Raw genomic sequence first — 72,089 nt, forward strand, 5'->3', positions numbered from 1 at the left:
TCAAATAAAAAACGTCTTTAAAATAGAGTGTTGAAAAACATGTCCTATATTTGAACGATTTTTTGCTTTGTAGTCAAGATGCAAAAAGACAACAAATTTAATGACAATTACATTAAATTTAAAGAATTTTGCTGAATTATTAAAGTCAAGTTGACCTTAGCCCAAACATTTTTTCTTACATATTATGATACCCATTTTTAAGTGAAATCACTTAATTATAAGAACAATACGACTTCATGGAAAATTTTATTGACTTTTGGACAACGAAAAAAAAAATATATTAGAGAAATGCGTCTTCTATGCTAAGTATGTTTAAATTTGCATTCGTATTTTAAAGACATGAAATCTTTGACCTTACGACAATATTTTTTTCAATCAAGGCTTATCAAACGGTGCTTTGCCAAATGAGATTTCTTCAAAATAAAGTATTTTTTCTAAAAGAAACAAGCAAATAAGTGTGAATGAAATCTCGAAAAAAATAATATTACGACAGAAAGAATGTAGGTGCCTCTTTTGAAAAATTTTGTCAAAATACATTAGTTTGTAGAATTCCAAATTGTGGAGTCAACAACCTTTAATGTAAAGCACATAAGTGCACAATGTTTTCTTCTAAAATGCGTAAGAAAAGAAAACAAGGATCCGCTCAAAAACGTACGTTCTGTGTTCAAAATAAAAAAAAAAATAAATAAATTGTGGGGCTTATATGTAGCGAACTATAAAAATCATCGAAATCAGGTCATAATTGCAGATTTGGCAGGTAGAACAAAATGTCATAATCCCGAGGTGACCAAATTTCAACGCCTGCAAGTTAGCACATGGACCCTTTAGGGACCGACAAACTTGTAAACTTAGGGGAAAACGCCTTAGCTTTCACACAAAAACAAAAAAAAAATAAGTTTATATTTTTATCCGTTCAAATGTTGCAGAAAAGCGATTTGGAACCACTGTGTGAGTTTGTGAGTGTTGTAAGACGTTCTTTTATGGTGCCAACAAACCCAGGTTCTACCCCCGGTCGAAACGAAAAAGTTTTTTAAAAATTAGATAATTATTTACAATAGAAAAGTGTAATAAAACTATTGGTAAAAATAAACAGTGAAATTGTTGAAAAATAGTTTTTTTCTTTAACTTTCTTATTCAAATTAACTTCCAGGGCTCACTCATCAGAGCTAAAGGTTATCGAATTTTGATATTTTAACCTAAGAGGTATCTCGTATATTCCACATTTATTTTAACCTATTGCTCTCAAAAATGATCTCCAGAGGGATCTAGGGTGATTTGAACACACGGACGGATCAACATTTTTAGATCGATTTAAAATTTCACAACGACCTAAAGACGTCCGCTTCGAAGAATATCTGCAAGGTCAAAGTCGCAATTTTTGAACTTCGAAAATCATTCTTTAGCAGTGTCCAAGCCTAAAACACTTTCTCTACACTGAATATGTCCCAAGAGGCTTATACTGATTTCAGGCCCCGATAAAAATATGTCAAAAATGCTCTTTCTCTGATATAAAATTTTTCCCTTTTCCAAACGGCGAAACACGTTTCAACAAAGTCGGTGTATCCTTATAATTAAGTGATTCGACTTAAAACTGTTTATAGTTATATGAAAGAAAAATTTGTTTGAATAAGGTCAATTTGGCTTTGATATTCTGAAAAATTCGTCAAAATTAATGAAGTTGTCTTTAAATTCATTGACTTTTTGAGTCTATTTTTCAACACATTATTTTAAAGGCGTTTTTTACTTGAAATATAGCATAACTTCTACTTGAATTCGAGTTTCCATTGGGAATTTAAGTTGTCGTTAACTCGTTTTGAAAGGGCTTTGAAAAAACGAATGAATTAAAATTTGTCTCCGAAAATCATGTACGCAAAATTCAAATTTAAAAGAGAATTATGTCTTAAATGTCTGCTTACTTCAATGATCCGCTTCTTTGGCTCGGACTCAATACCAACGAAGTCCTTGGAACCGGACCTTCTTTTGTTTCAGTGTAATTTGGCTGTTTTATCCAACAAAACTGCTTTTCCTTTTTCAACAGTATTGCTTAACAAAAATTTTTTTGTGGTGTAATTACACTGAAAAAATATTTACGTGATATTAAAGATTACGCAACCTAATTTTAGAATGCGCAATTTACAAAATATTAAGGGTAAATTTCTTTGAAATAATATAATTTTAATTAAAATAAAGTTTATAATCTTTGCTTCAAAATTGTTTTTATTAAATTTAGGACACAAATTTATGAAATTCGAGTGCCTCCGTTAAAGTCGTATGTCTTTGTACGAAAGCGAATTTTCCTTAAAGGAAGGAAACACATTTTTGATTTAAAGAAATCGTCTATAAATTAAGTGAAATGTTACTACTTAAGATTTAAGATAAAAGCATTTCAAACATAGGCTAAGACTTATTTTAAGGACTTGGCATCTTTGGTTTAAAGTTTGTTTTTGGAATTAAGAAAATATTTTTTACTTTGAATTATCCATAGTAATTTGGATTTTTAAACTGGATTTTTTTTTTGTATGTAAATAGCGTTATTAATATACCGCGAAAAGAGAATGAAAATTTGGTAAATGAGATTTGTATCCTAATTTTAATTTTTTTGGTGCTAAATTTAAAGCCAGATAGGTCGCTAGATAATGTCTTTATTTTAAAGAAAGCGCATCTTTGGGCCGGAATCAATTCCAAAATCCTTAAGGGAAGGTTAAAATCATTGGATTCAATTAAACTTTTTTTTTGAGTGTACTTACTTTTTCTTTGGAGTATATAGAGTGAAGTATTTGCTTTATCTTACCTATGTTTAAGGATATTTGCTATTAATCCCTTGAAATTTTTAAGGAAGCCCGAAGTAAAAGGACTAGAAAAACATAATCGAGATTTGAAAACAAACTGCGATTTAGGTGAATTTTTAGTAATACCATAAATTCAAACAAATCCTATTTAAAATCTGTCCCCGGCGCATGTGCCACAAAAACAAATTGAGATTTAGTGTCGTATTAGCCGCTTATGCAAAAAAACGAAACAATTACAAATAAATGAAATAATTATACTACTAATTAGTTAAGAGATCCATAAATACCATCTAATCTTTGGCGGGACTCGTATACTTCTTAAATAAAATGTGAAAGATCTTAAAACGGATCTGGCAAAAGTTATTACTAGTTTAAGTAAATCGGATATTTTGTTCAATGGCCTAATCTGTCCCTAATTTTGTCCCAGAGGCTAGGATTCCTTTGACAAAACTAAAAATATCATCATAGAAAACGTATGCAAATTTATTTTCCTCGAACGTCGTATGTTGCTTAACAATAGAATGCTCTAATTTAGTACAAATCTTTCGAAGGAGTGATTTTGTTGTTCCAACAGATCTCTGCTTGTTTTATTCCCACCAAAAACACACAATGAAGATTCGTTTTCCTGGCCGTCCTTTATGTTTGCCGCCTCTTAATTCTCTGGTCTTTGTTTTAAGTCCAGGATAATCTGATGTGCGTGATGAGCACGAAGGACATGGGCACAAATAAACTCACCAAAGGACAATTTATCGATTAATCCTTGCCCTAATTGTTTTAGATTTTCCTCTCTCACATACAAACATAAAAGAGGGTTAAAAAATTAAATGGTTCTGCCAGAATCTTTATAGAGACCATGAAATATTCTTGGATTTTAGGAATTGTATTGCCTTTCGTTTATTTTTTTGTGGCTTCCTGCAAATGTCCAGTCTTTATGTATCAGAGTTTTTCTTTTGTCCATTTGTCTATCAGTGCAATTTTCGGGCAATTACTGCTGATCCGTTTTTACCGCAACAATTGTTCTTTATCTTCTTATGTCCTCTATACTATTTGGTCGGTTTTTATGATGTTTTTCCATAGTTCGATTTTTTGTGTATTTGTTTCGATCTATATTAAAATGTAGGACTATGGTGGAGAAGGAGGAAATATTAAATTTATTGTTAACAAATAAAACTGCATTGCTTTCGCTTTTGAGTATGGCGTTTAGAAAATATCTGAAAAGCAAATATTGAACATTGAATTGATCTGCATTTAGCCATGTTTTTTGTGAGACCACTTTTGGATACGTTGATTATTTCTAGAACAAAACAAGTAAGGAAAGTCTAAAGTCGGGCGGGGCCGACTATATTATACCCTGCACCACTTTGTAGATCTAAATTTTCGATACAATATCACATCCGTCAAATGTGTTGGGGGCTATATAAAGGGTGATTTGTTAAGAGCTTGATAACTTTTTTTTTTTTAAAAAACGCATAAAATTTGCAAAATCTCATCGGTTCTTTATTTGAAACGTTAGATTGGTCCATGACATTTACTTTTTGAAGATAATTTCATTTAAATGTTGACCGCGGCTGCGTCTTAGGTGGTCCATTCGGAAAGTCCAATTTTGGGCAACTTTTTCGAGCATTTCGGCCGGAATAGCCCGAATTTCTTCGGAAATGTTGTCTTCCAAAGCTGGAATAGTTGCTGGCTTATTTCTGTAGACTTTAGACTTGACGTAGCCCCACAAAAAATAGTCTAAAGGCGTCAAATCGCATGATCTTGGTGGCCAACTTACCGGTCCATTTCTTGAGATGAATTGTTCTCCGAAGTTTTCCCTCAAAATGGCCATAGAATCGCGAGCTGTGTGGCATGTAGCGCCATCTTGTTGAAACCACATGTCAACCAAGTTCAGTTCTTCCATTTTTGGCAACAAAAAGTTTGTTAGCATCGAACGATAGCGATTGCCATTCACCGTAACGTTGCGTCCAACAGCATCTTTGAAAAAATACGGTCCAATGATTCCACCAGCGTACAAACCACACCAAACAGTGCATTTTTCGGGATGCATGGGCAGTTCTTGAACGGCTTCTGGTTGCTCTTCACTCCAAATGCGGCAATTTTGCTTATTTACGTAGCCATTCAACCAGAAATGAGCCTCATCGCTGAACAAAATTTGTCGATAAAAAAGCGGATTTTCTGCCAACTTTTCTAGGGCCCATTCACTGAAAATTCGACGTTGTGGCTCGTTAGTAAGTCTATTCATGATGAAATGTCAAAGCATACTGAGCATCTTTCTCTTTGACACCATGTCTGAAATCCCACGTGATCTGTCAAATACTAATGCATGAAAATCCTAACCTCAAAAGAATCACCCTTTATAAAGGTTTGGCCCAAATACATACATTTAAATATCACTCGATTTGGACAGAATTTGATAGACTTTTACAAAATCTATAGATTTTAGTGCATTAGCCAAAATTTAAGTTGGCTAATGCACTAGGGTGGACCACAATTTTAGTAAAAAAACAAACTTATTATACCCTGTACCGCAGTAGTGGTGAAGGGTATAAATATGGGAAACATTTAAATCTGAAGCAATTTTAAGGAAACTTCGCAAATGTTTATTTATGATTTATCGCTCAATATATATGTATTAGAAGTTTAGGAAAATTAAAGTAATTTTTACAACTTTTCGACTAAGCAGTGGCGATTTTACAAGGAAAATGTTGATATTTTGACCATTTTTGTCGAAATCAGAAAAACATATATATGGGAGCTATATCTAAATCTGAACCGATTTCAACCAAATTTGTCACGCATAGCTACAATGCTAATTTTACTCCCTGTGCAAAATTTCAATTAAATTGGAGTAAAATATTGGCCTCTGTGATCATATGAGTGTAAATCGGGCGAAAGCTATATATGGGAGCTATATCTAAATCTGAACCGATTTCAACCAAATTTGGCACATATAGCAACAATGCTAATTCTACTCCCTGTGCAAAATTTCAACTAAATCGGAGTAAAAAGTTGGTCTCTGTGGGCAAATGAGTGTAAATCGGGCGAAAGCTATATATGGGAGCTATATCTAAATCTGAACCGATTTGGCTGATATTTTGCAAGTTCTTCGAGACTCATAAAATATTCGCATGTACAGAATTTGAGGAAGATCGGTTGATATACACGCCAATTATGACCAGATCGGTGAAAAATATATATGGCGGCTATATCTAAATCTGAACCGATTTTTTCCAAAATTAATAGGGATCGTCTTTGAGCCGAAACAGGACCCTATACCAAATTTTAGTACAATCGGACTAAAACTGCGAGCTGTACTTTGCACACAAAAATACATCAACAGACAGACAGACGGACAGACAGATAGACAGACAGACAGACGGACATCGCTAAATCGACTCAGAATTTAATTCTAAGACGATCGGTATACTAAACGTCTCAGACATTTCCTTCTTGGCGTTACATACAAATGCACAAACTTATTATACCCTGTACCACAGTAGTGGTGAAGGGTATAAATATACATCAATGGTTTTCTTAAAGTAAAACTCTTTCGTATAAAAAATATGCTACACCAAATTTTTCCCACAAAGCAGTTTACTTTTATTTTTATACCCTCCACCATAGGATGGTGGGTATATTAACTTTATCATTCCCTTTGTAACACATCGAAATATTGGTCTAAGACCCCATCTGTTCGGCTGTTCGTCCGTCTGTGGAAATCACGCTAACTTCCGAACGAAACAAATAAACGATATATAGATTTCTACACTGATGGCTCCAAATTGGATGGACAAGTGTGTTTCGGTGTATATTCTAAAGATCTGGAACTTCGAATAGCGAAAAGACTACCTAATGACGGTAGTGTTTTTCAGGCTGAAATAGTAGGTTAGGTTAGGTTAGGTGGCAGCCCGATGTATCAGGCTCACTTAGACTATTCAGTCCATTGTGATACCACAGTGGTGAACTTCTCTCTTATCACTGAGTGCTGCCCGATTTCATGTTAAGCTCAATGACAAGGGACCTCCTTTTTATAGCCGAGTCCGAACGGCTTTCCACATTGCAGTAAAACCACTTAGAGAAGCTTTGAAACCCTCAGAAATGTCACCAGCATTACTGAGGTGGGTAATCCACCGCTGAAAAACTTTTTGGTGTTCGGTCGAAGCAGGAATCGAACCCACGACCTTATGTATGCAAGGCGGGCGTGCTAACCATTGCACCACGGTGGCTGAAATAGTAGCAATAAGAGAAGTGGCGAATTGGCTGAGAAGTAATGTTCCAAAAAATGTTGGCATTAATATATATTCAGACAGTCAACCTGCAATAAAATCATTGGATTCGAAAATGGCCATCGACTGCCGCAAATCTCTGAATGAGATGGCTAGCAGCACAATATTCACCGAATATGGGTGCCTGGCCATAGGAACATACCGGGAAACTGCGAAGCGGATGAGGTAGCAAGGCTAGGAACAACCTTACATATTCCAGGGGAACTAGAATCTGCAAGCTCTTACTGCGGGAAAAGGCTGTTATGATGGCAACTGTTCGATGGGAGAATTGCAAGGGTTGCAAGGATTGCACACTAGATATGTCAGTGTTCTCAAGACGTCAGATATCACTCCTGATATCTGCTATAACGGGTCGTTGCCTGATAGGCGATTTTGCCAAAAACGCTAACTTTAGCACTCTGCTAATGTTTTTGGAACAATCTGGTTGGTTCAACAGAAGGAAATAGTCGAAAAGCTTCAGCGGCTCAAAACTATAAGTTCCCATATGTATGTTAATAGGTACGTTTAGTTAATATGGTATCAAAATGGACTGAATAGTCTAAGTGAGCCTGAAATTTGGTACTAATCACCAAAAAATTGGACCATATAGGTTCATATTTCCAACCCTCTTATTTCATTTTTGCCTCTCTTTTAACACGCAAAAATTCATATCGGTCAATAACTGAATTATATATGTGTAAGCTTAACCTGCCTTTTTTGCCTAATATATACCCCGTATGGACTAACTTCCAATTTAGAAAACGATGTTAAGGAGTTTTATGATACCTTGCCATCGGCAAGTATTACCATAACCCAAGTAATTCGATTGTAGGTAACAGTCTTTAGTAGAAGTTTCTACGCAATCCATGGTGGTCGCACCATCATCCTTACGCGTAAAAAGAAACAAATGTTTGCGGATATCGCAAACGGTGTTTCTTCATTACATTTCAGAAACTATGATCATAAAGATTTTGACAAAAAATGACGATTCACAATTTTTAGTACAATTTTCAACCAATTAAAAAAAATTAAAACCAATTTTGTTGAAATCTTAGCACCAGAGGTGTTTTAGGTTTAAGTGGTGCTATAGCGGCCATATAGACCGATCTCCCGTTTTTTCTCTTGAGGGCATAGAAACCTCAATGAGTCCCGTATTACAATAGCTTCGCACCGTAAAAATGTCGTTTTGTTTTGCAAATTTAATTCATATGCAACAAATCATATTTACCATGACGGTATTATTATAGGATTACAAAAGTCAGTAATTTGTCAGTAATAAAAAAATCAATGTTAATAGAATTTCTGTGCATTTACATGGTGGTGGGTATTTGAGCTTCTGCCGGGGCGAACTTATGGCCTGTTCCTGTATATCGAACGAAAACTCATTCGAAAGAAAGGCAGTCACTCGAATTCGTATGAATTTGGGTTTTTCTATTTTTGAAAGTTCGTTTCGTTTGTAGGAGAATACATTGATTATCCAAAATGAGTATTTTCAATTTTTTGGCCTGAGAATTCAGTCAAATGTTAACAATGTTTTTACTTTTTTCTTGACACTTATTGTATATGTTCGTTTATTACAACAAAATATGAAGTGACTTGCCTTTCGAAATAGAAGAACAAAAATCAATTTTTTTTTCGTTTGGAATACGAAAGAAACCTTTCGTTCGATATACAGGAACAGACCATTAACTCCGGTCTTATTTGTTTTTTCATTTTTAGTTAATTTAACGAACGTACACAAAAAATTATTAAATTGAAGTGGGAGATTTTTAAGTAATACCTATTAATTTCCATGAAATAAAATAAATTTAAATTGGCTTTAGTGTCCTGGTGAGCTCTTTGTTTTTTTTATACCCTTCACCACTACTGTGATACAGGGTATAATAAGTTTGTGCATTTATATGTGACGCCAAGAAGGAGTAATCATAGACCAACTTTTTAGTATACGGATCGGCTTAGAATTAAATTCTGAGTCGATTTAGCGATGTCCGTCTGTCTGTCTGTCTGTCTGTCTGTCTGTTGATGTACTTTTGTGTGCAAAGTTCATCTCGCAGTTTTAGTTCGACTGTCCTAAAATTTGGTATAGGGTCCTGTTTCGGCTCAAAGACGATCCCTATTGATTTTGGAAAAAATCGGTTCAGATTTAGATATAGCTGCCATATATATTTTTCACCGATCTGGTCATAATTGGCGTTTATATCAACCGATCTTCCTCAAATTCCGTACATCCGAATATTTTATGAGTCTCGAAAAACTTGCAAAATAAAGGGTGATACGGTCAAAATTTGGTCAATATAAACTTGACGTATTTCTTTCAATTTTGCATTTAAAAAACCTGAACACCCCTCATTTTGAAGGTGTGTGTGTGTAGAATGTTGCTCCTATTTTGATTTTGGAATTCACTCTTCAGTTGTCAAAATGTCGTCCAAGCAATAAGAGCAGCGTATCAAAATTTTGCTCGCGCATCGCGAAAATCCGCGCTACTCGCACGCAAAGCTGGCAAAATCGCTAAAAGTTGCCAAATCAACCGTTACAATTGTTTGGGGAACGTTTGTCGACAGCCAGGAAGTCTGGATCGGGGGCAAATCGAAAACCGGAAGCCGCTGAGACGACAAAGAGAGTTGCCGGTAGTTTCAAGCGAAACCCTAACCTCTCTCTCCGAGATGCCGCAAATAAGCTGTGTGTATCGTCTACAACCGTGCATCGAGCCAAAAAACGAGCCGGACTATCGACTTACAAGAAGGTAGTGACTCCAAATTGCGATGATAAACAAAATACGACGGCCAAAGCGCGATCCCGGAGGCTGTACACGACGATGCTGACGAAGTTTGACTGCGTGGTAATGGACGAAGAAATCTACGTCAAAGCCGACTACAAGCAGCTTCCGGGACAGGAGTTTTATACGGCAAAAGGAAGGGGAAAGGTAGCAGATATTTTCAAGCACATAAAACTGTCAAAGTTCAAAGAAATATCTGGTTTGGCAAGCCATCTGTACCTGTGGCTTGAAAAGCAGTATTTTCAAAGCTTCCGCGACTGTCAACCAAGAAATTTACGTGAAAGAGTGTTTGAATAAACGTCTGCTGCCTTTCCTGAAGAAACACGGTTTTTCCGTACTGTTTTGGCCGGATTTGGCATCTTGCCATTACGGTAAAAAGGCCATGGAGTGGTACGCCGCCAACAACGTGCAGGTGGTTCCCAAGGACAAGAACCCTCCCAACACGCCAGAGCTCCTCCCAATTGAGAAATACTGGGCTATTGTCAAGCGGAACCTAAAGAAGACAAAAAAAAACTGCTAAGGACGAGCAGCAGTTCAAGGCAAACTGGCTTTCTGCGGCGAAGAAGGTGGACAAGGTGGCTGTACAAAATCTGATGGCAGGTGTCAAGCGTGAGACCCGGCAATTCGGATTTGGAAAAGCGAAAGCCTAACTGAATATTTTTTCTGAATTTTATACTAATTGAACTTGAAAAAGAAATTTAATTTGATTTTTTAAATAAACGATTTACACGCGTTTTCCCTTGACCAAATTTTGACCGTATCACCCTTTATCAGCCAAATCGGTTCAGATTTAGATATAGCTCCCATATATAGCTTTCGCCCGATTTACACTCATATGACCACAGAGGCCAATTTTTAACTCCGATTTAGTTGAAATTTTGCACAGGGAGTAGAATTAGCAAATTCTGTCCAGATCGAGTGATATTTAAATGTATGTATTTGGGACAAACCTTTATATATAGCCCCCAACACGTTTGACGAATGTGATATGGTATCGAAAATTTAGATCTACTAAGGGTATAATATAGTCGGCCCCGCCCGACTTTTGACATTCCTTACTTGTTTTTTTTTTTTTTTGTTTTGGTGTATATTTCATGGCTTTTTATTCTAAAATAAATATCCTCTTACAAAAACAAAGTGCCTGCAATAGAAATCTTAATGATAAAAAATTTATTAAAAAAATTGCATTTTTTGTTTCCCACATTGTGATATAATCGATTTTCACTGAAATTTTGTGTGTGGCTATGTCGATATGGTTGTACGGGTATGAGGATAGATTGCAATCTTGTCATTATTTTCTTAATATTTTATACGGTTAGCTCTTGTCTGTGAAATTCTCCTGGTGATCTCTTTATAAGGAAAATTCGAAATAATTGTGGTGGTGGTTTGAGAGAGAGAGAGACAAATATTTTGAGATAAGCATCCATAACTGTAGTCTGTTGTAACACTACAACGACGACGTAACATATCTGCACTCGTTCACCCACACACACACACCATGTACTAGAGCTACTTGTAAAGAATCAAATTGTCCAGCACTAAAATCGATATCTTCCAAGGAACATTGTTTGTCACCTCAGTCATAATTCACTTTCACTGATTCCCGTTTACATGGAAGTAATTCGAGTACGTGTGTGTGTGTGTGTTTGTTATGAACAGATTTATGATATTACCAAGTATTTTATGATTATTCCATTCTTGGTTGACTCCTACCACTAAGGGGCTATTGGTGTTCGTGTGAATTGTTTTGAGATGAACTGGTGAATGCCTTCATCGTGAATTCCTATCGCCTGCATAAACCATTGTGGCCCAGTCATATTTCACAGCTTATCCAGAGGTGATGTCCCATGTTTACACGTGTATTGGTTTTATTAAATAACCTTATCGATCATGGAGATCACCTTGCCTCGCACTCGTCGTCGCCTTTTCCCGGTGTTGTTTGACATTTACGATTATGTCTCAATTTCTTGCATCGACTCTAGGAATTTGGAAGAGGTTAAATGAGCCCCTCAACTGTTGCTGCTGATGCTAACCCCTAGATATTGACTAATTTAATATTACAGTAGCGTTTATGGGTATCCCTTTGCAGGGTGTTAAATGTTTGTAGGAAGTACTGGTTGTTTAACAGTTAGGTTAGGTGAGATTACCGAGAACAGAAATCCTATTTAAATGTTTCCTAGGAAATTGTAACCAATCTCGTGGTTTTCCCATAGATGGTTAGTCGAAAAATACCAACATTTCTAGATGGGATATTTGTTAAGGATTCGGACATCAACTGTTTAATATCAATGACAAATTAACAGTAAAGAAGTATTGCAGCACTGGTCCATGCATAGTAAGTGAATTTATTAATTTCATTTAAATAAGGTACATTCCGAATGTTAAAGTCATTTTTATACCCACCACCATAGAATGGTGACGGGGTATAATAAGTTTGTCATTCCGTTTGTAACGCATCGAAATATCGATTTCCGACTATATAAAGTATATATATTCTTGATCAGGGAGAAATTCTAAGACGATATAAGCATGTCCGTCTGTCCGTCTGTCTGTCTGTCTGGCTGTCTGTTGTAATCACGCTACAGCATTCAATAATGGAGCTATCGTCCTGAAATTTGGCACAGAATCGTCTTTTTTCTGCGCGCAGGTCAAGTTTGAAGATGGGCTATATCGGGCCATGTTTTGGTATAGCCCCCATATAAACCGACCTCCCGATTTGGGGTCTTTCGCTTATAGAAACCGTAGTTTTCATCCAATTTGCGCGAAATTGAAAATCTAGAGATATTTTGGGACCTTGAAGAGGTGTACCAAAAATGGTGAGTGTCGGTCCATGTTTTGGTATAGCCCCCATATAAACCGACCTCCCGATTTGGGGTCTTTCGCTTATAGAAACCGTAGTTTTTATCCAATTTGCGCGAAATTGAAAATCTAGAGGTATTTTGGGACCTTGAAGAGGTGTGCCAAAAATGGTGAGTGTCGGTCCATGGTTTGGTATAGCCCCCATATAAACCGACCTCCCGATTTGGGGTCTTTCGCTTATAGAAACCGTAGTTTTCATCCAATTTGCGCGAAATTGAAAATCTAGAGATATTTTGGGACCTTGAAGAGGTGTGCCAAAAATGGTGAGTGTCGGTCCATGTTTTGGTATAGCCCCCATATAAACCGACCTCCCGATTTTACTTCTTGGGCTTATAGAAACCGTAGTTTTTATCCAATTTGCCTGAAATTGGAAATCTAGAGGTATTTTTGGGCCATAAAGAGGTGTGCCGAAAACGGTTAGTATCGGTCGGTATTTTAGTATAGCCCCCATAAGAACGATTTCCCGATTTAACTCCTTAGGTTTCTAGAAACCGTAGTTTTTATCCGATTTGCCTGAAATTGTAAATATTCTCGTATTTAAGGCTCACAAAAACGTGTATCGGATTAAGTTTTTATCGGTACATTTGGTAATGCCTCCATATAGACCAATTTGACTTCTTGTGAGTATAGAAGGCGCACTGATCATGAAAATTGTTTGAAACTCAATGTAAAATTTCCAGATTTTATTTTTCGGGTGAAAATCTACAGATTTAAAATTTCAAATCAAGACGTTATTTTATAATTTTCTTGCACACTTACAAGAGATGTTAATGATTCCTCTAAAACTCAAACAAAAATGGTTCTTATAAATCCAGAATCTGATATAGTCCTCATAGGTGAAATCTTTAAATGTATCTTCGGGAAGTGTCCTCAAGCCCTCCTGAAATTTCAAAGGAAATCCTAATATTTGGTTCATGGTGGTGGGTATTTAAGATTCGGCCCGGCCGAACTTACTGCTGTATATACTTGTTTTAAGTTATATTTTTGTAGATTTGATGTATTCGACAATTTTCATTCCGATTTCGATAGGATTTAACAAAAACTTTAATTTTAAGGATGGGCTACATCGATCCAGATTGATACAGCCCCATTTAAACACATCGACCCGATTTGGTTTGAAACTTTCAAACTTTTATCACAAAAAAAAAATATTGTAATAAAACTTTTATTTCTGCAATCACAACAATAATTTTTGATCCAAAAACACAGTCTATTTCGATTATATCAAGCACTGTTTTTTGCTGACTTTTCAAGTTTCATAGCAAAACTTTAATATAGTATTATGTAATGACGAACATATTTTCGGAATATTCCGAACATTTTTGGAATTATGTAAACATATATGTCAAAAAAAACTTTTTGGTGTTCGGCCGAAGCAGGGATTGTATGCAACCATTGCTCGACAGTGGCCAAGTTTATTTATATTTATGTCTCTCAAATGAGTAAATTTTACTAAAATTGTACCTGTCATGAACTTCGTATAGCGCTAAAGACATTTTAACAATTTTTAAATCCAATTTTTTTCATTCAACATATGAAATTTTCTTAAACAAGAGAAAAAAATTATTTATGTATTTTTAATAAATTTTCTTCAATTTGACAAAAATTATTAACTTATTTGTAACATGTTGCAATTAGAATACTATTTTATTTAAAATTTTCTAAAATAAACCTACATTTTCTTCCACGGTGGTTTCACTTTTTTTTTGGGTGTAGTTACATTTTAATGAAATCTTATTTTTTAAGTACATATGTCTCAAATATTTTATGAACTAAACGTGGGTATAAAGTTCAATGACCGTACACATAAGTTCAATTAAAACTGAAATAGAAGAAAAGTTTTGTACGATTCCCAAAAATAGTAAACGATTCGATAGTTATGCCCTGTTCCTGTACATCGAACGAAAACCAGTTCGAATGAAAGGCAGTCACTCGAATTCGAATGAATTTGGGTTTTTCTATTTTTGAAAGTTCGATTCGTTTGTATGAGAATACATTGATTATTAAAAATGAGTACTTTTAAATGTTTGGCCTGAGAATTCATTCAAATGTTAACAATGCTTTAATTTTTTCTTGACACTTATTGTATATGTTCGTTTATTACGCGACAACCTTTCGAAATAAAAGAACAAAAATCAATTTTCTTTCCTTTGGAATACGAAAGAAAGCTTTCGTTCGATATACAGGAACAGGCCATTATTATGGTCATGATTTGGTTTCTTTACTTTTATATTTATATTTATTTAACTCATTTTACAACCAAGCCGAAATGGCCATATACTGTTACAGGGATACTCAAAATAAAGAATTACATTAGATTTACTTAAAAAAAAAAAAATTATAAAAATAATTAGGACTACAATCAAGGACTGCAAAAACTTGACATTATTACACCTTATTACTAAGTATATATCTTACTACTATATGTAGACTACGTTACAAAAACCATTTGATATATAAATATAAAAATTTAGGAATTGATTACTACTCTCAAATGCCTACTAACGCAGGTTATTAACCAATAAGTTTAATTATTTGCAACTAAAAATTTAATATTTAAATAATATATATTTTTATGTTAACAATTTTTAATCCTCGAACTTATATATTTGAGTTATTTTATATTTGATTTTTAATTTTTGTTTTTTATTTAATAAAAACTAACTAGGACTGCATAAACTTGACATATAATTGCACCTTAATACTAAGTATATATCTTAGGTTAAACATCGTTGGGAACTACAATATGTAGACTACGTTACAAAAACAATTTGACATATGTATATAAAAAGCAAAAAAAAAAATTAACTGATAATTAGGAATTGATTACTACTCGCAAATGCCTACTTACAAAGGTTGTACTATAAATATTGTTATATTATTTTCTAGACTTGTTTTTTATTTTATTTATTTATTTATTTTTTTTTTTTTATTTTGTTTTTTATTTTTTTAATTCTTTATTCCCTTCACCACTACTGTGGTACAGGTTATAATAAGTTTGTGCATTTGTATGTAACGCCAAGAAGGAGTAATCATAGATCAACCTTTTAGTATACGGATCGGCTTAGAATTAAATTCTGAGTCGATTTAGCGATGTCCGTCTGTCTGTCTGTCTGTCCGTCTGTCTGTCTGTCTGTCCGTCTGTCTGTCTGTTGATGTATTTTTGTGTGCAAAGTACAGCTCGCAGTTTTAGTCCGATAGTCCTAAAATTTGGTATAGGGTCCTGTTCCGACTCAAAGACGATCCCTATTCGGTTCAGATTTAGATATAGCTGCCATATATATTTTTCACCGATCTGGTCATAATTGGCGTGAATATCAACCGATCTTCCTCAAATTCCGTATGTCCGAATATTTTATGAGTCTCAAAAAACTTGCAACATATCAGCCAAATCGGTTCAGATTTATATATAGCTCCCATATATAGCATTCGCCCGATTTACACTTAATTGCCCACAGATGCCAATTTATTGCTCCGATTTAGTTGAAATTTTCCATAGGGAGTAGAATTAGCATTTTAACTATGCGTGCCAAATTTGGTTGAAATCGGTTCAGATTTAGATATATCTCCCATATATAGCTTTCACCCGATTTACACTCATATGACCACAGAGGCCAATTTTTAACTCCGATTTAGTTGAAATTTCGCACAGGGAGTAGAATTAGCATTGCAGCTATGCATACCAAATTTGGTTGAAATCGGTTCAGATTTAGATATAGCTCCCATATATATGTTTTTCTGATTTCAACAAAAATGGTCAAAATACCAACATTTTCCTTGTTAAATCGCCACTGCTTAGTCGAAAAGTTGTAAAAATGACTCTAATTTTCCTAAACTTCTAATACATATATATCGAGGGATAAATCATAAATAAACTTATGCGAAGTTTCCTTAAAAATGCTTCAGATTTAAATGTTTCCCATATTTTTTTACTAACATTGTGTTCCACCCTAGTGCATTAGCCGACATAAATTTTGAGTCTATAGATTTGGGACAAACCTTTATATATAGCCCCCAACACGTTTGACGAATGTGATATGGTATCGAAAATTTAGATCTACTAAGTGGTGCAGGGTATAATATAGTCGGCCCCGCCCGACTTTAGACTTTCCTTACTTGTTTTTATTATATTGTTTGTTTTTATACCCTCCACCATAGGATGGGGGTATATTAACTTTGTCATTCCGTTTGTAACACATCGAAATATTGCTCTAAGACCCCATAAAGTATATATATTCTGGGTCGTGGTGAAATTCTGAGTCGATCTAAGCATGTCCGTCCGTCCGTCCGTCTGTCCGTCTGTCCGTCCGTCCGTCTGTCCGTCTGTCCGGCTGTCCGTCCGTCTGTGGAAATCACGCTAACTTCCGAACGAAACAAGCTATCGACTTGAAACTTGGCACAAGTAGTTGTTATTGATGTAGGTCGGATGATATTGAAAATGGGTCATATCGGACCACGTTTACGTATAGCCCCCATATAAACCGATCCCCAAATTTGGCTTGGGGAGCCTCCCGGAGCAGCAAAATTCATCCGATCCGGTTGAAATTTGGTACGTGGTCTTAGTATACGGTCTCTAACAACCATGCAAAAATTGGTCCATATCGGTCCATAATTATATATAGCCCCCTATAAACCGATCCCCAGATTTGACCTCCGGAGCCTCTTGGAGGGGCAAAATTCATCCGATCCGATTGAAATTTGGTACCTGATGTTAGTATATGGTCTCTAACAACCATGCAAAAATTGGTCCATATCGGTCCATAATTATATATAGCCCCCATATAAACCGATCCCCAGATTTGACCTCCGGAGACTTTTGGAGGGGCAAAATTCATCCGATCCGGTTGAAATTTAGTACGTGGTCTTAGTATACGGTTTTTAACAACCATGCAAAAATTGGTTCATATCGGTCCATAATTATATATAGCCCCCATATAAACCGATCCCCAGATTTGACCTCCGGAGCCTCTTGGAGGGGCAAAATTCATCCGATCCGGTTGAAATTTGGTACCTGATGTTAGTTTACGGCCTCTTATAACCATGCAAAAATTGGTCCATATCGGTCCATAATTATATATAGCCCCCATATAAACCGATCCCCAGATTTGACCTCCGGAGCCTCTTGGAAGAGCAAAATTCATCCGATCCAGTTGAAATTTGGTACATGGTGTTAGTATATGGTCTCTAACAACCATGCAAAAATTGGTCCATATCGGTCCATAATTATATATAGTTCCCATATAAACCGTCCCCAGATTTGACGTCCGGAACCTCTTGGAGGAGCAAAAGTCATCCGATACGGTTGAAATTTGGTACATTTTGTCAATATATGGCCTCTAACAGCCATGTAAAAATTGGTCCATATCGGTCTTTAGTTATATATAGCCGATGACTTATTACACAAAAATTGGTCCATATCGCCAAAAATAATCTACCAAAACTTTATTTCCATAGAAAATTTTGTCAAATTTTATTACTATAGAAAGTTTTGTCAAAATTTCATTTCTATAGAAAGTTTTGTCAAAAGTTTATTTCTATACAAATGTTTGTCAAAATTTTATTTCCATAGAAAATTTTGTCAAATTTTATTACTATAGAAAGTTTTGTTAAAATTTCATTTCTATAGAAAGTTTTGTCAAAAGTTTATTTCTATAGAAATGTTTGTCAAAATTTTATTTCTATAGAAAATTTTGTAAAAAATTTATTTCTGTAGAAAATTTTGTCAACATTTTATTTCTATACAAAATTTTGTCAAAATTTCATTTCTATACAAAATTTTGTCAACATTTTATTTCTATAGAAATTTTTGTCAAAATTGTATTGCTATAGAAAATTTAGTCAACATTTTACTTCCATAGAAAATTTTGTCAACATTTTATTTCTATAGAAAATTTTGTCAAGTTTTTATTTTTATAGAAAATTTTGTCAAATTTTTATTTCTATAGAAAATTTTGTCAAAATTTTATTTCTATAGAAAATTTTGTCAAACTAGATTATATACGTATTTAATCGGCCTTTTTTTGTTTAATATATACCCCGTATGGGCTAACTTACAATTTAGAAGACAGTGTTAAAAAGTTTTACGATACCTTGCCATCGGCAAGTGTTATCGCAACCCAAGTAATTCGATTGTGGATGACAGCCTTTAGTAGAAGTTCCTACGCAATCCATGGTGGAGGGTACATAAGATTCGGCCTGGCCGAACTTACGGCCGTATATACTTGTTTATTTTTATTATTATTATTTTTTTTTTTTGTTCTTGTTTTTTGTTTTGTTTTTGTTTTTTTGTTTGGGCAATATCATGTAAACATGTGCAATTAATGCACTTTTAGTTCATGTTTTCTTTTATGTGAGGACGTAATTTCGTGAACAGCAGTTAAAAAGTACAAAAGGGCATTACATGTACCGGGTTTTAACAACGCTTTGTGGAAATCTCAAAAAGTTGAGTACAAGTTAGTTCAATTTTCGCACGAATTAGTTCATTCCTCCTATAAAACAGTTTACTTTGTTTTATGGGTATTGTGCTCATCGGCACACAAATATCGCTATATTCACAGGTAACGCTTACAGCTACTCTGAACTATTGATAGACCAGTGTATAATGCACACACAAGCGCATGTAATGAACACAAAAAACTTTATTTAGGGCAAAAATAAAATGTTTATAATAAACAAATTTATTTGGTGTTAAAATTTTAAGTGTTTCGAAAAGATACGTAAAATTGTAACAAGAGAACAACGTTTGCTACACTCGTTTTTCAAATGTTTTTTTTTGCGTTATGAAGACCCAATATAAGCACAAGAAAAAATTATATTTTCCCTTTTATTAATGCAATAAAATTATGAAAATTCTCAAAAAATATTCACATGCGAATTATCCCCATCATATATAAGCCAAATAATATGTCTTAACTATGGAATTTCTCTTCGGAAAGAAACTCCATGCATACTTATATTTGTGTTCGTGTTCGTACTTTAAATCTGATTTTTCACACCTATTTTCAACATTCTCACATAAATCCAATTTTATGTGGGAAATGCCAAACCCTCGAAACTCCTACTTTGGCGGGCCAAGTGAAAGAGAAAAGCAAACAGAGCAAATGAATATTTCATAATTTTTATATGCCACCCAAAGATTGTGGCCAACTGTTGGCCAGAGGGCCCCATCGGTAATCAACTTTGACCTCTTTAATGAAATCATAATAAACCATAAAGAATGAAAGAAAAAAGAAAATAATTTACAACTGCAAACACCCTCCTACCTCTCGCTGGCTCTTCACAAAGACCATCAACCCATGTCGAATGCGAGGCGGTTGCGTTTTTTTTTAATTAAGTGGAAACTTCTTTCAACAATGCTGACTTGAGTGACTCCTCGTTCTCGGCAACAATGCAACAATTAACGTGTAATTATCACAGCACCAACAACAACAACAGCAACAGCAATAACAACAGTCTTAACAGCAAGAATAGTGGAAATCTGAACTAAAGGAGTGGGAATTCGAGTACGACGACCAATGCCTTTAAATCTGACAACATGTTGCACAATCCCATTGCGGTTTTAATCACAGCCAAGAAGGATGAATTGAATGGGATGCCTGATAATGCGTCCAGGACAATGCAATGCAAAAGTGAAAACAACCAAAAGGAACGCCAACAAGAGCAAGCCTCTCTATAAACCACTAAATCATTATAATGCCTTACGGAATCATCAACAGACGCAGTGTTGTTAAAACGCCCTCACTTTTAAATGTCCCGACAAAGTCAATCCCTGAACTGAATTGAATTGTGAAGGGTGAGAATGGGGATATAATAAAGATAGTATGAGCACGAATAGTGTACTGAGACAGGCGCAACAATCCGTTGTAATATGCAATTCAGCCTATATCGAAATCACTGCGAAACCAAAAGCCAAATTCCTATACTGTAGGCGGATATCCAAGGGCGTGTCATTTTGGGTAATGCTTATTCCTGAAACAGGGAAGGAATCATACCATATGTGATGGTCTTCCTTATTATGTCGACAATGCTAATGATCATATTCGAAGAGCAAACTAATATGTTTGGTGGTGTTTTGTGGTGACCATGTAACATTTTCAAGGCAACAATAATGTGATCAAAGAAAGAATTAAAAGAACTTGGCAACAATCCAATATTTTATGGTATCTTTTTCTGTCAGTTTAAAGAACATGATAACCACCTAAAGTCTTTCGAAAAAAGGAACACTTTCTAATTCCAACACGAAATTATTAGAGCCAATAAATTTTTTAATTGAAATTGTTTTAATCACAATCACAGAATAGATTAGAAATAAAAAAGATACATGATTAAACAAATTAATTGATTACTTCGACATATTCTTTAATTTTTTAATTGGTACAATTAAAAAATTTATTTACTTTGGTAGCAAACTTTAATTCATTTTTTAATTGAGGCAATCAATTTTTTGTTGTATTTTTATTCAGGAATATTTAGCACTATATAAGCCAACCATATTGTTCAATAGTTGCCTTTCGAAAAATGGTCAAATGGTCTGTAACTGTATCCGAAATAAAAGTGAAGTGGAATATAACTTACTAATTTATCGTGGCGTATATTTCCAAGAGCCTTCAAATTTGGCGAACCCAAACCTACGAGTATTTAAAAAAAAAATAGTTAAACAATTTTTGAGATAAATGTGTTATGGGAAAGAAGACAAAGGTATCCTCACGTTCAGAGTTAAACATTTTTTATTTAGCGGTGGATAACCTCTCTTCAGTACTGGTGACTTTTCTAACCCTCTTCAAGTGATATTATAAAATTTGGGTTTGAGAAATTTTAATATGGGATAGCCAGCACTCATTGATGCACATTTTTTAACCTCCAAAACCTAAACCATCTGGAACGGGGGGATTAACCCAAAATCTTTTTATACCCTTCACCACTACTGTGGTACAGGGTATAATAAGTTTGTGCATTTGTACACCCAGAAAAAAGTGACCCCTTCTTTAAGTTAAAATGAACTAATTGTGAAGAAAGTTGAACTTCGTATAGCGCCAAAGACATTTTTATTTTTTTTAAACAATGTGATTTTCGTTGAAATTAGGTAGAATTCATTCCATATATTAGTTAACAGTTTCCTATATTTATGTACCACTATACTACAGAATGAAAAAATGTAACTGAATTGAATTCATATATGGAATGATTTTATTGAACTTTTTTCATTCATTGGGACATATTTGTGGTAAACCTTTTTACTTCAAACTTAGAACTGCTTACCTACGGTTTTAAATACATTTTTATTTATTTATATAGGCAATTTTTTCTTCAATAAAATACACGCTTTATTAATATATTAAATATATTTATTAAGAATCAACAGCATACACTGAAAAAACAGTGAACCCACCAGGAAGAAAACTTTCGGTTAATTTTAGAAAATTTTGAATATTTGTAGAAAATTTTAACTAAACAGTTTTACAAACGTTGCCATCGCGCCAAGGTCATAAAAATAAGTAAATATTTTTCGACAAATTCAAGAAAATTTATTAGACAATACTAAGTTTTTTCACTTGTTAAAGAAAATTTTGTAGTTTGAAGGAAAAACTTGGAGTTCAAAATTGCAAGAATGTCTTTAGTGACATACGAAGTTCATGATGGACGCATTTTTGGTAAAATTTACAAATTTAAAGAAATTCTGAACTATTTTGTGGAAGACACGAATTTAGTTAATCTTTATGCTTCATTTGGGTATATTTTTTCCTCGGTTTTAGTTAATTTAACTAACGTACACAAAAAATTATTAGAGTAAAGGAAACTTCCTCCAAACATAATAATTCCATGAACTAAAATAAAGTTAAATTGGCTTTAGTGAAATAGAGAGTTCACTTTTTTTGAGTGTATGGCCTTGAAATATTAGTTTATTATTCCACTATTTCCAATTTCCATGTAATGTCATCAAGTGTAAAACGCATTTTTCCTTCTTCTTGTACATTTCACTTTTAATAAGTTGCTGCGTAACGAGTTTGTCTTCCTTTTACAATTTCAATACCTACAAATAAAAAAAATCATAAACCAATTTTTTCACAAAAGGTTAGCGTCACTGAAGGTTACCTGTTAATTGAAGATTCCAAAATGAAGACGAATGAAGGGGTAGTTATTCTGTTTTCTTTCTTTATACACCATCACGAACATAATTTTTTCTCACTACTTTAAAATAACAAATATTTTATATATTTTATTTGTTATTTATTGTATTAATTTACTATACTATTTTTTAACAATTCCTCCGTATACCATAACAACGCGATTCCAACTAAAAAAACAACCCACGCGCAAACATACCGATTACATCGATGACAGTTATCGATTACAGATAGATAAAGGAAATATAGGAAAATTTCCTATATTCTAACAAGTGTGTCTTCTTAAGTTTTAAAAGGATTGAATACTTCTTAGTACGATTGAACTAAAATATTTTTCTATGCCAAGTGTTATTCGTATGTATGATAAGCTTTTTATAATAAAGGAAGTCAGAATTATCATTTTATAAGAAGTTTTACTAAATTTGAGGAAACTTGGTTTTAGTTCATATTTTGTTTATTTTTACGAATGCTTTGTTATCGGTGAATAAAATTTTCTTTTTCAGTAGTAAATTCTTATACCCAGCGAAGAAAACAGTATTAGTAAAAATCCATGCCTTAATCTAGTTAATGAACTATTCCTAACTGCTTTAAGTTTAGGATTTTTTTACTGAAGCAAGTAAATTTTATTATTTTAAACAAAAATTTAACTTAATGGAAATAAATTGGCTAAACTAAATTGATGAACATTTTTTCCTTTAGCTCCGAAGGCACTTTTTTCTTCGTGGATGTAACGCCAAGAAGGAAAAGACTGGGACCCATCGTTTAGTATACCGATCGTCTTAGAATTAAATTCTGAGTCGATTTAGCGATGTCCGTCTGTCTGTCTGTCTGTCCGTCCGTCTGTCTGTATATGTAATTTTGTGTGCAAAGTACAGCTCGCAGTTTAAGTCCAATCGTCCTCAAATTTGGCACAGAGTTTAACATTGGCTCAAAACTAATCGCTATTGATCGGTTCAGATTTAGATATAGCTGCCATATATATATATTTATCACCGATCTGGTCATAATTGACGTATTTATCAACGTATTTTATCAAAATTTCGGGCAGCCAAATATTTTGGAGCTTTCGTGAGATATCCAAAATATCTGCCAAATCGGTTCAGATTTAGATATAGCTCCCATATATATCTTTCGTCCGATTTCGACTAATATGGCCTCAAAAGCCAGAGGTTTGCCCTGATTTGATTCAAATTTTGCACAAGGTGTACGTTTAATGGTATCGTTAAGCGTGCCAAATTTGGTTCAAATCGGTTCGGATTTAGATATAGCTCCCATATATATCTTTCGTCCGATTTGCCCTTATATGGCTTCAAAAGCCAGAGTTTTGCCCTGATTTGCTGCAAAATTGGCACAAGGAGTACGTTTAATAGTATCGTTAAGTGTGCCAAATTTGGTTGAAATTGGTCCAGATTTAGATATAGCTCTCATATATGTATATCTTTCGCCCGATTTACACCCATATGACCACGGAGGCCAAAATTATTCTCCCATTCACGTTTTTTGCTGAGATAGCAGGATTATTATTCTAACTATGCATGTCAAAGTTGGTCAAAATCGGTTCATATTAAGATATAGCTCCTGTTGATGCACGGGGGAAGTGGTGGATGATGCAAAGAGCAGAAAGTAACAGATGACGGTTGGCTTTTCACCTCCAAAAGAATTCGAGGAGAATATTTTCCCAATGAACATATGAACCGAGAAATAAGAAGGAAAAACAAGGGAGTTAGATTTGGTTTTGCAATTCAAGATTTATTTTCGGATTGATTCTAACCAGTAAGAACCTAACAAATTGAATGAGACAGATTAGCGGAAATTGCTGTTTGACGTGATATGGTTTAGTGGAGAATTAAAAAATTTTTCGTTAATAAATGTCAAACATATCGTACTTTTTTTAGTGCGAGTATCTGTATATTTTCATTAATATTTTAGGATCTTATTCTGAGGGGAAGATTGTAGGGTTGTCCTGTACGCCAGAGTAGGGGAAATATGGTAGAATGTTTCGTATTTTAGACCCATTTTCAATGGGAGTTTCCTCCAATTGACTCGATAGTTTCCACAGAGAATACAGTTAATATGCTATTTAAGTCTGCCATCTTGATCTAATATGGCCAAGATACCCACATTTTACACAAAATTCTGTGATGATTTCCCCATATCGTAGTCATATTCTACACACTCTAATGCCAAACTTTCCACAGAATGGTCGAATTTTAAATAAAGCTCCGACTTGTGGAAATATCGCCTGAATTGGCCAAATAATATATCACAACCCACAATTGACCACATATCCTGGCGAGCTTTTACCAATATCCTTGTAAAATCGCCACGGCTGAGTAGCAAGAATTATAAATATTACTCAAATTGTCCTATATCTCGAATACATATGTATCGCCCGATAAATCATAAATGCTCTGTTGTACAATTGCATAAAAATTGCTTTAGCTTTATATATACCATATTTTTATACCCACCACCATAGAATGGTGACGGGGGTATAATAAGTTTGTCATTCCGTTTGTAACACATCGAAATATCGATTTCCGACTATATAAAGTATATATATTCTTGATCAGGGAGAAATTCTAAAACGATATAACGATGTCCGTCTGTCTGTCTGTTGTAATCACGCTACAGTCCTCAAGCAATCGTGATGAAATTTTGCACAAACTCGTCTTTTGTCTGCAGACAGGTTAAGTTCGAAGATGGGCTATATCGGTCCATGTTTTGGTATGGTCCCCATATAAAACAACCTCCCGATTTGGGGTCTTGGGCTTATAGAAACCGTAGTTTTTATCCAATTTGTCTGAAATTGGAAATCTAGAGGTATTTTAGGACCATAAAGAGGTGTGCCGCAAATGGTGAGTATCGGTCCATATTTTGGTATAGCCCCCATATAGACCGATTTCCCGATTTTACTTCTTGGGCTTCTAGAATCCGAAGTTTTTATCCTATTTGCCTGAAATTGGAAATCTAGAGGTATTTTCGGATCATAAAGAGGTGTGCCGAAAACGGTGAGTATCGGTCCTATTTTAGTATAGCCCCCAAATAGAACGATATCCCGATTTAACTCCTTGGGTTTCTAGAAACCGTAGTTTTTATCTGATTTGCCTGAAATTGTATATATATATATATATATATATATATATATATATATATATATATATATATATATATATATATATATATATATATATATATATATATATATATATATATATATATATATATATATATATATATATATATATATATATATATATATATATATATATATATATATATATATATATATATATATATATATATATATATATATATGGGGCACATTTTCACCTCGGTGGATTCGTCAATAAACAGAATTGCCGCATTTGGGCGAATGAGAATCCAAGAGTGATTGTCGAAAAACCAATGCACCCACAAAGAGTGACTGTTTGGTGCGGTTTATGGGCTGGCGGCATCATCGGGCCGTATTTTTTCCAAAATGAGGCCGGTCAGGCAGTTACTGTGAATGGTGTTCGCTATCGTGAGATGATAACGAACTTTTTATGGTCCGAATTGGAAGATATGGATGTGGACGATATGTGGTTTCAGCAGGACGGTGACACTTGCCACACAGCTAACGAAACAATGGCTCTTTTGCGCAACAAATTCAATGGCCGTGTTATCTCACGTAATGGCGATGTCAATTGGCCGCCAAGATCATGTGATTTGACACCGTTGGACTTTTTTCTTTGGGGTTATTTGAAAGAAAAGGTGTACGTCGATAAGCCAGCAACAATTCAAGAGCTAAAGGATGAGATAATTCGGCACATTAACGGCATAGAACCTCCATTATGCCTCAGCGTCATCGAAAATTTGGACCATCGGATGAAGGTGTGCCACCACCTCGGCGCCCATTTGGCCGATATTTTGTTCCATACATAATTGAGTAATACCAATACATCGTAATAAAATAAAATTACAATAATTTCCTAAATAGTTTGTGTTTTATTCAAAATCAACATTGGCCCTTGAAATTTTAACCACCCTTTAGTTAAAGGTCAGTACTATGTTCGCTTTTCGCGGTTAATTTACTAAAACAGTTCAATATAAATTAGATAAATTAATTCAATTGATGTGCAGTTTCTTGTTCCTCTAGATTTCGTTAAGACTTTACAGGAATATGTCCATTTATAATTTTGATTATTTTAGGAAAAGTAATAGCGAAAATAAAGTTGTTTTCTGCAACTAAATCTTTTTTTTTTTTGAAAATTTGATTTAATTTTTGTAAACTTAAAAAACTAAAACTAAATTAGTTTCCATAATTTTATAATTTCTTATTTTTCATGTAATTTTTATGATTTTTTCAATTTTGTAATTTTATGAATTTTGCAATTTTTAGGAGTTTATATACATTCTGTACTATAAAGAATTTTATGAATTTGAATCATTCTGTATCTACAAATAATCCACTACAATAAGGTCTTTCTGTTAAATGTAGCGGCCTCTTTTTGCTAATTTTTTACTCAATTTTATTGTCCAGCGAGTCGATCTGTCTAATAACGCATAGATTGAGATCTTTTTTTTTGGTCTCAGCAGTTAACCAGACCACATCGTCCCCGTTCTACATTGAATAAAACCAATACATATGTAAGTTGATTATTAAAAGGAGCATTTTTAATATTTTATTTGGTTGCATGAAAAGGTATGAACCCATAATCCCGTAGCTCAAATATTCCCCCACGTTCCAGTAAATTTGTTGATCTGTATTTTATTACAGATTTTCGATAAAATCTGTTTACAATCAAGTGTCATCTCAGACACGGAAATTTCCATTAATTTTGGAAATACCTTTTCCAGAAATTGTGGCATTAACGGAAAATTAGGCTGTTTATAAAACTGTCTTAGGTTTTATATTAACAAATGGTTTAAATTCCCCAAAGCCCTTAAAAAAAGTGATTGTCAACTCGAAAACCGAATATAATACCCACCTTAAGATACAAAAAATCAAAAAATTCAAATACGATTTTATTAATTTTGAAGAAATTTTCTGAATTAAGAAGCCAAGTGGACAAAATTTTCTTTCATTTAACTATAAGGACAAAACCACATCAGTTTATCGACTTTTGAACAGGAAAAACACGAAATCAGAGAATAAATAAAAAATTTTTTTTCAGTGTACCCAGTTTTCATTTAGCAAGCACCCTCTAACTTGCATCTCTCTCCTACCAGATATCAAAAAAATCACTAAATCAAATCAATCATCATAAAGTGTAAGTAAATCGGTGAAGATTAATTGTTCACTATACTCTAAAAACAAGTCGAGCAAAAGGAAGGACCATCTCCCCGACCAAATATCGGAAAATAAAGTTGCGATAATCTTCTCTGAAAATGTCAAGGGAATCGGACAACTTTGATCTAAAATTTTAAAAAAAGTCAGGCAAGATGTCAAATAATGGGGTACCCTATTTTAACTACATGATCATCCTCTACATTCTCTGAAAAGTTCCAGTAAATCGGCTCAGCCGTTTCAGAGCATAACCCAAAAAATACGATTACCTAACGTTAGCAAAACGTAAATGTAACGGAAAACCAAAAAATTATGTCTCTCCTTCGTCGACTGAAAAAAGAAGAAAGTGATGCTTACACCGACAAAATTTCCGTAGTTAAACTAACGCTAAATTTAACTTATTTTTATTTGTTGGCAGTTAAATTTTATTAAAAATTTTCCACAGCCTAATGAAATTTTTTAAGCATGTCTCAAACATCTTATGAACTAAACGTGGGTATAAAGTTCAATGACCGTACACATAAGTTCAATATGAACAAAACCAAAAGACAAATTTCGTACGATTTTCAAAAATAGTAAGAATAGACTACTGTACGGTTAAGATGGTCATGATTTGGCGCCAATGATTTTCTTCTTTACTTTTAATTCATTTTTCTTCTACACTGAAAAAAAGCATGTCCATTTCCAAAGATTGTGTCTTTACACTAATGATTTTGGTATTGATTCAGAGCCAAAGAAGCGGAGAATTGAAATAAGGACACATTTAAGAAACAATTCTCTTTTAAATTTGAGTTTTGCGTACTTGATTCTAGGAAACAAATTTTAATTTATTCTCTATTTCAGTTTTTTCTTGAGCTATGAAAGTCCATTAAAAACATGATAACGACAACTTAGATTTCTAAATTTAGGCTCGACTTCAAGTACAAATTGCACCATGTTTCAAATAAAAAACGTCTTTAAAATAATGTGTTGAAAAACATCGCCTTTTCGCTCTGTAGCCAAGATGCAAAAAGTCAACAAATTTAAAGACAATTTCATTAATTTCTACGAATTTTTCAGAATTATTAAAGTCACGTTGACGTTAATAAAACGAAATTTTGCTTCATGTTAGGATACCCAATTTTAAGTTTATTCACTTAACTATAAGGACAAAACGACAAATATAAGCAAAATCGGCATTCATATTATAACGACATGAAACCTTTAACCATACGACAATATTTTTCCAGTGTATGAGAAGGTGTAATTTTGTGAACTGCAGTTTAAAAGTTACAACAAGGAATTACATTGTTCTGGTTTTACAACGCTTTGTGGAAATCCCAAAATATGGAATATAATTTAGTTCAAATTTCGCACAACGTAGTTCATTGTCTTCGATTAAAATTCAAACAAATTAATTTTTGATAGTTTATTTACAAGTTTTGCGATCATATGGTACATTTTTATACCCTTCACCACTACTGTGGTACAGGGTATAATAAGTTTGTGCATTTGTATGTAACGCCAAGAAGGAGTAATCATAGACCAACCTTTTAGTATACGGATCGGCTTAGAATTAAATTCTGAGTCGATTTAGCGATGTCCGTCTGTCTGTCTGTCCGTCTGTCTGTCCGTCTGTCTGTCCGTCTGTCTGTCCGTCTGTCTGTCCGTCTGTCTGTCTGTCTGTTGATGTATATTTGTGTGCAAAGTACAGCTCGCAGTTTTAGTCCGATTGTCCTAAAATTTGGTATAGGGTCCTGTTTCGGCTCAAAGACGATCCCTATTGATTTTGGAAAAAATCGGTTCAGATTTAGATATAGCTGCCATATATATTTTTCACCGATCTGGTCATAATTGGCGTGTATATCAACCGATCTTCCTCAAATTCCGTACATCCGAATATTTTATGAGTCTCGAAAAACTTGCAAAATATCAGCAAAATCGGTTCAGATTTAGATATATCTCCCATATATAGCTTTCGCCCGATTTACACTCATTTGCCCACAGAGGCCAATTTTTTGCTCCGATTTAGTTGAAATTTTGCATAGGGAGTAGAATTAGCGTTGTAACTATGCGTGCCAAATTTGCTTGAAATCGGTTCAGATTTGGATATATCTCCCATATAAAGCTTTCGCCCGATTTACACTCATATGACCACAGAGGCAAATTTTTAACTCCGATTTAGTTGAAATTTTGCACAGGGAGTAGAATTAGCATTGTAGCTATGTGTGCCAAATTTGGTTGAAATCGGTTCAGATTTAGATATAGCTCCCATATATGTTTTTCTGATTTCGACAAAAATGGTCAAAATACCAACATTTTCCTTGTAAAATCGCCACTGCTTAGTCGAAAAGTTGTAAAAATGACTATAATTTTCCTAAACTTCTAATACATATATATCGAGCGATAAACCATAAATAAACTTTTTCGAAGTTTCCTTAAAATTGCTTCAGATTTAAACGTTTCCCATATTTTTTTACTAACATTGTGTTCCACCCTAGTGCATAAGCCGACTTAAATTTTGAGTCTATAGATTTTGTAGAAGTCTATCAAATTCTTCCAGTTCGAGTGATATTTAAATGTATGTATTTAGGACAAACCTTTATATATAGCCCCCAACACATTTGACGGATGTGATATTGTATCGAAAATTTAGATCTACAAAGTGGTGCAGGGTATAATATAGTCGGCCCCGCCCGACTTTAGACTTTCCTTACTGGTTTCAATTAGGCTAATCGCCAAAAAATTATACGTTGCCGTTACGTTACGACAACGTTACATTCTTAGATGCATAACCATGCCTTTACCCAGAACATAGACTTTTTACTTTTTGACTTTTTACAATTTTCAATCGTATATTAGAAAACCTCGAAATTTCGCGGTTTTATTCTGATTAAAATTCCTAACATAGCCTTCTGGAGGAATAGATTATAAGTTTATCATTTCACAAAAAGTTTACGAAAGCGCTGCGAAGGTGGTCGGGTTCGTCTAATTCACTCAAAAAAAGTGAACTCACTATTTCACTAAAGCCAATTTAACTATATTTTAGTTCATGAACTTATTATATTTGGTGAAAGTTTTATTTACTCTAATTTGTTAGTTGCGTACGTTAGTTAAATGAACTAAAAGACGGGAAAAAATTATACACATAAATTAATAAATTATTTATTTATTAAAGTCTTTATTATAATTACAAATTATAATAAATGTATAACAACTGACATCATCGATATTGAACTCCCTCTTCAGTTGAAATTTGTGGATGGGCGTCGTTTAACTCCTAACTGCTAACGCTCCTAAGCAATGGTCGCCATAGTTCTTGTGTGTATGAGTGATGTGGTAGGCATTTGTGTTTGCCTAATTATCTGTATTTACAAATTTCGGTCGGTAATCAACCGACAGCAATCGTCGAAATGTGGTCAACAACTAATTACGTTGTTAGCAATAATTGTTTGATACGATACGTTGGATGGTACTTCAAAGGCGAATTACCGCTTTTAAGATGTGTGTGTGTGTGTGTATGTCTGTTTGTATTAATGAATGCCCAAAATCCTCTGTATGTACACATTCTATCACACTTTCATGCATACACACGGCATGCAATCTAACACCAATACACCCACACCCACCTTGTTGTATGAGCATTCAATTCTAATTGAATTAAAATGCTCCAACAGAATTTGAAAAAAAAATCAAAACATTAATAACAGCGCCAGCGCTACGAATTATCTATTTCTCATATGGAATCAAAATCAAACGAGACGTTTTTGGGCCGTGATTGAAAATCACGATGGACAATTTGGCTGTGGCTAATAGAATTATTTACAATTGAGGACAGTTATGAAGAAATTTTGTGATAATTGAATAATTTTTCCAATATGTGAAACACATGAATGAAATCGCAAATTAATTTATTCATTCATATTGAAAATGGCGCAATGCTATTAGCAAAATGTTTTCGCCGATTTAAAATCAAATTAAGCATAAACGAAATGTTAGGTTAGGTTAGGTGGCAGCCCCACACCCTCAAAAAAATCGCCTCTCTAACATATGTTCCAAACATATTTTGCAGGAAGCACATATATTATTGGATACTGCCGAAACATTAATATGTTTGTTTTATGTGAACATATTCTATTTTTGGAAGCATTTTGAGACAAAAATATTATATGCTTGAAAGAATTTTCCCCAAAGAAGATTGTGCTCATTCCCTAACATAATTTTCACTTCCACGAAATTTTTTAGTTCTTGGCACCTTTTTCTGTAATACAAATAATGTTGAAGAAATTATTCAATTTTATAATTTTTTTAAATTTTACCTTTCGCCTGGACGGAGAATCGAACCGAGGACCATACAGTTTGTAAGCCAACACACTACCACTGAGCTACGTAGCTGTTATAGTCACCAGAAGACAATTATCGTTATAAGTTACATTTATATAGCATAGTTTGCAGCGCCCACGAGCCCATGCAAACATAACATTATTTAACAGAAACATACATGTGTTGGCAACGTGGAGCAGTGGTTAGCATGTCTGCCGTACATGCAAAGGGTCGTGGGTTCAATCCCTGCTCCGACCAAACACCAATTGTTTTTTTTTTAATTTACGCATTTATATTTATACTATATTAAATTTTTATAATGAAACTTCGAAATGTGGGTTATTAAAGATTTACAGTCAGAAACAGTGCTTGATATAAACGAAATGGACTGAGCTTTTGGATAAAATATTATTTTTTTATTGCAAAAATAACAATTTTGTAATAAAAAACTGGTTTTGGTATAAAAGTTTGATATTTTGGAAGGAATTCAAAAACTCTAACAAAGGAAGAACGTGGGGTCGAGTATAAACATACATAAATAATTTTATAATATACACAAATTAAATAATATTTAGACTTAAATTAAATAATATTTAGACTTAAGCGTATAAAATTTTTGGCCTTATCATAAAGCAGTTTCCGAAACAACATATAAGCGGTTTCACAGAAATTGCTCTCTTTCGATTCTCTCGCTGTGTTAATTTGATATCTTTCGTCAACCCTCCCGGTTTTTATCTCTATTTCTTTCTCTATACTCTCTCTCTCTCTCTCTCTTTCGCTCTCTGAATAAAATATCACAACATATATATGTTTACTCGAAATTTGTAAATTTATATATGTTTACATTCACACATATAATTTTTATGAAACATGCATGCCCCAAACATAATATATTCTAACATATTGACATTTGTGTTCCAAACATTTAGTGTTAGTTTGAGAACATTACATGTTTGCACTTAAATATATTGCGTTTAAAAATTGTGCCCGAAACACATTTTGTTTATATCGAAACATATGAAAAACATATTTTTCTAACAGTGCATGTATCAGGCTCACTTAGACTATTCAGTCCATTGTGATACCACAGTGGTGAACTTCTCTCTTATCACTGAGTGCTGCCCGATTCCATGTTAAACTCAATGACAAGGGACCTCCTTTTTATAGCCGAGTCCGAACGGCTTTGAAACCCTCAGACATGTCACCAGCATTACTGAGGTGGGATAATCCACCGCTGAAAAACTTGGTGTTCGGTCGAACATGCTAACCATTGCACCAGGGTGGCTCCCTAAACGAAATGTTGCATGAACTCAAAAATTTAATTGGTTCAATTTATTTTTAATGGATATTAGTGTATTTTAGTTAGAACTAAAATTTGTAAATCTTTCTAAACATGTATTCATACACCCTCAAAAAAAATCGCTTCTTTAACATATGTTCCAAACATATTTTGCAGGAAGCACATATATTATTGCATACTGCCGAAACATTAATATGTTTGTTTTATGTGAACATATTATATGTTTGGAAGCATTTTGAGCCAAAAATATTATATGCTTGGAAGAATTTTTCCCAAACACGATTGTGCTCATTCCCTAACATACTCGTAATTTTCAATTTTTTTAGTTATTGGCACCTTTTTCTGTAATACAAATAATGTTGAAGAAATTATTCACTTTTATAAATTTTTTAAATTTTACCTTTCGCCTGCACGGAGAATCGAACCGAGGACCATACAGTTTGTAAGCCAACACACTATCCACTGGGCTACGTAGCTGTTATAGTCACCAGTAGATAATTATCGTTTTAAGTTACATTTATATAGCATAGTTTGCAGCGCCCACGAGCCCATGCAAACATAACATTATTTAACAGAAACATACATTTGTTTGCCACGTGGAGCAGTGGTTAGCATGTCTGCCTTGCATGCAAAGGGTCGTGGGTTCAATCCCTGCTCCGACCGAACATTTTTTGTTTTTTTTTTTTTTTAATTTACACATTTATATTTATACTATATTAAATTTTTTTTAAATGAAACTTCGAAATGTGCGTTATTAAAGATTTATAGTCAGTAACAGTGCTTGATATAAACGAAATTGACTGATTTTTGGATAAAATATTATTTTTTATTGCAAAAATAACAATATTGTAATAAAAAACTGTTTTTGGACAAAACTTTAAAATTTGGAAGGAATTCAAAAACTAACAAAAGAACGTGGAGTCGAGTATAAACATACATACATAATTTTATAATATAAACATAAATTTATTTAGGAGTGAACAGTTTTTTCTTGCACCATCGCTCTAAAATTCCTTTTATTTTTCTTTAATAATTCATTTTAAAGAAAATAAACTTTTTAAATTGTTTTAGCTGTAAAACTCGAACTTAATGCCCGCTTTTATATTTGATGGTGTCCGTCAACTCCTCGTGGACTACTAAAGAGGAACTAAAGTTTGTTTTTTTTACATTTTACTGTGTAATTTTTCACTATTTCCTCCTTATTTCATTTTACTGTCCCAACTCTAAAAAGTGTATAGTGCCCTTTCGCTATTTTTATGAAGACCCCTGATTTCTTTTAACGAACCAAGAAAAAAATTGTGCCCATAATGCCAAAATGATAAACAAAACACATGTCCACACATACATAAAATGCTGCTCTCACGGCGAAAACACATGCTGTTTTTTTTTTAATGTCTATTCTCTTGGTTCCGAATGTCTATTCTCTTTATTCAAATTAAATAATATTTAGACTTAAGCATATAAAATTTTTGGCCTTATCATAAAACAGTTTTCCGAAACAACATACAAGCGGTTTCACAAAAATTGTTCTCTTTTGACTCTTTTGCTGTGTTATATTGATATCTTTCGTCAACTCTCCCGGTTTCCATCTCTATTTCTCTCTATACTCTCTCTGTCGCTTTGAATAAAATATCACAAAATATGTATGTTTAGTCGAAATTTGTAAATTTATATATGTTTGTATTCACACATATGATTTTTATGAAACATTCATGCCCCAAACATAATATATTCTAACATATTAACATAGATGTCCCAAACATTTAGTGTTAGTTTAGGAACATTACATGTTCGCACTTAAATATATTGTGGTTTAAAATCGTGCCCGAAACACATTTTGTTTATATCGGAACATATGAAAAACATATTTTTCTAACAGTGTATGTAACTTTGTATGGCACAAACGACATTTTTACCATAAAAAATCTTATTACAATTTTTATTTTAAATACGAAATTATGTCTTAATTTTTATACCCTCCATCATAGGATGGGGGTATATTAACTTTGTTATTCCGTTTGTAACACATCGAAATAGTGCTCTAAGACCCCATAAAGTATATATATATTCTGGGTCGTGGTGAAATTCCGAGTCGATCTAAGCATGTCCGTCCGTCCGTCCGTCTGTTGAAATCACGCTAACTCCCGAACGAAACAAGCTATCGACTTGAAACTTGGCACAAGTAGTTGTTATCGATGTAGGTCGGATGGTATTGAAAATGGTCCACTTTTACGTATAGCCCCCATATAAAGGGACCCTCAGATTTGGCTTGTGGAGCCTCTAACAGAAGCATATTTCATCCGATCCGGCTGAAATTTGGTACATGGTGTTGGTATATAGTCTCTAACAACCATGCAAAAATGGGTCCACATCGGTCCGTAATTATATATAGCCCCCTTATAAACCGATCACCAGATTTGGCTTGCGGAGCCTCAAAGAGAAGAAAATTTCATCCGATCCGGCTGAAATTTGGTACATGATGTTGGTATATGGTCTCTAACAACCATGCAAATATTGGTCCATATGGGTCCTTAATAATATATAGCCGCCATATAAACCGATCCCCAGATTTGGTTTGTGGAGCCTCTAAGAGAAGCATATTTCATCCGATCCGGCTGAAATTGGGTACATGGTGTTGGTATATTGTCTCTAACAATCATGCAAAAATTGGTCCACATCGGTCCATAATTATATATAGCCGCCATATAAACCGATCCCCATATTTGGCTTGCGGAGCCTCAAAGAGAAGCAAATTTCATCCGATCCGGCTGAAATTTGGTACATGATGTTGGTATATGGTCTCTAACAACCATGCAAAAATTGCTCCACATCGGTCCATAATTATATATAGACCCCATATAAACCGATCTCCAGATTTGGCTTGCGAAGCCTGAAAGAGAAGCAAATTGCATCCGATCCGGCCGAAATTTGGTACATGGTATTGGTATATGGTCTCTAACAACCGTGCAAAAATCGGTCCACATCGGTCCATAATTATATATAGCGCCCATATAAACCGATCCCCAGATTTGGGTTGCGGAGCCTCAAAGAGAAGCAAATTTCATCCAATCCGCCTGAAATTTGGTACATGATATTGGAATATGGCCTCTAACAACCATGCAAAAATTGGTCCACATCGGTTCATAATTATATATAGCCCCCATATAAACCTATCCCCAGATTTGGCTTGCGAAGTCTCCAAGAGAAGCAAATTTCATCCAATCCGGTTGTAATTTTGAACATGGTGTTAGTATATGATCTTTAACAACCGTACCAGCATTGGTCCATATCGGTCCATAATTATATATACCCCCTATATAAAACGTGCTGCAGATTTGACCTCCGGATCCTCTTGGAGGAGCAAAATTCATCCGATCCGGTTCAAATTAGGAACGTGGTGTTAGTAATTGGTCCAATCACACAAAAATTGGTCCATATCGGTTCATAATCATGGTTGCCACTAGAGCCGAAAATAATCTACCAAAATTTTATTTCTATTTTTTTTTTTGTCAAATAGAAAATTTTGTCAAAATTTTATTTCAACAGAAAATTTTGTCAAAATTTTATTTCTAGAGAAAATTTTGTTAAAATTTTATGCGGTTCATAATAAAATTTTCATCATTGTCAAAATTTTATTTCTATAGAAAATTTTGTCAAAATTTTATTTCTATAGAAAATTTTGTTCAAATTTTATTCGGTTCATAATCATGGTTGCCACTCGAGCCAAAAATAATCTACCAAGATTTTATTTCTAAGGAAAATTTTGTCAAAAGTTTATTTCTATAGAAAATTTTGTTAAAATTTTATTTCTGTAAAAATTTTTGTCAAAATTTTCTTTCTATAGAAAATTTTGTGAAAATTTTATTTCTATAGAAAATTTTGTTAAAATTTTATTTCTGTAGAAAATTTTGTGAAAATTTTTTTTCTATAGAAAAGTTTGTGAAAATTTTATTTCTATAGAAAATTTTGTTAAAATTTTATTTCTATAGAAAATTTTGTGCCTATAGAAATTTTTGTCAAACTGAATTATATACGTATTTGATCGATCTTTTTTGATTTAATATAACCACGTATGGACTTACATACAATTTAGAAGATGGTGTTAGGAGGTTTTAAGATACCTTGCCATCGGCAAGCGTTACCGCAACTTAAGTAATTCGATTGTGGATGGCAGTGTTTAGAAGAAGTTTCTACGCAATCCATGATGGAGGGTACATAAGCTTCGGCCTGGCCGAACTTACGGCCGTATATACTTGTTTTTATTTAAGTCGTCGAAAATTATTTATTTATTTGTATCATATCAACGGTTGTAATAGGGTTTAGTTAAAAATTTCTAAAATTTACCTACATTGTAATTCCGGATGGATTCATATTATGAAGTATATGTACAGGGACCTATTAGATTTAGCATATAATCAAACAACCATAGTTTTTATACCCTCCACCATAGGATGGGGGTATATTAACTTTGTTATTCCGTTTGTAACACATCGAAATATTGCTCAAAGACCCCATAAAGTATATGTATTCTGGGTCGTGGTGAAATTCTGAGTCGATCTAAGCATGTCGTCCGTCTGTTGAAATCACGCTAACTTCCGAACGAAGCAAGCTATCGACTTGAAACTTGGGAAGTAGTTGTTATTGATATAGGTTAGATGGCATTGCAAATGGGCCATATCGGTCCACTTTTACGTATAGCCCCCATATAAAGGGGCCCTCAGATTTGGCTTGCGGAGCCTCTAAGAGAAGCACATTTCATCCGATCCGGCTGAAATTTGGTATATGATGTTGGTATATGGTATCTAACAACCATGCAAAAATTGGTCCACATCGGTCCATAGTTATGTATATCCCCCATATAAACTGATCCCCAGATTTGGCTTGCGGAGCCTCAAAAGAAGCAAATTTCATCCGATACGGCTGAAATTTGGTACATGGTGTTGGTATATGGTATCTAACAACCATGCAAAAATTGGTCCATATCGGTCTATAATTATATGTAGCCCCCATATAAACCGTTCTCCAGATTTAAACTCCGGAGCCTCTTGGAGGAAAAAAAAATTCATCCGATCCAGTTCAATTCGATCGTGGATGGCAGTGTTTAGAAGAAGTTTCTACGCAATCCATGGTGGAGGGTACATAAGCTTCGACCTGGCCGAACTTACGGCCGTATTTACTTGTTATACCCTTCACCACTACTGTGGTACAGGGTATAATAAGTTTGTGCATTTGTATGTAACGCCAAGAAGGAAATGTCTGAGACCCATCGTTTAGTATACCGATCGTCTTAGAATTAAATTCTGAGTCGATTTAGCGATGTCCGTCTGTCTGTCTGTCTGTCCGTCTGTCTGTTGATGTATTTTTGTGTGCAAAGTACAGCTCGCAGTTTTAGTCCGATTGTCCTAAAATTTGGTATAGGGTCCTGTTTCGGCTCAAAGACGATCCCTATTAATTTTGGAAAAAATCGGTTCAGATTTAGATATAGCTCCCATATATATTTTTCACCGATCTGGTCATAATTGGCGTGTATATCAACCGATCTTCCTCAAATTCCGTACTTGCAAAATATCAGCCAAATCGGTTCAGATTTAGATATAGCTGCCATATAGCTTTCGCCCGATTTACACTCATTTGCCCACAGATACCATTTTTTACTCCGATTTAGTTGAAATTTTGCACAGGGAGTAGAATTAGCATTGTAGCTATATGTGCCAAATTTGGTTGAAATCGGTTCAGATTTAGATATAGCTCCCATATATAGCTTTCGCCCGATTTACACTCATATGACCGCAGAGGCCAATCTTTTACTCCAATTTAGTTGAAATTTTGCACAGGGAGTAGAATTAGCATTGTAGCTATGCGTGGCAAATTTGGTTGAAATCGGTTCAGATTTAAATATAGCTCCCATATATATGTTTTTCTGATTTCGACAAAAATGGTCAAAATACCAACATTTTCCTTGTAAAATCGCCACTGCTTAGTCGAAAAGTTGTAAAAATGACTTTAATTTTCCTAAACTTCTAACACATATATATTGAGCGATAAATCATAAATAAACTTTTGCGAAGTTTCCTTAAAATTGCTTCAGATTTAAATGTTTCCCATATTTATACCCTTCACCACTACTGTGGTACAGGGTATAATAAGTTTGTGCATTTGTATGTAACGCCAAGAAGGAGTAATCATAGACCAACCTTTTAGTATACGGATCGGCTTAGAATTAAATTCTGAGTCGATTTAGCGATGTCCGTCTGTCTGTCCGTCTGTCTGTCTGTCTGTCTGTCTGTTGATGTATTTTTGTGTGCAAAGTACAGCTCGCAGTTTTAGTCCGATTGTCTTAAAATTTGGTATAGGGTCCTGTTTCGGCTCAAAGACGATCCCTATTGATTTTGGAAAAAATCGGTTCAGATTTAGATATAGCTGCCATATATATTTTTCACCGATCTGGTCATAATTGGCGTGTATATCAACCGATCTTCCTCAAATTCCGTACATCCGAATATTTTATGAGTCTCGAAAAACTTGCACAATATCAGCCAAATCGGTTCAGATTTAGATATAGCTCCCATATATAGCTTTCGCCCGATTTACACTCATTTGCCCACAGAGGTCAATTTTTTGCTCCGATTTAGTTGAAATTTTGCACAGGGAGTAGAATTAGCGTTGTAACTATGCGTGCCAAATTTGCTTGAAATCGGTTCAGATTTGGATATATCTCCCATATAAAGCTTTCGCCCGATTTACACTCATATGACCACAGAGGCAAATTTTTAACTCCGATTTAGTTGAAATTTTGCACAGGGAGTAGAATTAGCTTTGTAACTATGCGTGCCAAATTTGGTTGAAATCGGTTCAGATTTAGATATAGCTCCCATATATATGTTTTTCTGATTTCGACAAAAATGGTCAAAATACCAACATTTTCCTTGTAAAATCGCCAAAAGTTGTAAAAACGACTCTAATTTTCCTAAACTTGTAATACATATATATCGAGCGATAAAGCATAAATAAATTTTTGCGACGTTTCCTTAAAATTGCTTCAGATTTAAATGGTTCCCATATTTTTTTTACTAACATTGTGTTCCACCCTAGTGCATTAGCCCACTTAAATTTTGAGTCTATAGATTTTGTAGAAGTCTATCAAATTCTGTCCAGATCGAGTGACATTTAAATGTATGTATGTGGGACAATCCTTTATATATAGCCCCCAACACATTTGACGAATGTGATATGGTATCGAAAATTTTGATCTACAGAGTGGTGCAGGGTATAATATAGTCGGCCCCGCCCGACTTTAGACTTTCCTTACTTGTTTTAATGCTTCATTTGGTTAAGTTTAAGTAACAAACTTCTTTAACTTAGACTATTCATATATATTTTAGTAAAGGAAAAATTTCCTTTTATTGATAATTTTTTGCGACCGTTAGATGAATGACCCAAAAAGGGAAAACATTATACGCAAATAATCATAAAGATTTACTAAATTCGTATCTCCCACAAAATAGTTCAGATTTTTTGAAATTTGCAAATTTTGCCAAAAATGCTCCCATCTTCAACTTCGTATGGTTCTAAAGACAGGGAAATTAATAATTATATCTAATACATTTTCGAAAAATATTTACTTAGTTTTATGAAATCGGCGTGAAATTTGCTTTAGTAATGAAACTGTAGGTTAAACTTTTCTTTCTTGGTGGGTTCACAGTTTTTTGAGTATATGCAAAACCCTATAGCCCTAAAAAGCAGTACACGTACACAAGAGGTGTTTAATTTATTACTTTTCCTCCACAACATGCACTGAAAATAGATCTATTGTGAGGCCAAAGATTTCATGTACTTAAAATATGAATGTGTTTAGTGCTTAGCATAGAAGAAAAATATATAAAGTTTTTTTCTTTGTCCAAAAGTCGATAACTTTCCAATGAAGTCGTTTTGTCCGTATAGTTAAGTGAACCGACTTAAATGTGGGTATCTTAACATGAAAGAAAATTTTGTTTGAGTAAGGTCAACATGTATTTAATTATTCTGAAGAATGCTTCACAATTAATGAAATCGTCTTTAAAATTGTAGACTTTTTGTATATTTACAAACAAAGCAAAAAAGCGTTCAGGAGATGTGTTTCAATACTTTATTTTAAAAAAAATTTCACTTCAATCATAGCATAATTTCTACTTGAGGTCGAGTCTGAATTTGGAAATTGATGTTTCTTTAACACGTTTTTAAATGACTTTGGTAACACATGAAAAAAAAAAAATAAACTGAAAAAAAAAACGATTAAATTAAATGGGACCATTAGTGATTGGTGATTCTCCCATCGGACATTCGCCGTCATGACAGCCTTCTCACGCAGTATGAGTATGCAGGTAGTCAGAGGCATATTAACAGTTTCTAGTTCCCCTGGAATATATAGCCTTGCTATAGGGAGCCAACATGGTGTAGCGGTTAGCATGCCCGCCTTGCATACAACGGGCCATGGGTACAGTTTCGAGCGAACTGCAGAGGGTTTTTCGATTTCACTCTCAGTAAAGCTCTTAACATTTCAGAATATTGCAAAGATTCTCTATGTGATTTCCCTGACATGCCGTTCGAACTTGGCTATAAAAAGGAGCTCCCTTTACATTGAGCTTAACATACTACGGACAGCCCGCAGTGATGAGATAAAAGATCACCGCTGTGGTATCATGATTGAATGAATACACTGAAAAACAAGTAAGGAAAGTCTAAAGTCTGGCGGGGCCGACTATATTATACCCTTCACCACTTTGTAAGTCCACATTTTCGATACCATATCATATCCGTCCAATGTGTTGGATGCTATATGAATCCATACACACTGTATATCTGAGCAGATCTGTACAGAGTTCTGCAATATTTATAGATTTTACATTCAAGTCGGCTAATGCGCTGAGGTGGAACACAATGTTAGTAAAAAAATATAGGAAACATTTAAATATGAACCAATTTTGGGCCAACTTCGCAAAAGTGTATTTATGATTTATCGGTCGATAGATGTGTAATAGTGTAATAGGAAAATTTGAGTCATTTTGATAAGTTTTCGACTTGGCAGTGGCGATTTGATGAGGAAAATGTAGGTATATCGGCCAGTTTTGCCTAAATAGGAAAAACATATATATGGAATCTATATCGGAATCTGAACCGATTGCAATCAAATTTCACATCCATAGTTACTATGCTGAATCCACTCCCTGTGCAAAATTTCACGTAAATCGGATAACAACGTTGACGTCTGTGGTCATATGACGGAAAATCGGGCGAAAGATATATATGGGAGCTATATCAAAATCTGAACCGATTTCAACCAAAATAAACACGCATATGCAGAACCTTAAGTCTACTGCCTGTGCAAAGTTTCAAGTTCAATTCTACTCCCTCTGCAAAATTTCACGTAAATCAGAGTAGCACTTTTGCCTCTGTGGGCATATTAGACCAAATCGGGCGAATGATATATGGGAGCTATATCTAAATCTGAACCGACTTCAACTAAATTTTGCACAATTAACGGTACTAAAAAACGTACTCCTTTTGCAAAATTTCAAGCAACTCAGGGCGAAATTCTGGCTTTTGAGGCCTTATAAATCCAAATCGGACGAAAGATATATATGGGAGCTATATCTAAATCGGAACCGATTTTAACCAAATTAAGCACACTTAACGATACTATTAAACGTACTTGTTGTGCAAAATTTGAAGCAAATCAGGGCAAAACTCCGGCTTTTGGGGCCATATAAGTCCAAATCGGTCGAAAGATATATATGGGAGCTATATCTAAATCTGAACCGATTTCAACTAAATTTGGCACAATTAACGATACTATTAAACGTCTTCGTTGTGCAAAATTTGAAGCAAATCAGGGCAAAACTCCGGCTTTTGGGGCCATATAAGTCCAAATCGGTCGAAAGATATAAAGGGTGATTTGTTAAGAGCTTGATAACTTTAAAAAAAAAAAACGCATAAAATTTGCAAAATCTCATCGGTTCTTTATTTGAAACGTTAGATTGGTCCATGACATTTACTTTTTGAAGATAATTTCATTTAAATGTTGACCGCGGCTGCGTCTTAGGTGGTCCATTCGGAAAGTCCAATTTTGGGCAACTTTTTCGAGCATTTCGGCCGGAATAGCCCGAATTTCTTCGGAAATGTTGTCTTCCAAAGCTGGAATAGTTGCTGGCTTATTTCTGTAGACTTTAGACTTGACGTAGCCCCACAAAAAATAGTCTAAAGGCGTCAAATCGCATGATCTTGGTGGCCAACTTACCGGTCCATTTCTTGAGATGAATTGTTCTCCGAAGTTTTCCCTCAAAATGGCCATAGAATCGCGAGCTGTGTGGCATGTAGCGCCATCTTGTTGAAACCACATGTCAACCAAGTTCAGTTCTTCCATTTTTGGCAACAAAAAGTTTGTTAGCATCGAACGATAGCGATCGCCATTCACCGTAACGTTGCGTCCAACAGCATCTTTGAAAAAATACGGTCCAATGATTCCACCAGCGTACAAACCACACCAAACAGTGCATTTTTCGGGATGCATGGGCAGTTCTTGAACGGCTTCTGGTTGCTCTTCACTCCAAATGCGGCAATTTTGCTTATTTACGTAGCCATTCAACCAGAAATGAGCCTCATCGCTGAACAAAATTTGTCGATAAAAAAGCGGATTTTCTGCCAACTTTTCTAGGGCCCATTCACTGAAAATTCGACGTTGTAAGTCTATTCATGATGAAATGTCAAAGCATACTGAGCATCTTTCTCTTTGACACCATGTCTGAAATCCCACGTGATCTGTCAAATACTAATGCATGAAAATCCTAACCTCAAAAGAATCACCCTTTATATGGGAGCTATATCTAAATCTGAACCGATTTCAACTAAATTTGGCACAATTAACGATACTGTTAAACGTACTCCTTGTACAAAATTTTAATCAAATCAGGGCAAAACTCTGACTTTTGAAGCCATATAAGTCAAAATCGGACGAAAGTTATATAGGGGAGCTATATCTAAATCTGAACCGATTTCAACTAAATTTGGCACAATTAACGATACTATTAAACGTCCTCGTTGTGCAAAATTTGAAGTAAATCAGGGCAAAACTCTCGCTTTTGGGGCCATATAAGTCCAAATCGGACGAAAGATATATACGGGAGCTATATATAAATCTGAACCGATTTAGCTGATATTTGGCAGTTTTTACGGGACTAATAAAACATTCAGATGTGCAAAATTTGAAGAACGTCGGTTCATAAATACGTGAATTATGATCAAATCGGTGATAACTATATATGGCAGCTATATCTAAATCTGAACCGATTTTTTCCAAAATCAATAGCGATTGTCTTCTACCCGAAGAAAGACGTTGTGTCAAATTTGAAGACGATCGGACATAAACTGCGACCTGTACTTTGTGCACAAAATTACATATACAGACAGACGGACGGACAGACAGACAGACAGACAGACGGACATCGCTAAATCGACTCAGAATTTAATTCTAAGCCGATCGGTATACTAAAAGATGGGTCTATGACAATTATTTCTTGGCGTTACATACAAATGCACAAACTTATTATACCCTGTACCACAGTAGTGGTGAAGGGTATAAATATGGGAAACATTTAAATCTTAAGCAATTTTAAGGAACCTTCGCAAAAGTTTATTTATGATTTATCGCTCGATATATATGTATTAGAAGTTTAGGAAAATTAGAGTCATTTTTACAACTTTTCGACAAAGCAGTGGCCATTTTACAAGGAAAATGTTGGCATTTTTACCATTTTTGTCGAAATCAGAAAAACATATGTATGGGAGCTATATCTAAATCTGAACCGATTTCCACCAAATTGGGCACGCATAACTACAATGATAATTCTACTCCCTATGCAAAATTTCAACTAAATCGGAGTAAAAAAGTAAAAAATCTGTGGTCATATGAGTGTAAATCGGGCGAAAGATATATATGGGAGCTATATCTAAATCTGAATCGATTTCATCCAAATTTGGAACGCATAGCTACAATGCTAAATCTACTCCCGGTGCAAAATTTCAACCAAATTGGGCGAAAACTCTGGCTTTTAGGACCATATTAGTCCATATCGGGCGAAAGATATATATGGGAGCTATATCTAAATCTGAACCGATTTCAATCAAATTTTGCACACTTGACTATACTACTATTGTACTCCTAGTGCAAGATTTCAACCAAATTCGGCAACAAATCTGGATTCTGAGGCCATATAAGTCCATATCGGGCGAAAGATATATATGGGAGGTATATCTAAATCTGAACCGATGTCAATCAAATTTTGCACACTTGACTATACGACTAAGTGTTACGTTTGTAAAAAATTTCAAGCAAATCGGTATAAAACTCTGGCTGCTGGGTCCATATTAGTGCATATCGGGCGAAAGATATATATGGGAGCCATATCTAAATCTGAACCGATTTCTTCCAAAAGCAATAGAGTTCTATTCTGACCCAAATTAGGAACATGTGCCAAATTTGAAGGCGATTGGACTTAAATTGCGACCTAGACTTTGATCACAAAAATGTGTTCACAGACAGACGGACGGACGGACAGACGGACAGACGGACATGGTTATATCGACTCAGGGACCCACCCTGAGCATTATTGGACACCATGTGTCTATCTCGTCTCCTTCTGTGTGTTACAAACATATGCACTAACTTATAATACCCTGTTCCAAAGTGTGGCGCAGGGTATAAAAAAGCATACTTGGTTCCAAAGATTTTGTCTTTACTTTAAAAAATTTGGTATTGATTCCGAGCCAAAGAAGCGGAGAATACAAGTAAGGATACTTTTAAGATACAATTCTCTTTTAAATTTAGGTTTTGTGTACTTGCTTGTAGGAAGCAAATTTTAATTTTTCGTTTTCTCAGCTTTTTTTCTTCATATGCTATCAAAGTCCTTTAAAAACGAGTTAACGGCAACTTTATTTTCCAAATTAGGACTCGACTTCTAGTAGAAATTATGCTATGTTTCAAGTAAAAAACTTCTTTAAAATAAAGTTTTGAAAAACATGTCCTAAATTTGAACGATTTTTTGCTTTGTAGTGAAGATGCAAAAAGACAACATATTTAAAGACAATTTCATTAAATTTAAAGATTTTTTTCTGAATTATTAAAGTCAAGTTGACCTTAGCCTATAAATTTTTTCTTTCATGTTAAGATACCCATTTTTAAGTCAAATCACTTAATTATAAGGACAATATGACTTCATCGAAAAGTTTATCGACTTTTGGACAAGGAAAATAACTTTATTTTAGAGAAATGCGTCTTCTATGCTAAGCAAAATTTGTATTCGTATTTTAAAGACATGAAATCTTTGCCCTCACGACAATATTTTTTTCAGTGTAGTCTAAGTGAGCCTGAAATATTGGGCTGTGACTGTATTTAACCGAACCTAACCCTGAAATTTTAACCGCTTTGCATTTTCCTGGCATGTTCCTGTGGCTATGCACACATATTAGGTGAATATTCTATTGCTCAGCCATATTGCTGAGAGTTATGCGGCAGTATAAAGCCGTTTCCGAGTTAAAGAACTCAGAGTCCAAGGATTTTATTGCAGGTTGACCGTCTAAGTATTTATTTATGCCAACATTTGTTGGAATTTTACTTCTCATAAAATTTTCCACTTTACCGATTCTTTTTAATATTTCAGTCCGCAAACCATAAAAGTGATTAGGCGATCTCTTTACGATTTCAAGTAGAGGTGTGCGCGTGAAACGAAATTTCATACTTTTTCATACGCTTCCCCCTTCACAGTTGGCGATTGTTGCAGTGTCACTTACGAGTCTGTGGTAGCGATGAGGATGAAATGGAACTTTGAAATGCTGGCAGGGTTCTATTATTGAAGTGATTGAATACATGATAAATACAAATAAACATTGATTTAATTAAATAAATAAATAAAGTTAATTTTGTGTTTCCTTTTCTCAAGTGGCGTCCTTTTTTCGAAGACGAAAAAAGTTTTTTCATTAAGATCAAAAACTTTTAGGTTGTGACCATGTTCTTTTAACTGAAAGAAAACAATTTTTGATGAATACCATAACATTTTAGATCATGACCATTGTCTTTTGATTCAAACAAAATTCTTTTTTTTTATCAATATAATAACATTTTAGATGAGGACAATTTTATTTTTCTTAGAATCATGTTCACTGAGCCAACATGGTTGCAGGTGAAAATGTTAAATGGTCGCCGCAAAAAATAGTTCCTATTATATTATTTTGCTCTTCGAATATGATCTTCTCTCTCTTCTTTCTGCGTGTACCTACTCACATATACATTTTCAACGAATTAAATGTTAATAATAATAGTTGTAAATCATACTACTATTTTTTTATAATTTAGTACTAAATTTTTACGATTTGTATCTTGTACTAACAATTTAAATGACATGAAATGAAAAAAAAAAAAATTTTATACCATCCATCATAGGATGGGGGTATATTAACTTTGTCATTACGTTTGTAACACATCAAAATATTGCTCTAAGACCCCATAAAGTATATATATTCTGGGTCGTGGTGAAATTCTGAGTCGATCTAAGCATGTCCGTCCGTCCGTCCGTCTGTTGAAATCACGCTAACTTCCGAACGAAAGAAGCTATCGACTTGAAACTTGGCACAAGTAGTTGTTATCGATGTAGGTCGGATGGTATTGAAAATGGGCCATATCGGTCCACTTGTACGTATAGCCCCCATATAAAGGGACCCTCAGATTTGGCTTGCGGAGCCTAAAAGAGAAGCAAATTTCATCCGATCCGGCTGAAATTTGGTACATGATGTTGGTATATGGTCTCTAACAACCATGCAAAAATTGGTCCATGTCGGTCCTTAATTATATATAGCCCCCATCATAAGCGTAGGAAGGCCTCTGGGAGGGGGCTTAGACCCCCCCAGAAAATTTTTAGCCCCCCCGGAATTTGAAACTCTATTTATGATTTTCCATTTTTCAATATATGTCAATAGTTTTTTTTTTAATTTTTATAACAATTAAACAAGTATATACAATCGCACAAAGTTCCGCTAAAGACTTTCATGAACAATCGAATTACTTGGGTTGTGGTAGCAGTTGCCGATGGCAATGTTTGAATTCAGATATTTATGAAATAAAGCTGTGGTTGACCTTTTGATTGATTTAGTTTAGTCAATTTAATTAAAAAAATAGCAATTGATATTAAAACTATTCTTTCATAAATTAATATCTTAATAATGCTGCGAAAAAGCGTCGCCAAAAAAGTAGTGAAAATGTTCTTTTTGGGTCTAGAAGTGGTGCAAAATTGGCGAAGAAGCAATGAATGTAATATGAGCTTGTCATAGGACAAATGTCCACCGTCGTTGCAATGAATTTGCATCACTTCTTAAGGTGAGATCCGAATTCAGTGTTTTGAATGTGAATTAAAAAAATTTGTGATATTTTCCCAAATAAATAATTTTTTTATTGTTTTTATGATTTTTAATGCATTCTGACGCTTGTTTGAAACGTTTTTCCTCGAATAATTTCCAAAATGATCGATTTTTCTATAATGGATTTAGCAGTTTTATGGCAAAATTTGAATAATTTGTACCAATTTATTTATTCTTACTCTTTTTTTTTAACTATTTGAAAAAAAAGAAAACAAAAAATTACACATTAAAATATGAAAAAAATGAAGTAAAAAACTTCCTGTGTAGTTAAAATAATTGAGGACATTTTTGGAAGTGCTTTTAAAGGTGTGACTTTAGAACAACTCACATTTTTTTGCTGGGAAAAGTGTGGAACTACTTTTAGTTGCTTTATTATAAATTAATTGTCGAGTTATTTTGATGTCTACTTTTTTATTCAATTTTATGAAATAAAACATTAATTGAACCTATAAGTTCAGTCTATAAATTTTTAGCTAGGGGGGCTATAGCCCCCCCTAGGAAATTTGTCTAGCTACGCTAATGGCCCCCATATAAACCGATCCCCAGATGTGGCTTGTGGAGCCTCTAAGAGAAGCATATTTCATCCGATCCGGCTGAAAGTTGGTGCATGGTGTTGGTATATGGTCTCTAACAATCATGCAAAAATTGGACTACATCGGTCCATAATTATATATAGACCCCATATAACCCGATCTCCAGATTTGACTTGCGAAGCCTCAAAGGGGAGCAAATTGCATCCGATCCGGCTGAAATTTGGTACATGATATTGGTATATGGTCTCTAACAACCGTGCAAAAATTGGTTCACATCGGTCCATAATTATATATGGCGCCCATATAAACCGATCCCCAGATTTGGGTTGCGGAGCCTCAAAGAGAAGCAAATTTCATCCGATCCGCCTGAAATTTGGTACATGATATTGGTATATGGTCTCTAACAATCATGCAAATATTGGTCCACATCGGTTCATAATTATATATAGCCCCCATATAAACCGATCCCCAGATTTGGCTTGCGAAGTCTCCAAGAGAAGCAAATTTCATCCAATCCGGTTGTAATTTGGAACATGGTGTTAGTATATGATATTTAACAACCGTGCCAGAATTGGTCCATATCAGTCCATAATTATATAGAGCCCCCATATAAAACATTCTCCAGATTTGACCTCCGGAGCCTCTTGGAGGAGCAAAATTCATCCGATTCGGTTTAAATTAGGCACTTGGTGTTAGTATATGGTCGCTAACAACAATACCAAAATTGGTCCATATCGGTTCATAATCATGGTTGCCACTAGAGCCAAAAATAATCTATCAAAATTTTATTTCTATAGAAAATTTTGTCAAAATTTTATTTCTAGAGAAAGTTTGGTTAAAATTTTATTCGGTTCATAATAAAATTTTCATCATTGTCAAAATTTTATTTCTATAGAAAATTTTATTTCTATAGAAAATTTTGTTCAAATTTTATTCGGTTCATAATCATGGTTGCCACTCGAGCCAAAAATAATCTACCAAGATTTTATTTCTATAGAAAATTTTGTTAAAATTTTATTTCTGTAAAAATTTTTGTCAAAATTTTCTTTCTATAGAAAATTTTGTCAAAATTTTTATTTCTATAGAAAATTTTGTGAAAATTTTATTTCTATAGAAAATTAAAATTTTATTTCTGTAGAAAATTTTGTCAAAATTGTATGTCTACTTTATCAAACTGAATTATATACGTCTTTGATCGATCTTTTTTGATTTAATATATACCACGTATGGACTTACATACAATTTAGAAGATGGTGTTAGGAGGTTTTAAGATACCTTGCCATCGGCAAGCGTTACCGCAACTTAAGTAATTCGATTGTGGATGGCAGTGTTTAGATGAAGTTTCTACGCAATCCATGATGGAGGGTACATAAGCTTCGGCCTGGCCGAACTTACGGCCGTATATACTTGTTTGATTTAATATATACCACGTATGGACTTACGTACAATTTAGAAGATGGTGTTAGGAGGTTTTAAGATACCTTGCCATCGGCAAGCGTTACCGCAACTTAAGTAATTCGATTGTGGATGGCAGTGTTTAGATGAAGTTTCTACGCAATCCATGATGGAGCGTACATAAGCTTCGGCCTGGCCGAACTTACGGCCGTATATACTTGTTTTAGATTGGATTTAGCATTTTTTTCAACAAAATTTAAATAATTTGTAACATTCTATGAATTCTTACTCTGTTTTTAACCTATTTGAAACAAATAAAGTTAAAATTATTCATTAAAAGTATGAAAAATAACAAGTTATAAAAAATTGAATTAAAAGAACTTCCTGGGGAGTTAAAATAAAGAACATAATTGGGAGTGCATCTTCCCGAAGTGCTTTTAAAGTTGTGCCTTTGGAAGAACTTCCAATTTTTTTTTGCTGGGATGTCTTTCGTTATCTATCTCCGTCGCCATTTTATCTTTTTTTCTCAATACTCTCTCCCTGGTGTTTCTAAACGTATATTTACATGTAATTTCAAAATGAATGTATGTTTGGATCCAGAGACATTATATTTAAGAAAATGTAATATCCCAAACATAGAAAACATACGTTTTGGTCCGTATATATGTAAGTGTCATTGTTACTAATTGGTTGTCTCTGGAAACGTCCGTGTGATTTAATCGATTTACGTCACTTCCACACTGGGTAAATATTACACAGAAATCAAAGAAGAATTCGTCGTCATAGTCAAACCAGCTAACATTGTAGCTCTTATTGGATATATTACATCACGTTAAGAACATTTTCCAAAAACGGCACCCATACATTTCGAAAGTGCACCTGGACAAAAGTTTAACACTCATTTTGGGCAAATATTTGACTAGTGTGACCATAGCGTTACTCGATTGCCACAACTATGAATTGATGATTGCTGAGTGTCCACACGCAGAGAAGGAATATGATCACCTCAAACATGTTTCAAGAGCAAAATGTTATTTTGGTATGGTTACAACATGTTTGTCACTAAAATGTTATTTTCTCGTCAAATATAACCTGCTTGCCGAAATCAGATACATGATTTCCCAGAAAATAACATGGTGGCGAAAACCATGTTACATGGTCACCACCCAAAAATAACATTTTGCTCTTAAAACATGTTTGAGGTGATCATATTCCTTCTCTAGGTGCAAGTACTGCAACGAATTCATCTACCTCAATCAGTCTGTCTTCTCAAAATATCACCCTTGTTTCATTTAGACCACATTTAAATGTGGATAATTCGCTTTCATTTCAATCCACAAATATCCATCATTGAATATTCAATATTTGTCAAAGGAATAAACCAATTTCATGGTTGATGGAGACCATCAGCCAAAATTAACAAAAAAAAAAAATGCGAATAAATTGAAATTTGGACATTACAAAGTTTTCCAGCTATGATTTAAGTTGGTTGATTGCTTAATTCCAAATTCTTTGGCATTGTTGTTGTTTTTTTGAATGGAAGACTTTTGAAATGGCTTTTGATTTTTTGGTATGTACGGTTTGCCATGGAAATGCATTGACATTTGGAAAACGACGCTCGAGACGAACAAAAAAAAAAGAAATCAAATGAAAAACCAAATCCTAACCAAATTGTTCCCACGAACGTCAGGGAAACAATCGTCGTAATAATAAAATTCAACAAGGCCAACAACAATCCAACGAAATCATATCAGAAAATGTTTTTGTTTGGATTATGACACTTTGAGAAAAAAAGTTAAACATATTTTCCCATGTCTTTGATGGCACTTGTCGTTGTTGGTTCCCATTCTACCCATTTGGGGTACTTAAGAGGAGTAAATATCTCTCTCACACACACACATACCACCTAGCTGGACAAACAGCATGAGGAGGGAGATTCATGATTGTGGTGTCCAAATTCATCTATTGGTGCTACTTACTAATCCCGGTTATACATTTCACCTCACATCCAAATAGTGATCCATTCATTTATCCATTCATTCATGCATTCACTCATGTATTCTTCCTCTATCCGTGTTCTGCTTAATTTTTTTTTGTATGGTTTTCTCTGTTTTACTTAGCATATCCGAGGAAAATGTCAATGTCAAGGAAGCACAGTGAATTCAAGTATGTAAATTCAGTAATAAGCAAACAAATAGGAAGAGAAGAATAAAGCAAATTCTCCTCGACTTGAGTGGAGGAAAAATGGAAATCCAGAACGATCAAGAATTCACATATGGGAATTAAGATATAGCATTGGCACTGCAAATGGAACCTTTTTCAAATCAAATGAAATGGACTGACGGACGGACATGGCTAGACCAACTCAGAATATCACCACCATGTATTTTCCAGCAAAAACAAAGTGTCGTGGCCTAAAAAAGCAATAAAAATGTCCTTATATATCCGGATTTATGGCAAACTAGAATCAGATGCGATGCATTTGAGAAAGATTTGAGGGCTTTTCATAATATAATATTTTCGAAAATATTTTGTTCTTTAAATATTTAAATTATAAAAAATGCAAATTTTTTGATAAACAAAAGTATTGGCACAGGTAGTTCTAAATTAGTTTTAATAAAGTTTTTTTTGGTACATTTAATACTTCGTATCATTCCTTTTTTTTCAGCTTCTAGTCGTCTAGACATTGAAAGGACTTTTTTTGTGGTATCCGCTCTTATATTCCCCCGTTCTTCCAGCCTTTAACTCGGATTTGTTTGATATAGCACGCTTTCTCACTTTTCTATCCAGTTCCTCCAATAAATACTCAATTGGATTGAGATCGGGCGACTGCGGGGCGTGTGCCCAAACATGTGCCGTATTATAAGCCATCCATGTTTTTACTACTTGGGGTCGTTGTCGTGTTGAAGGGTAAATGAGACTGGTAGGTTCAACTTTTCAGCACTTTTTTTATACCCTGCTCCACACTGTGGAACAGGGTATTATAAGTTAGTGCATATGTTTGCAACACCCAGAAGGAGACGAGATAGACACATGGTGTCTTTGGCAAAAATGCTCAGGGTGGTCTCCTGAGTCGATATTGCGATGTCCGTTTGTCCGTCTGTCCGTGAACACATTTTTGTAATCAAAGTCTAGGTCGCAGTTTTAGTCCAATCGACTTCAAATTTGGCACAAGTATGTGTTTTGGCTCAGAATAGATCCCTATTGATTTTGGAAGAAATCGGTTCAGATTTAGATATAGCTCCCATATATATATTTCGCCCGATATGGACTTATACGGCCTCAGAAGCCAGAGTTTTACTCTAATTTGCTTAAAATTTTGCACAAGAACAATTAGCACTATAGTTAAGTGTGCCAAATTTTATTGAAATCGGTTCAGATTTAGATATAGCTCCCATATATATCTTTCGCCCGATATGGACTAATACGGTTCCAGAAGCCAGAGTTTTACCCCAATTTGGTTGAAATTTTGCACAGGGAGTAGAATTAGCATTTTAGCTATGCGTGCCAAATTTGGTTGAAATCGGTTGAGATTTAGATATAGCTCCCATATATAGCTTTCGCCCGATTTACACTCATATGACCACAGAGGCCAATTTTTAACTCCGATTTAGTTGAAATTTTGCACAGAGAATAGAATTAGCATTGTTGCTATGCGTGCCAAATTTGGTTGAAATCGGTTCAGATTTAGATATAGCTCCAATATATAGCTTTCGGCCGATTTACACTCATATGACCACAGAGGCCAATTTTTTGCTCCGATTTAGTTGAAATTTTGCACAGGGAGAAGAATAAGCATTTTAGCTATGCGTGCCAAATTTGGTTGAAATCGGTTCAGATTTAGATATATCTCCCATATATAGCTTTCGCCCGATTTACACTCATATGACCACAGAGGCCAATTTTTAACTCCGATTTAGTTGAAATTTTGCACAGAGAATAGAATTAGCATTGTTGCTATGCGTGCCAAATTTGGTTGAAATCGGTTCAGATTTAGATATAGCTCCAATATATAGCTTTCGGCCGATTTACACTCATATGACCACAGAGGCCAATTTTTTGCTCCTATTTAGTTGAAATTTTGCACAGGGAGTAGAATTAGCATTGTTGCTATGCGTGCCAAATTTGTTTGAAATCGGTTCAGATTTAGATATAGCTCCCATATATATGTTTTTCTGATTTCGACAAAAATGGTCAAAATACTAACATTTTCCTTGTAAAATCGCCATTGCTTAGTCGAAAAGTTGTAAAAAAGACACTAATTTTCCTAAACTTCTAATACATATATATCGAGCGATAAATCATAAATAAACTTTTTCGAAGTTTCCTTAAAATTGCTTCAGATTTAAACGTTTCCCATATTTTTTTACTAACATTGTGTTCCACCCTAGTGCATTAGCCGACTTAAATTTTGAGTCTATAGATTTTGTAGAAGTCTATCAAATTCTTCCAGATCGAGTGGTATTTAAATGTATGTATTTGGGACAAACCTTTATATATAGCCCCCAACACATTTGACGGATGTGATATGGTATCGAAAATTTAGATCTACAAAGTGGTGCAGGGTATAATATAGTCGGCCCTGCCCGACTTTAGACTTTCCTTACTGGTTTTAATTATCCTTCAAAATATTTAAGTACAACATTTTGACCATTACTCCATCAATGAAGACAAGTTAATGAGGCGGCCAGACTTAAATTTACGCTCCAAAAGATTAGGATACAAATCTCCTTTGCGTATTGTTCTTCTTCTCGCCAAACTTGCTTAAATTAAAGTTAATCACAAAGAAATCTTTATGTATAAACAACAATATCTAATTCAGTATCATATTATAATTATGTAAATCCAATTCCTTATTATTATTATCGTTATTAAATTATCTTTCTACTTATTGTATCTATTATATTTGTTATAAAATTACTGATTCTGATACTCATTATAAGATATATAGCTTTTGTATTAGGAAAGCAAAATAAATAAAATGGAGAAATGAAATGAAAATTTGAAGTATGTGATATAGTTGGTGTGCTGATTTGAACAAGGTGAAATTTTTGGCCCGGAATGGCCGGTGCTTGAGAAATATCAAAATTGTACAATATCTTAGTCAAATCCAAATTGTACCATATATTAGTCATTTGACGTCACTGTAAAGGTTGTTCCAAGTTCTTTTAACAACATTTAATAAAGATAATGAGATATTACAAAAAATCAAAAATTTGGCCAGGAATTTTTCCACTCACGGGAAAGCAGATTTTTTTTCGGGATCTTGCTCAACGAAAAACTTCCTTTGATATTTTAGATACGTAATAACCTGTGGCTTACGATCTTTTTGGATCCGGAAGTGGTGCAAAATTGACGCAGAAGCGATGCATTTGCCATAGAATTTGCATCACTTCTTTAGGTGTGATCCGAATTCGATGTTTTGGATGTAAATTAAAAAAATTCTGTGATATTTTGTCAAATAAATAATTTTTATAATTTTTTATAATTTTTAATGGATTCTAACGCTTGTCGGAAACGTTTGACTTTAAATATTTTCAAAAATTCACAATTTTTTCAGATTGGATTTAGCATTTTTTTCGACAAAATTTAAATGATTTGTAACATTCTATGAATTCTTAGTCTGTTTTTAGCCTATTTGAAACAAAAAAATTTAAAATTATCCATTAAAAGTATGAAAAAACCAAGTTATAAAAAATTGAATTAAGAGAACTTCCTTAAAATAAAGAACATCATTGGGAGTGCATCTTCTGGAAGTGCTTTTAAAGTTGTTCCTCTGGAAGAACTTCTAAATTTTTTTGCTGGGAAGCTAATATGAGGAAACTCGACAATATATTTCATTTGAACTACAGTGGGCAACGGATACAAGAAAGTCAGAAAATCCCGCAATTTGTTTTCTTATTTCCGTTTTTTTTTCTTATAGACAATTATTACATATAAAACTCTCTTATAAGCATATTCATTCTAAAATATAATGAAAAATAAAATAAACTAATGACTATAAAATCTAGTTTTCATTGAATTTGCTCGGGTCGAGTCGGTAATTCGGCAACAATAAAAACAATTATCGACCCTCAGAGAAAAGTCTTCCAGAATTTCCATAGCCGATTTAACTGTATTTTATTCAGGAAAATTCGGATTTTAGATACATTTTAGAAGTATATACGGACTTATGTTCGGCCACGCCGAATCTTAAATACGGAACAACTTTTTCTGTAATACAAATAATGTAGAAGAGATTATTCGATTTTATAAATTTTTTAATCGTCTGGACGAAGAATCGCTGTTATTGTCATCGACAGACAGTTATCGCTATAGCCATCAATGCACAAACAATGCAAACAGTCAAACAGATATATATAGCATGGTTTTCGGCGCCCACGAGCCAATGCAAACAAATCTTTATTTAATTGAAACATACATATAGTTGGTACAGTGGAGCAATGGTTAGTATGCCCGCCTTGCATACAAATGCTCAGTGGGTTCAATCCCTGTTTCGTCCAAACACCAACAAGTTTTGGCTCATATATTTTTACATACAAATGAAGATGCATTTACAGTTGTAAACCATTATTTTGAAGACCTTGAGGGAAACTATTATAATCAACGGATAGAATTGCTAGAAAAGCGTTGAACTAAGTGTATTGAAGTTTCAGGAGATTATATTGAAAAATAAAAATATTTTTGAAAAACAAACTATTCTCTTTCATTGATAGGCTAAAAAATTTCCGAACAGCCCTCGTTTATTCCAAAAATGTTGGGAAGATCCCAAAGAGATATTAAATTTTTACTACGAAACTTCAAAATGAGTCTTATTAAATAGTTAAAAGTCAGAAAAGAACAGTGCTTGATATAATCGAAATGGATTGTGTTTGTGGTTTAAAAATTATTTTTTTTTATTGCAAAAATAACAATTTTTAACAAACATTTTCTTTTGGTGATAAAAGTTTGAAATTAAAAAACTCTCACAAAAGAAAAACGTTTTTTTTTTGCGTGTGCATCACTTCAACATGATTCAAGAGGGTAATATTATTTTTGGACGCGAAGCATGGAACAATTTTTAGGGCAAGAATATTGTTTTCTCGCCAAACATAAATATGCAAACCGAAAATCGAACATGGTTGTTATTGTTGCCCGTCCAAAAATAGCATTATGCCTTTGCAAAATGTTTGAGGTGAATATAGTACTTCTCCTATCAAATATCAGGAAAACTAATTTCCATGCCCCATATATATTCGTCTTCATATTTCGAGACATTGCGCTAATCAGATTTGCTTCCCCGAGTCACAGTGTAAAGAAGGACAGACAGTTGGACAGACGGAAGGTGGAATGTTAGCCCATAAAACGGTATGGACAGTATTTACACAACACTTAAGGTGTCATTCATATGTGGCATTCGATGCATTTTGGGGAATTGGGGAAGTTTAAGCAGCTTCCAGTGGCGTTGCATTACTTAGATTACCATACCAAATGCCCGAACAAACGCTTCCACAAAAATTTTAAAATCGGCTTTTGGGATTCACCACTCACTGGGGCTCAAGTGATCTGACTTTGATTGTGGTGGAGTACATTTGCCCGCCTGGTCTTGCCTTGTTGGCTCTTGTTTGGAGGTGCTGGTGCTGCTGCTGCAATCATATCACAGGTGATCATGGGAATATTTCTTCTTGATATTCGTCGCCTATTACTTTGTTTGTTTGTTTGTTTGTGCCAGACAATAGGGACATATATCGGTGAGTTTTCTTTACGATTTGTTTTGGGCCAAATAACAAGCACTGGGAAAAAACACACAGAGAGAGACCCAAATGAAAATTTTGGGTTTTATTGTCTTTTGATCTGGTTTTTATGCATTTGCTTTTTGTTAGAATCATTATCATTTTCCTCTAAGACCTCGGTGGCAGCAACCATAGCAGTAATGATTGCTTGACTACTACTTACCTTTGGAGTCGCTATCTTTGCTGGTGTAAGACGCACTAAAGCCGTGTGAATATCTCAATTTTTCGTGTGGGCGCTGTTTTTCTGGTGGCCCCCATTGTATGCGACGAATGAATGCATGTGTCATTTTATTGAGAAATCAAATCATATCAAAGGAATGTGGCCTATGCATTTGTTTTGAAAGAGAAATAGCCCACGGTGTCCAAACTTGCATGGAGTTATGGGGAAATCTATACAGAGAAATTTTTGTTTCTGATTCAATCACGAAATTAATTACATTTTTTTCTTTTAAAATCTAAAACATGTTTGCGGTGATTCCTTCTCTGCGTGTGAGAAGTAAGAAATCCTTAAAAAATCCAGCTAAAATAAAACATCAATCAGTAAAAACAGAATAAATTGCATAGCACATTCTATTACAACTTGAAAGTGAAATTATGTATTAATTCTAAAATTTGCTTTCTTGTTATATTAATATTTCTATGAAATACTAAGGAAGACTATCAACGAAAAAAAATATTAATTTCGCCGTTTTTAATATTTTCTAACAAATTTTCCCTTACTTCTGGTCTATAGGTGTCTATTATCACCCAATTTTTCTAAATGTTTAATATTTTTTTGAGTCTGAAAGATACATTTTTCGATAATGTATTTCAGTCCGTTTTTGTATGGTTCACATGAAGACATCATATCAATTTTATTTTTTGATCATATTCGCTTGGTGTTCTTTGAGCTACATAAATCTTGCATATCTGAATCTTATTTTGACTTCCAAAATTAGATTTTAAACTTTTTCCTCCATTCTATGAAAATTTTAGATTTTGTGCGGTATAACTAACACGGTGACGCTTTCTGGGTCGTGGTGAAATTCCGAGTCGATGTTGAACGTCCGTATGTTGAACGCTAACTTGCAAACGATACAAGATTTGGCACAAGTATATTTTCAAGATTTGTCCAAAAAAATATTGTTTGTATTGCTCCAACATATTATGTTTCACCTTAGGCGTATATAACATATTTTTAAGGCGCCAATTGGTTACTTCAATTTTTTACTTGCAGCAAAATGCCATGAACATACATTATAAACAAAATAAAAAAGTGCACAACGAGCAATTACTAACTTTTACGTTTTACATATTCCTTACTGTAGGACTTTTAGCCTCACTGTGTTGTGTTGATATCATTCGTTACCACTCTCATTCGAGATCTTTAGTTTTTATACCCTCCACCATAGGATGGGGGTATATTAACTTTGTCATTCCGTTTGTAACACATCGAAATATTGCTCTAAGACCCCATAAAGGGTCGTGGTGAAACTCTGAGTCGATCAGAGCATGTCCGTCCGTCCGTCTGTTGAAATCACGTTAACTTCCGAACGAAACAGGCTATCGACTTCAAACTTGGCACAAGTAGTTGTTATTGATGTAGGCCCCCATATAAAGGGACCCTCAGATTTGGCTTGTGGAGCCTCTAAGAGAAGCATATTTCATCCGATCAGGCTGAAATTTGGTACATGGTGCTGGTATATGGTCTCTAACAACCATGCAAAAATTGGTCCACGTCGGTCCATAATTATATATAGCCCCCATATAAACCGATCCCCAGATTTGGCTTGCGGAGCTTCAAAGAGAAGCAAATTTTATCCGATCCAGCTGAAATTTGGTACATGATGTTGGTATTTGGTCTCCAAAAACCATGCAAAAATTGGTCCACATCGGCCAATAATAATATATAGCCCCCATATAAACCGATCCCCAGATTTGGCTTGTGGAGCCTCTAACAGAAGCATATTTCATCCGATCTGGCTCAAATTTTGTACATGGTGTTAGTATATGGTCTCTAACAACCATGCAAAAGTTAGTCCACATCGGTCCATAATTATATATAGCCGCCATATAAACCGATCCCCAGATTTGACCTCCGGAGCCCCTTGGAGGAGCACAATTCACCTGATTCGGTTGAAATTTGGTGCGTGATGTTAGTATATGGTATCCAACAACCATGCATGAATTGGTTCATATCAGTCCATAATTATATATAGCCCCCATATAAACCGATCCCCAGATTTGACCTCCGGTGCCTTGTGGAGAAGCAAAATTCATCCGATCTGGTTGAAATTTGGTATGTGGTGGTAGTATATGATATTTAACAACCATGACAAAAGTGGTTCATATCAGTCCATAATCATATATAGCCCCCATATAAACCGATCCCGAGATTTGGTTTTGGAGCCTCTTGGAGGAGTAAATTTCCTCCGAGTCAGTTGAAATTTGGTACATTGTGCTAGTATATGGCCGTTAACAACCATGCCTAACTAGGTCCATATTTGTCTATAGTTATAACAGTGTGTATAACAGTCTTTCGTAGAAGTTTCTACGCAACCCATGGTGGAGGGTACATAAGATTCGGCCTGGCCGAACTTACGGCCGTTTATACTTGTTCTTTATACTCTCTCGGTCTCTCTTTCTAAACACATATATGTTTATAAGACAGTTCTAAAATAAATATATGTTATTATATTTAAGAAATGTTATGTCTCAAACATAATATGTTCTAAAATATTAACTTATGTGTCCCAAACATCTTATGATAATTTGTCAACATTATATGCTTGCACTTAAAAATAATGTGCTAAAAATTTGAGTTTCAAATATATAATTTTTACACCATATATAGCTCCCATATAGACCCACCGCCAGATTTTGCTTGCGGAGCCCCTTAGAGAAGCACATGTCATCCGATCAAGTTGAAATTTGGTACATGGTGTTTATATATGGCCCCTAATATCTATGCAAAAATTGGTTCATATCGGTCCATAATTATATATAGCCTCCCAAGATTTTGCTTGCGGATCCACTGGGAGGAGCAAAATTCATCCGATCTGGTTGAAATTTGTTACGTGGCGTTAGTATATGGTATCTAACAGCCATGCAAAAATTCGTCCATATCAGTCCATAATTATATATAGCCTCCATATAAACCGATCGCCAGGTTAAAATGCGAAGCCTCTTGGAGGACGTTATGTTAGTATATAGTCTCTAACACCCATACGAAAATTGGTCCATACATATTTCTATAGCTCCCATAAACCGATCCCAAGATTTCGTACGATCCGGTTTAAATTTTGGTACGTGGTGTTTATATAACACATGCAAAAAAATGGCCCATATCGGATCATAATTTTATATAGCCCCTATATAAACCGATTCCCAGGTTTGGGTTTCGGAGCCGCTTTGACGATGCAAATTTAAAAATTTAACCCAAATTTAACGAAAAAAAATTTAAAGTAAATATTAATTAATACTTCTTTATTTCAAGGAAATTTGTCCTTAATGTTGTGTCAATGGTATGTAATAAAATTGATACTAGGCCAATATTTTTGTAGTGTATGTGTACTACATTCTATATAGCTCCCTTGAAACCATTTTCAGCTCCCCTGAAACCAGCCATTATAAAATCATATGACAACGGCCCCCGTATACAACATAGGTTGGCCATCACCATAGGTTTTAAAGCATTCTCCATGGCTGTATACTTAACAGCATTGTTACCACTTAATATGGCATCTTACGATCAAAATAAAATCGAAATCAACTAAAGGCCAAAGCTCCATGGGAAAGTTACGAGTGAGAATTAAAAAAAAAAACACGCACCGCTTTCGTTTGCATTGTCTTTCGACTGCCAGTTGGAGGTGATGCCACGAAAACAACAGAAGCTGTGGCACATTTCATTTGTACAAGGGGCTAAATATTGTGACATTTATTGCCGTTTAAGCGCAATTAAAATGCAAATGACCATTGGTAGTAAGACCTTCTCTCGCTTGGTAAGGCCTTTCCAAAGAAAGTCAGACAAGTTAAAGCTTAAATTATTAAATTGTTAACAAAACATGACGATAATAACTTCATTGGAAGCCAGACAATCGATGCTCACAAAACCCTAAAAAGAGCTAATGGACAATGCCCAATGATTTGGATTTAGAGATCTTCTTGGGAACAAAAAACACTGGTCAATTTTTGTGAGATAATGGACCCTAGAGTCTTATGGAGTGAATTCTTATCCCATTTCCCACGAAAATGCTACTGTATCCTTGCCTTGTTTGTGATAATTTTTCTCTCTCTCTGCTTATTGCTTGACAGAGGAGATTCTAATCCTTTAATCATTCCTACCCAGAATCAAATTGCATTCACAAAAATCCACCATCACTCTCACTCACAATGGCCTTTTGGTAACATCCTAATCCGCTGATAATGGCCCAGGGAAAGTACGAAAATTACATTTGTATTTGCTTCCATCTTTTGCAATAAACGTTGAACATTGTAAACTTCTTGCCATTGTTTTGTGGGCCTTGGCATTATCCAGCAAACATGATGGCCATTCGATTGCGATGAGGAAATCCAAACAAAAAAAGGACTGCAAACGGAAATAGAATCCCACAGTAGTTGGTTGCGAGACAAAACCCTTGCCTTTCAATGACCAACATTGAAGTTGGATTGTAGTCCATCCATGATGCTGGATGGACTTTCATAATCCATAAAGGCTTTATAATCCTTTTGTTTGTGAAATATTTGCAAAATGTAACTCAAGACAAAGAGACAGAGAAAAACGAACAGGGAAACTGGTTGTAAACGGATTTTGGAATCGTGTCATAATTTCACTTTTCCTCTAAATCCTCTTTTATTTACCGGCAATGAAACGTGTAAATAACTCTATTGTATCACCCGGGGATAGTTGTTGTTTCACCGAAAAAGGATTCTGACGAAGGCGGACTATTTTGGAGATTTAAGTCTTAATGAGGATGTCTTAATTAAGGCCAGGATGTGTTTACTTGATATGCGAGATTTTCTATCATTTCAACAGGTTAACAAATTAAAATCAAAAAATAAATAGGGCCTAAATTCCACATCGAAAAGAAAAGTAAAATGTTTTATGGGAAAAATGAACTACTTCGTGTGAAATATATTCTACTTTTAGAGATTTCCCTAAAGTGTTGTTAGAACAAAAAACATGAAAAATTAGTCCTTCGCAGTAAAGAATGCAAACTGACCAAAATATTGATCTAATATAAAAGTTTATGCAACCTAAATTTTAGGGTACCCAATTTACACAACATTAAGGTCAAATTTATTTAAAACAAGTAAGGAAAGTCTAAAGTCGGGCGGGCCGACTATATTATACCCTGCACCACTTTGTAGATCTAAAATTTCGATACCATATCCGTCAAATGTGTTGGGGGCTATATATAAAGGTTTGTCCCAAATACATACATTTAAATATCACTCGATCTGGAAGAATTTGATAGACTTCTACAAAATCTATAGACTCAAAATTTAAGCCGGCTAATGCACTAGGGTGGAACACAATGTTAGTAAAAAAATATGGGAAACGTTTAAATCTGAAGCAATTTTAAGGAAACTTCGAAAAAGTTTATTTATGATTTATCGCTCGATATATATGTATTAGAAGTTTAGGAAAATTAGAGTCTTTTTTACAACTTTTCGACTAAGCAGTGGCGATTTTACAAGGAAAATGTTGGTATTTTCACCATTTTTGTCGAAATCAGAAAACATATAGATGGGAGCTATATCTAAATCTGAACCGATTTCAACCAAATTTGGCACGCATAGCTACAATGCTAATTCTACTCCCTGTGCAAAATTTCAACTAAATCGGAGTTAAAATTGGCCTCTGTGGTCATATGAGTGTAAATCGGCCGAAAGCTATATATTGGAGATATATCTAAATCTGAACCGATTTCAACCAAATTTGGCACGCATAGCTACAATGCTAATTCTACTCCCTGTGCAAAATTTCAACTAAATGGGAGTTAAAAATTGGCCTCTGTGGTCATATGAGTGTAAATCGGGCGAAAGCTATATATGGGAGATATATCCAAATCTGAACCGATTTCAACCAAATTTGGCACGCATAGCTACAATGCTAATTCTACTCCCTGTGCAAAATTTCAACCAAATTGGGGTAAAACTCTGGCTTCTGGGACCGTATTAGTCCATATCGGGCGAAGTTATATATGAGAGCTATATCTAAATCTGAACAGATTTCAATAAAATTTGGCACACTTGACTATAGTACTAATTGTTCTTCTTGTGCAAAATTTTAAGCAAATTAGGTTAAAACTCTGGCTTCTGGGGCCATATAAGTCCATATCGGGCGAAATATGTATATGGGAGCTATATCTAAATCTGAACCGATTTCTTCCAAAATCAATAGGGATCTATTCTGAGCCTAAACACATACTTGTGCCAAATTTGAAGTCGGTTGGACTAAAACTGCGACCTAGACTTTGATTACAAAAATGTGTTCACGGACAGACGGACATCGCTATATCGACTCAAGAGCCCACCCTGAGAATTTTTGCCAAAGACACCATGTGTCTATCTCGTCTCCTTCTGGGTGTTGCAAACATATGCACTAATTTATAATACCCTGTTCCACAGTGTGGAGCAGGGTATAATAAAGAAATTTTAATTAAAAGAAAATTCATGATCTTTGCTTTAAGAATTGTTTTCTTTAAATTGAGAACACGAATCTGCGAAAATTGTGTCCGTCTGTCAAAACCTTATGTCCTCGAACTAAGGCAATTTTTCCTTAAATTAATGAATAATATTTTCTATTTAATGAAATAATCATAAAATTAACTGAGATAAAACAAGTATATAAAGCAGTAAATTCGGCAGGGCCGAATTTTAAATACCCACCACCATGAACCAAATATGATAGTTTACTTTGAAAACTCTTCGTCGTAGTGGGTTACTTGATAATATATAGAATTGTAGGGGGTTTGATGACAAATCTTCTCCCAAGCAAGTCAGTTCCCGAAGACAAACTTTAAAGATTCTACCTATGAAGATTATGGATTTATGAGAACCAATTTATTTGAGTTTTAGAGAAATTATAAACAAAAATACAAAAATACTTTATAAAAAAAAGAAATTTCGTTTATATAAAATTTCATTATAGATTACTAATTTCCAGCAAATCGGATAAAAACTACGGATTCTAGAAGCACAAGAAATAAAGCCGGGAGATCGGTGTATATGGGGCCTACACCAAAACATGGACCGATAGGTACCATTTGCTATTCACATATTTGTGATCTTAAAATACCTCCAGATTTTCAATTTCAAACAAATCGGCTAGAAAATATAGTCTCTAGAAGCCTAAGAAGTAAAAATCGAGAGATCAGTCTATATGGGGGCTATACCAAAAAATGGGCACCATTTTCGGCACACCTTTTCGGCACACATTTTCGGCATACCTTTTTATGGTCCCAAAAGAACTCTAGATTTTCAATTTCAGGAAAATCGGATGGAAAATATAGTTTCTAGAAGCCCAAGAAGCAAAATCGGGAGATCAGTCTCTATGGGGGCTATATCAAAACATGGACCGATGAGCACCATTTTCGGCACACCTTTTTATGGTCCTCAAATACCTCTATATTTCCAATTTCAGGCAAATTGGATAAAAACTACGGTTTTTATAGGCCCAAGACTCCAAATCGGGAGGTTGGTTTATATGGGGGCTATATCAAAACATGGACCGATGGACACCATTTTCGACACACCTCTTTATGGTCCCAAAATACCTCTAGATTTTCAATTTCATACAAATCGGATAGAAAATACTGTTTCTAGAAGCGTAAGAAGCAAAATCGGGAGATCGGTCTATATGGGGGCTATACCGAAACATTTACCGATACGGACCATTTTCGCCACACTTCTTCATAGTCCCACAATACCTCTAGATTTCCAATTTCAGGCAAATCGGATGGTAAATATAGTTTCTAGACGCCCAAGAAGCAAAATCGGGAGATCGGTCTATATGGGGGCTATATCAAAACATGGACCGATACGGACCATTTTCGACACACCTCCTTATGGTCCTAAAATACCTCTAGATTTTCAATTTCAGACAAATCGGATAGAAAATACTGCTTCTAGATGCCGAAGAAGCAAAATCGGGAGATCGGTCTATATGGGGGCTATACCAAAACATGGACCGATACGGACCATTTTCGACAAACCTCTTTATGGTCCCAAAATACCTCTGGATTTCCAATTTCAGGCAAATCTGATAAAAACTACGGTTTTTATAGGCCCAAGACCCCACATCGGGAGGTCGGTTTATATGGGGACTATATCAAAATTTAGACCGATATAGCCCATCTTCGAACTTGACCTGCCTGCAAACAAAAAACTAATCTGTGCCAAATTTCGGGACGATAGCGCCATTATTTAAGGCTGTAGCGTGATTACAACAGACAGACAGACAGACAGACAGACAGACGGACAGACGGACATGCTTACTTTATATAGTCGGAAATCGATATTTCGATGTGTTACAAACGGAATGACAAACTTATTATACCCCCGTCACCATTTTATGGTGGTGGGTATAAAAATTAAGTAAAGTCTAAAGTCGGGCAGGGTCGACTATGTACACCAAAATTTGTGTTACCATCTCAACTCCTTCAAATTTGTTTGGAGTTATTATGAAGGTTTATATTCCCATATTCAAATATCTATATCTTAACCGATTTGAAAATATGTGGTCTATTGTGGGTTATGATATATTATTTGGCCAAGTCGGTCGATATTTCCACAGGTCGGAGCCTTATTTAAAACTCAACCATTCTGTGGAAAGTCTGGCATTGCAGTGTGTAGGATATGACTACGATATTGGGAGATCATCATAGAATTTTGTGTAAAATGTGGGTATTTTGGTCATATTTGCATAAACCGGAAGAACAACTATATTGAGCATTAATTTAAATCTGAACCAAATTAGATCACACTTGACACACTTAAATAGCGAATTAAATATATTCTCTGTAGAAACTATCAAGTCAATTGGAGGAAAATGCCATTAAAAATGGGATTAAAAAATGAAACATACTACACCCAGAAAAAAGGGGCTCTAATGCCAACTGAACTTTATTTTAGGTCATGGAGATTAGTTGATTTTAGTTAAATTTTGCACAATATGAGTAAATGTTCCTTATTTGAATAATTTTTTGCTAACTTTAATGACGTGAACTAAAAATAAGAAAAAAAGTTGTATACAAATATAGTGCACAATTTTACTATAAAATAAAATAGTTCATATTTTCCTAAAATGCCAGAAGTTTGCTTAAAGTGAGTTCATAAGTCTCTCAAATGAGTAAATTTTACTAAAATTGTACCTGTCTCGAACTACGTACAGCGCTAAAGACATTTTAACAATTTTTAAATCCAATCCATATGAAATTTTCTTAAAGAACAGAAAAAAATTAATTATTTTTAAAAATTTTTCTTCAAATTTGACAAAAAGTATTAACATTGTTGTTGTTTTTTATTGCAGCTTAAAACCATACATTGACTAAACTACAAGTGTAGCTTAACCAACAGAGGAAAAGAATGTTTGTCAAATTTATTTGGGCAAAGCCCTATAGACTGCAAGATGGTTGGATGGACGCACGTTTCGGAATTACCACATTCCTCATCAGCATCCTCTACTTGCAGCAAAACTATCAACTAATTATCAGAATAAATTCAGGCAGTTTATTAAACCCAACAAAAACCACACTTGAACCCTCCGAAAAAAGGGTTTACATTGATAGCCGGCTTATGCCGAAATAAATTCGAAACAAACATATCTCTTTTCCTATGCCACTGTCAAATCATCGATTTGAATTCAGTTGGCTGGGTTTTTTTTTTAGCGTGCCTCCTCTTCTTTTTCCATTCGTTTTGTTTTGTTATTGTTGGTTTTGTTCTTTAAGCATTGTTGTTGTTTTTTATTGCAGCTTAAAACCATACATTGACTAAACTACAAGTGTAGCTTAACCAACGGAGGAAAAGAGGAAATTAACTTATTTGTAACATGTTGCAATTAGAAAACTATTTTAGTTAAAATTTTCTAAAATAAGCCTACATTTTCTTCACTTCACTTCACTGTGGGGTCACTTTTTTTTGGGTGTACCCTATTTCCCCAACTCTGGAGTACACATACATGGGAGCTGTATCTAAGTAAGAATAACAATTCTTCAATCTCTGCAAAATTTCACGTAATTGGGAGTATAACTTTGGCCTCCGTGGTCATATAAGTGCAAATCAGACGAAAGATATATATGGGACCTATATCTAAATCTGAACCGACTTAAATCAAATTTACCAAGCATTGGTAGAATATCAATACTGTTCTCTGTGCAAAATTTCAAATCGGTAGTAAACTTTGGCCTCTGTGGTCATATGAGTCTAAATCGGACGAAAAATATATATGGGGCTATATCTAAATCTGAACCGATTTGGCTGATATTTTGCAAGTTTTTCGAGACTCATAAAATATTCTTATGTACGGAATTTGAAGAAAATCGGTGGATAAACACGCCAACTATGACCAGATCGGGGATAAATATATATGGCGGCTATATCTAAATCTGAACCGATTTTTTCCAAAATAAACACCCTATGCCAAATTTGAGGACGATCGGGCTTAAACTGCGTCCTGTACTTTGCACCCAAAAATACATGAACAGACAGACGGACGGACATCGCTAAATCTACTTAGAATTTAATTCTAAGAAAGTCGGGCGGGGCCAACTATATCATACCCTAAACCACCTCTACTGAATTAGTGAACTTTGTTTGTGGGGTATCAATGGTATAGATTTGGGGAAAACCGCATTTCCACATTTAATAGGTGTTTTATCACAATCTGAACAGAAATGTTTGATATTAGGAGCTATAGTTGATTCTGTACCTACGGAGTTAGCATGCTACTAATATTGAGTCCATTACTATAAAAGAAGAAATCGCTAAATTTGTGTGGGTAATAAATCAAAATTTCTGAAAATAGGGCAATATATTTATGCAATAGCTACATGTAAGCCTAAATACGATCGGTTAATACATGTACATTTGAAATCTGCGCAACGTTGATTAATAAATAAGAGTATTATGACCAAATTTGGTAAAAATCGGTCGATGCATATATATGGGAGCTATATCTAAATCTGAACCGATGTGGGTTATTTTTTGCAAGTTTTGTTGATATTACAGGAGATTAAATTTGAGTAATATCGGTTAAAAACTGAGGCCACTATGATCAAAAATAAGGTTATAAAGAAAAAATCTTTGAAAATCGGGCGCTACATATATATGGGAGCTATATCTAAATCTGAACAGATTAAAATTATGTTTTGCACATAGAGCCAGTGCTACTGTAGATTTGAGAATGCCAAATTTGAGTGTGAACGGTTGATAAATAAGGGTTTTATGGCCAAATTTGTGAAAATCGGGCGATACATATATATGGGAGCTATCGCTAAATCTGAAGCGATTTCGATGATTTTTTGCACATATAGTAAGAGCTTTAGAAAATTAGATTTGGCCAACTTTGAGTCAGATCGGTTGTTAAATAAGGGACTTATGGCCAAATTTGCAAAAAATCGGGCTATACATCTATATGGGAGCTATAACTAAAGCTGAACCTATTTCGATGAAATTTGGCACGCTTAAAGGGTGGTCAATTGGATTACTTTATGACAAAATTGACGCCGATCGGTTAGTAAATGAGCGCAATCTGACCCCATTTATGGAAATCGGACGATACATATATATGGGAGCTATCGATAAATTTGATCCGATTTTTTCCAAATTCAATAGCGTCTGTCATGGTGCTAATAAAGCGCTACATACCAAATTACATCAAAATCGGTTAATAATTGCGACCGTAATCCTGCGAACAACAAATACATGGACGGACACCAAGGGCTAGATCGACTCAGGAGGTTATCCTGTCAATATTTCTGGTAGGCACATTTTTTGGCAGATCAAAGTTATTATACCCTGAGCACTTTGTGGTTTAGGGTATACAAATAACGCAATTTCGTCGCACAAAAGTATTAGCACACTTACATGTTTTTTTATAATTTTTGCCAGTTGGCAACTCTTTTTGCAAAAATATTGGTTCCTAAAATTGTCTACCGTGTTGCTTCGTTCGTTGCAATTGGTTCCTAAAATTATCTACCGTGTTGCTTCGTTCGTTGCAATTGGTTCCTAAAATTATCTACCGTGTTGTTTTAACGTCTACAATTAAATGCAGAAAATACCGAAAATGGTCCCAAAAGCAAAAAGAAACGACAGTATCTGAGCGAAAAATTATAATGCCAAGGAGATTCAGAATTCGAAACATCGTCAAAAGGTTTGAAGGAGAATCAAATTTAGAAAACGCAAAACGCTCTGGGCGCCCCGAGTTTTAAGTGACCGGCAGCGTCAAAAGAAAAATTCAAAAGGAGCACAAAAAAAAACATCAACACAATTAATAGCTGAAGTTCAAGAGGAGACTGGAAAGAAAATCCCCATGACGGTCAGAAGAGTGCTCTAAGAGGCCGATTACACTGCCCAAGTTGCTAGACGAAAGTCGTTTATTTCTATAAAGAACCAGAAGAAGCGGGGATCGGTGAGATGGTCTTATGGTCAAAACAGTATATTTATTCGGCCAGGCCGAAGCTTATGTTCCATCCACCATAGATTGCGTAGAAACTTCTAAAGGGTGATACGGTCAAAATTTGGTCAAGGTCAAACGCGTGTAAATCGGTGAAATCGTTTATTTAAAAAATCAAATTAAATTTCTTTTTCAAGCTCAATTAGTATAAAATTCAGGAAAAATATTCAGTTAGGCTTTCGCTTTTCCAAATCCGAATTGCCGGGCCTCACGCTTAACACCTGCCATCAGATTTTGTACAGCCACCTTGTCCACCTTCTTCACCGCAGAAAGACAGTTTGCCTTGAACTGCTGCTCGTCCTTAGCAGTTTTTGGTCTTCTTTAGGTTCCGCTTGACAATAGCCCAGTATTTCTCAATTGGGCGGAGCTCTGGCGTGTTGGGAACCCTCCTTGGGAATCACCTGCACGTTGTTGGCGGCGTACCTCTCCATGGCCTTTTTACCGTAATGGCAAGATGCCAAATCCGGCCAAAACAGTACGGAACAACTGTGGTTCTTCAGGAAACGCAGCAGACGTTTATTCAAACACTCTTTCACGTAAATTTCTTGGTTGATAGTCCCGGAAGCTACAGATGGCTTGCCAAACCAGATATTTCTTTGCGAACTT

Source organism: Haematobia irritans, chromosome 4 (genome assembly GCF_050003625.1).
Source record: "Haematobia irritans isolate KBUSLIRL chromosome 4, ASM5000362v1, whole genome shotgun sequence".
Taxonomy (NCBI): Eukaryota; Metazoa; Arthropoda; class Insecta; order Diptera; family Muscidae; genus Haematobia; species Haematobia irritans.